This window comes from Somniosus microcephalus, chromosome 2 (genome assembly GCF_052327205.1).
Source record: "Somniosus microcephalus isolate GS21.2 chromosome 2, FLI_Smic_1.0, whole genome shotgun sequence".
In the NCBI taxonomy this organism is placed as follows: Eukaryota; Metazoa; Chordata; class Chondrichthyes; order Squaliformes; family Somniosidae; genus Somniosus; species Somniosus microcephalus.
In genome coordinates this window covers 360,081,240-360,152,073 of record NC_140988.1, presented here as the reverse complement: position 1 = coordinate 360,152,073, position 70,834 = coordinate 360,081,240, and the positions used below count along the sequence as shown (strand labels likewise).

The 70,834-nt window shown below is 45.7% G+C and overlaps 12 non-coding genes across 12 annotated transcripts; all 12 read right to left on the bottom strand.

The window, feature by feature from the left end:
- Positions 1–36,219: 36,219 nt before the first annotated feature.
- On the bottom strand, positions 36,220–36,516 carry LOC147123721 (Nuclear RNase P). The gene has a single exon (XR_015075219.1).
- Positions 36,517–38,910: 2,394 nt separating this feature from the next.
- Positions 38,911–39,207, bottom strand: LOC147123720 (Nuclear RNase P). Its single transcript, XR_015075204.1, has one exon.
- A 2,602-nt stretch (positions 39,208–41,809) lies between these two features.
- Positions 41,810–42,102, bottom strand: LOC147123719 (Nuclear RNase P). Its single transcript, XR_015075229.1, has one exon.
- A 287-nt stretch (positions 42,103–42,389) lies between these two features.
- Positions 42,390–42,689, bottom strand: LOC147123718 (Nuclear RNase P). Its single transcript, XR_015075191.1, has one exon.
- Positions 42,690–45,090: 2,401 nt separating this feature from the next.
- On the bottom strand, positions 45,091–45,383 carry LOC147123717 (Nuclear RNase P). Its single transcript, XR_015075233.1, has one exon.
- Positions 45,384–45,669: 286 nt separating this feature from the next.
- On the bottom strand, positions 45,670–45,966 carry LOC147123716 (Nuclear RNase P). Its single transcript, XR_015075201.1, has one exon.
- Positions 45,967–48,367: 2,401 nt separating this feature from the next.
- LOC147123715 (Nuclear RNase P) lies at positions 48,368–48,660 on the bottom strand. Its single transcript, XR_015075232.1, has one exon.
- A 286-nt stretch (positions 48,661–48,946) lies between these two features.
- On the bottom strand, positions 48,947–49,243 carry LOC147123714 (Nuclear RNase P). The gene has a single exon (XR_015075198.1).
- Positions 49,244–53,043: 3,800 nt separating this feature from the next.
- Positions 53,044–53,343, bottom strand: LOC147123713 (Nuclear RNase P). Its single transcript, XR_015075190.1, has one exon.
- Positions 53,344–58,947: 5,604 nt separating this feature from the next.
- On the bottom strand, positions 58,948–59,247 carry LOC147123712 (Nuclear RNase P). The gene has a single exon (XR_015075189.1).
- Positions 59,248–64,859: 5,612 nt separating this feature from the next.
- Positions 64,860–65,156, bottom strand: LOC147123711 (Nuclear RNase P). Its single transcript, XR_015075223.1, has one exon.
- A 3,808-nt stretch (positions 65,157–68,964) lies between these two features.
- LOC147123710 (Nuclear RNase P) lies at positions 68,965–69,261 on the bottom strand. Its single transcript, XR_015075221.1, has one exon.
- Between the last annotated feature and the right edge of the window lie 1,573 nt (positions 69,262–70,834).

Here is a 70,834-nt window from a genome sequence, read left to right as displayed (position 1 = left end):
CCACACAGCCCGCACCCGACACTGCTCCACCACACAGCCCAACCACTCTCGGCTTCGGCTGTTTGTTGTGGTCGTGTTTCAGCGGCAGGGGGGCGGGAACTCCTTCCGGCACTCTCATTGGTTCATCCGCCCGTCACTCATTTCATAGCCACCAATCAACTCTCAGAAACTAGCTTAGCGAACCACCTTCCAACTTTTATTGGTCCCGATCACTGTCACTCATCGATTCCGACCAATCATCTTAACGCGAGTGTTTTTAACCAGGGGGCGTGTGACTCCTTGCTCCGGTTGGTCGTCCATACTGTCACTCATTGGATGCGAGCCAATCAGCTGAGCGCAGCTAAGGCGGTCGGCCGGACGCTTCTCATTGGTTAGCTCGGCCCCATTGGGGCCAATGAGGAGAGGGGAAGGAACGGGTGACCCGCGCACTCTCTCACGTCACGTTATCAGCCAGCTCGGTTCGGAACTGATTTTTTACATTCAAGACAATTCCGGACTCTCCTGATTGGACGAGCGGCTGGATGACATCACCGCAGAGACGTGGCCGTTTCCAAAGCAGCTCCGGCTGAGGGGGGCGGGGGGAGGAGAGGAGCTACGGCGGCCGAGTGCAGACAACGTTAACACCTCTCTTTAAAGGGGCAGTGCCTCCCAAGGGCGTTTGGTAAACTTTTTATGGTATGATGATGGAGGGGAGATATTTATCAAGGGAAAGTATCAGAACGGAGAGGTTATAATTATCAGGAAAGACTGAACAGGCTGGGGCTCTTTCTCTAGAAAAGAGAAAGCTGAGGGGTGACCTGATACAGGTCTTAAAAATAATGAATCAGAAAATTTTACGGCACAGAAGAAACATAGAAACATAGAAGATAGGAGCAGGAGTAGGCCATTCGGCCCCTCGAGCCTGCTCCGCCATTCAATGAGATCATGGCTGATCATCCAAATTCAGTACCTTGTCCCTGCTTTCTCCCCATATCCCTTGATCCCTTTAGCCTTAAGAAATATATCCAACTCCTTCTTGAATATATTTAATGAATTGGCCTCCACCGCCCTCTGTGGCAGAGAATTCCACAGGTTCACCACACTAGATGCAGGAAGGATGTTTCTGATGGCCGGGGAGTCCAGAACCAGGGGTCATAGTCTAAGGATAAGGGGTAAGCCATTTAGGACTGAAATGAGGAGGAATTTCTTCACCCAGAGAGTGTTTCTATGAAGAAATTCCTCCTCATTTCTGTCCTAAATGGCTTACCCCTTATCCTTAGACTGTGACCCCTGGTTCTGGACTCCCCCGCCATCGGGAACATCCTTCCTGCATCTAGTCTGTCTAGTCCTGTTAGAATTTTATAAGTTTCAATGAGATCCCCTCTCATTCTTCTAAACTCTAGTGAATACAAGCCCAATCGACCCAATCTCTCTTCATAAGTCATTCCTGCCATCCCAGGTATCAGTCTGGTGAATCTTCGCTGCACTCCCTCCATGGCAAGAACATCCTTCCTCAGATAAGGCGACCAAAACTGCACACAATATTCAAGGTGTGGTCTCACCAAGGCCCTGTACAACTGCAGCAAGACATCCTTGCTCCTGTATTCGAATCCCCTCGCTATGAAGGCCAACATACCATTTGCCTTCTTAACCGCCTGCTGCACCTGCATGCTTACCTTCAGCGACTGGTGCACAAGGACACCCAGGTCTCATTATACTTACGCTTCTCCCAATCTATTGCCGTTCAGATAATAATCTGCCTTCCTGTTTTTGCCACCAAAGTGGATAACCTCGCATTTATCCACATTATACTGCATCTGCCTGCATCTGCCCAATCACCCAACCAAATCATACTGGAGTTTCTCTGCATCCTCCTCACAGCACACACGCCCACCCAACTTTGTGTCGTCTGCAAACTTGGAGATATTACATCTAGTTCCCTCGTCTACATCATTAATATATATTGTGAATAACTGGGGTCCGAGCACCGATCCCTGTGGTACCCACTAGTCAATGCCTGCCACACAGAAAAAGACCTGTTTATTCCAACTCTTTGCTTCCTGTCTGTCAACCAGTTCTCTATTCAAGTCAGTACCTTACCCCCAATCCCATGTGCTTTAACTTTGCACGCTAATCTCTTATGCGGGACCTTATCGAAAGCCTTCTGAAAGTCCAAATACACCACAGCCACTGGTTCTCCCTTATTTATTCTACCAGTTACATCCTCAAAAAATTCCAGTAGATTAGTCAAGCATGATTTACCTTTTGTAAATCCATGTTGACTGTCCGATCCTGTCACGGTTTTCCAAGTGCTCTGCTATTACATCTTTTATAATGGACTCTAGCATTTTCCCCACTTACCGGTCAGGCTTACCGGTCTATAATTCCCCGTTTTCTCTCTACCACCTTTTTTAAATAGTGGGGTTACATTAGCTACCCTCCAATCCATGGGAACTGTTCCAGAGTCTATAGAATTTTGGAAGATGACCAGCAATGCATCTACTATTTCTAGGTCCACTTCCTTAAGTACCCTAGGATGTAGATTATCAGGCCCTGGGGATTTATCAGCCTTCAATCCCGTCAATTTCCCTAACACCCTTTCCCTACAAATACTGATTTCATTCAGTTCCTCCCTCTCATTAGACCCTATGTACCCGACATCTCTGGGAGGTTATTTGTGTCCTCCTTTGTGAAGACAGAACCAAAGTATGTATTTAATTGTCTGCCATTTCTTTGTTCCCCATTATAAATTCCCCTGATTCTGACTGTATGGGACCTATGCTTGACTTCACCAATCTTTTTCTCTTCACATATCTATGGAAGCTTTTACAGTCAGTTGTTATGTTCTCTATTTCCCCCCTCTTAATTAATCCCTTTGTCCTCCTTTGCTGAATCTTAAACTGCTCCCCAATCCTCAGGTTTGCTGCTTTTTCTGGCCAATTTTTATGTCCTCTCCTTGGATCTTATGCTATCCCTAATTTCCCTTGTTAGCCACGGTTGAGTCACATTTTTTGTTTTATTTTTATGCCAAACAGGGATGAACAAATTCTGTAGTTCATCCATGCGATCTTTAAATGTTTGCCATTGCCTATCCACCGTCAACCCTTTAAGTAACATTCCCCAATCCATCCTAGCCAACTCGCGCCTCATACCATCGTAGTTTCCTTTATTGAAATTCAGGACCCTAGTCTCTGAGTCAAATACTTCACTCTCCATCTTAATGAAAAATTCTTCATATTATGATTGCTCCTCCCCAAGGGGCCTCACACAACAAGATGGCTGATTAATCCTTTCTCATTACATAATACCCAGTCTAAGATGGCCTGATCTCTAGTTGGTTCCTCAACATATTGGTCCAGGAAACCATCCCGTATACACTCTAGGAATTCCTCCTCCACAGTATTGTTACTAATTTGGTTAGCACAATCTCAATGTAGATTAAAGTCACCCATGATAACTGCTGTGCCCTTATTGCACGCATCTCTAATTTCCCATTTAATGCCATCCCCAACCTCAGCATTACTGTTTGGGGTTCTGTATACAACTCCCACTAATGTTTTCCGCCCCATGGTATTTCTCAGCTCTACCCATACAGATTCCACATCATCAGAGCTAATATCCTTCCTTACCATTGTGTTAATCTCCTCTTTAACCAGCAATGCTACCCCACCTCCTTTTCCTTTTTGCCTGTCTTTCCTGAATATTGAATACCCCTGGATGTTGAATTCCCAGCCTTGGTCACCCTGGAGCCATGTCTCCGTAATCCCAATTATATCATATCCATTTACATCTATTTGCGCAGCTAATTCAGCCACCTTATTACGAACGCTCCTCGCATTAAGACACAAAGGGGGAGAAATTAAGTATAGCCCCGTTTGGGGCGCCAGCCTCGCCAGATCGCTAAAAGTAGCGCCCTGGAAACATTCACGCCCCCGCACCGGAGATTGAGTTGTTGCGCCCCAAAGGAAAGCGCACCGCTACTGGAGGCGCCCCGCATCCCTCTTGGGGCACTGTGAGTGAATATTGTGGCGCAACGTGCGGCAGCGCCACACACTGCGGCACGTCGCGCTGCGGTATTGCAGGCCTTCATCCCCTTCTTAAAGGGGAGGGGCCTTCTGCAGCGTGATCTGGGGCCCAGCTGGGCCCCCGAGGATCGGGAGTGCTGGCAAAAGAGCCCGGCACCGAGGAGAAGTGCCGGGCTCTTGGAGCGCAGCCGGCACTCCGCGGGGGGGTGGGGTTCAGGAGGCCGGGGACGGGAGCGCAGGCAGGTGCTGGCAGGCGGCCAACAACAAAAATGGCCGCCCTGCACCTCGCCTTTAATTTGCACCTCCCCGGCCACAGGTAGGCCCCCCTGAACCGGTCGGACATAGTATCCGGTGGTAAATCAGGGGGCGCTGCCAAATATCGTGGCCGGGGCATCAGCGGGGTGCTGCACACACCGATGATGTCATCAGCAGCGGCGCAGCGCTAACGGTTAACGCCACCACTAACGTCCCGCAGAATTTAGCGGCAGGCATGGGCAGTGCCGCGCCCGGGCGCCAGTTGGTTTGCGACCCACTTAGCGCCCTCTTAAGGCGCTAACGGGTGGTGCAACCTACTGAATTTCTCCCCCAAAGCCATCAAGCTTGTTTTCTTAACATCTTAGACCTTTTAGAATTATTATTTACTGTGGCCATGTTTGATTTACACCCTTGATTTCTCTGACTGCTACTTTTGCTTTTCTCCTTCCTGTCTTTTGCTTCTATCCTTGCTTCCTTTTCCTCTGTCTCCCTGCACAGGTTTCCAGCCCCCTGCCATTTTAGTTTAAACCCTCCCCAACAGCACTAGCAAACACTCCCCCTAGGACATCGGTCCCGGTCCTGCCCAGATGCAAACTGTCCAGTTTGTACTGGTCCCACCTCCCCCAGAACCGGTTCCAATGTCCCAGGAATTTGAATCCCTCCCCCTTGCACCATTCCTCTAGCCACGTATTCATCTGAAATATCCTTCTATTTGTACTCTGACTAGCACATGGCACCGGTAGCAATCCTGAGATTACTACCTTTGAGGTCCTTTTTTTAAATTTACCTCCTAACTCCCTATATTCAGCTTTTAGGACCTCATCTTGGTTTTTACCTATATTGTTGGTACCTATATGCACCACGACAACTAGCTGTTCACCCTCCCCCTCCAGAATGCCATTTGGCCCATCATGTCTGTGCTGGCCGAAAGAGAGTTATCCAACCTAATCCCACTTTCCAGCTCTTGGTCCGTAGCCTTGTAGTTTATGACACTTCAAGTGCACATCCAAGTACTTTTTAAATGCGGTGAGTGTACTTGGATACATAGAAACATAGAAGATAGGAGCAGGAGTAGGCCATTCGGCCCCTCGAGCCTGCTCCGCCATTCAATGCGATCATGGCTGATCATCCAAGTTCAGTACCCGGTCCCTGCTTTCTCCCCATACCCCTGGATCCCTTTAGCCTTAAGAAATATATCCAACTCCTTCTTGAATATATTTAATGAATTGGCCTCAACTGCCTTCTGTGGTAGAGAATTCCACAGGTTCACCACTCTCTGGGTGAAGAAATTCCTCCTCATCTCTGTCCTAAATGGCTTACCCCTTATCTTTAGACTGTGACCCCTGGTTCTGGACTCCCCCGCCATCGGGAACATCCTTCCTGCATCTAGTCTGTCTAGTCCTGTTAGAATTTTATAAGTTTCAATGAGACCCCTGTAGTGTATGTGCCTTTAAGAGCCCCATGTGTACTGTAATGCCGGTAATGGCCACTCGGGCTATATAAGCCTGTATATTGTGTTGTATCAGTTAGTTCCCCTCCAGACTTTGTTTAGTAAACACCTATGAAACCAACTCCTGTCTTCAGTGTCTCTATCAACACACAGACCCAACAGTGGCGACGAATTGGAAATGGACTTACCTGCAATTCGGCAGCACCTCAAGGACATTGATTCCTCTGGCGTCCAAAGTTGAAGAAAAATCAAGAAAAAGAAAAAGCTGTAGTTTCACCAGCTAGCCAAACTGGTGGCAGGTACTGCAATAATCCTTCCTGGGCATCGGGCTGGGGCTCCAGCGGCTGGCTCTACAGCTGGGCCAAGCAGCGAAAGCGGAGGCAAGCAGTAACAGACAGGGAGGGAGCACTCGGGAGACGGCCGGCGCTGCGAGCAGGTCGGCGTTCAGACCTAGAGAGAGAGAGTCCGGCGGGAACGAGTCTCCAACTGTAAATAAATAAATAAAAAGAACGGAAACCGCGGGAAACAGCGTTGTCATCGGCAGCAGCGGCGAGGAAGCGCGGGAAGCGCCATTTTTTTTCTAGGATGCCTAAGTCTGGCAATATTGATGCTTTTGATAACGAGATAGAGGATTGGACCACATATGCGGAAAGAGTGGAGGTATATTGCACCGCAAATGGAATAGAAGATGAAAAAAAAGCTTCAGTACTACTAAATCTAATGGGCGCAAAGACATACGGGCTGTTACGAAATTTAATCACTCCAGCCAAACCAAAGGACAAGAATTTTAAAGAAATTGTTGATATCCTACAGGAGCACTTAAACCCAACACCACTGCTGATAGCGGAACGATTCAAATTCTTCAAGAGAAATCAACACAAGAATGAAAGTAACACTGATTACCTCACCGAATTAAGAAAGTTATCAAAACACTGCCAATTCAGGGCAGGACTAGTCGATTATCTTCGAGACAAATTCGTCTGCGGTCTCTTAAGTGAAGGAACACTGAAAAGGCTGCTTTCTGAAAAAGATTTAACACTGGACAAGGCTTTCAGTATGACTGTATCATATGAAGCAGCCGCAAGAGGAGCTGCAGAGATACAACAAAAGACACAGGACTTCGGCACCCATGAAATGACACAGGGTTTCGAGAGATGTTATCGCTGCGGCAGATCCACCCATGACCAGAGGGACTGCTGGTTCAAGGACAAAGCATGCAGGCAATGCGGAAAGATTGGACTCATTGCACGGGTATGCCGATCTGGACAAAAAAAATCCACAGACAGGAAAAAAAAATCAATAAAGAAAAGTACAGAAAGGTACAAATGATGATGGACAGTAGCTCCGAAGACCAGAAGAGCGATAGTGACTCCGAAAACAAGAGACTAAGCTGTCTCAAATTACATAATGTAATTGCCAAAGATGATTACCAGACCATTTGGGTTACCCTCACGATAGCAGGGTCCCCAGTTAAAATGGAGCTAGATACAGGATCAGCTCTGACCGTCATAAATCGACGGGATTACGAGCGGCTATTTCCGCATATACCTTTAAAAGACACATCCATTATCTTGAAAACATATACGGGGCAGAAAGTATACCCCAAAGGAAAAATAAGGGTGCCTGTTGTATACAACGGCAAGGAAATACAGAAGTTGTATTTATACATTCTACAAGATGGTGGTCCACCGCTGTTGGGACGTAAATGGATCAGGAAAATACGTTTAGACTGGCACTCCATTCAGGCACTGACGGTGACCAGTAAGGAAAAAAACGATGATGATGTCATACCTGAACGATTAAAAGACATCTTGGCCAACGCCAAAGAAGTGTTTCAAGAGAAACTAGGAACCCTAAAAGGCATCACCGCCTCAATAAAAGTGGAAGATGCAGCAATTCCCAAGTTTTTTAAGGCAAGACCGGTGCCATACGCAATTCGTCCAGCAGTCGAGGCAGAGCTGGAGAATTTGGAAAAGGCAGGCGTATTATCCAAAATAGATTGGAGCGAGTGGGCAACACCCATCGTTCCAGTCATGAAGAAAGCATTGAATAATGATAAATCTGAAGAACAGAGAAAAATTTGCATCTGTGGAGACTTCAAGGTGACTGTAAACCCGGTCCTTCACACGGTACAGTATCTTCTTCCAAGGATAGAAGATATTTTCGCCTCACTATCCGGAGGGAAACGTTTCACCAAAATTGACTTGGCACAGGCATATCTACAGATGGAGGTTGAAGAGGCCTCTAAAAGATATCTCACGATAAATACACACAAAGGTCTGTACCAGTACAATCGACTGGTTTTCGGAGTAGCATCCGCTCCAGCTATCTGGCAAAGAGCTATGGAGCAAGTCCTCCAAGGGATTCCGGGGACTCAATGCTGCCTAGACGACATCCTTGTAACAGGAGAAAATGACAATGAGCACCTTGCCAATTTGGAGCAGGTGCTCACTAGGCTGAGAGAACAGGGCCTACGAGCAAATCGCCCCAAGTGCGAATTTTTCCAAAATCAAATATCATATTGTGGCCACATAATTAATAAGGAAGGGTTGCATAAGTCACCTGAAAAAATTGAAGCGGTCATAAAAGCCCCAGCACCTGAAAATGTTTCACAATTAAGGTCGTTCCTGGGATTAATAAATTACTATCATAAATTTTTACCGAACTTATCAACTCTTCTACACCCTCTTAATGAACTGCTACAAACAGGAGTAATTTGGAAATGGAACGAAGACTGTAAATGTGCCTTCCATAAATGCAAAGACTTAATCACGTCCAAAGAAGTTTTGGCTCATTACAACCCATCACTGCCAATCAGACTGGCGTGCGATGCATCCCCTTACGGCGTAGGAGCAGTACTATCGCATAAATTCCCTGATGGCTCGGAACGGCCGATAGCTTTTGCGTCACGCTCATTGAACTCAGCTGAGCGTAATTATGCCCAAATTGACAGGGAAGCACTCAGCCTGGTATGGGGAGTGAAAAAATTCAATCATTACCTACACGGACAAAAATTTACCTTGTTGACTGACCATCAGCCCCTCATCTGCATATTCAACCCTAAAAAGGGTGTTCCCATTATGACAGCGCAAAGGCTACAGAGGTGGTCCCTTTTTCTAGGGGCACACCAATACAACATAGAATACAAAGGATCAAAACAGCATGGGAATGCTGACGGGTTATCGCGCCTACCGTTGCCAACGGTAGAAGAAGCACCTACCGTAGACCCAATGGAGATTTTCCACTCTACCATAGTCGAATGTCTACCAGTAACAAATTCTGCCATTGAAAGGGAAACTAGAAATGACCCGACTCTCTCACGAGTCTACGATTTAACAGTGAAGGGATGGCCAGCACATGGCGAACCACTGTTGCCAGCATTCTCGCAAAGAAGAGAACAGCTGTCAGTGTGCCGAGGAACCTTGATGTGTGGATCCAGAGTGGTGATTCCACCCAAACTCCAGGATAAAGTTCTAAAGGAGCTTCACGAGGGGCATCTGGGTGGAGTGAAAATGAAGAACCTAGCCAGGGCGTGTGTATGGTGGCCAGGTATCGATGGAGACATCGAAGAAATGACCAAGAGCTGCCTAGGATGCCAGAAGGTCCAAAACGCTCCACCCCAAGCCCCTCTACATCCATGGGAGTGGCCCTCATCTCCCTGGCAAAGGGTACACATCGACTTTGCTGGTCCATTTATGGACTCAATGTTCTTAATCGCGGTTGATGCACACTCCAAGTGGCCGGAGGTAATAAAGATGTCCTCCACCACCACGGAAAAAACCATCACAGTATTAAGGACCATATTTGCCAGGAATGGGCTGCCGGAACAGATCTGTTCTGATAATGGACCGCAATTTGTGTCCAAAGAATTCAGGAAGTTCTTAAAAAACAATGGGGTTAAGCACTACACGTCCGCCCCATACCATCCCGCCACCAATGGATTGGCTGAAAGGTTTGTCCAGACCTTCAAGAAGGCCATAAAGGCCATGGGTAATGAAGACATAAAACTTCAGCACAAGGTGGATAACTTCTTGTTCGCATACAGGAATGCAACACATATGGTTACAAACCAAACTCCCACCATGATGTTCTTCAATAGAAGCCTAAGATGCCGGCTGGATTTGATCAAGCCCAACATCAGAAGGGACGTGGAGAACCGACAATTTCAAGGCATGAATGAAAGGCCAACTAGAACCTTCCAGATAGGTCAACAAGTTTTGGCCCGGGACTACCGTACCGAGAAATGGCAGCCTGGAACTATCTGCACACGACTAGGACCACTGATGTATACCGTGGACATCGGAGAAAGCATAATAAGGCGCCATGCTGACCAAATCATAGAGTCATCCGAAAAGGGACAACCTACACCACAACTCTATACGCCTAACGATGAAGTAGAGATACCCATATCTACCTCCGATCCGGTGATACTGGAACCCGATGAACCCGACACTGGCATTCAAGCCGAATTAGCCTTGCCAAAAGAACCTACTACACCACCAGAAACTACTACACCACCGAGGCGTTATCCGGACCGAGTCAGGAAGCCTCCAGAGAGACTGACTTATAATTAATTAACTGCAGCAATGTGTAGATTATTTTTCTTGTAACATGTAATTAATAATTACTTAAAATATTATGTACTGGTTGGCTAAAAGGGGAGGAATTGTAGTGTATGTGCCTTTAAGAGCCCCATGTGTACTGTAATGCCGGTAATGGCCACTTGGGCTATATAAGCCTGTATATTGTGTTGTATCAGTTAGTTCCCCTCCAGACTTTGTTTAGTAAACACCTATGAAACCAACTCCTGTCTTCAGTGTCTCTATCAACACACAGACACAACAACCCCCTCTCATTCTTCTAAACTCCAGCGAGTATAAGCCCAATCGACCCAATCTCTCCTCATACGTCATTCCTGCCATCTGATATGAAGGAGTTCGATAGGGTAGGCGTAGAGAAGATATTTCCACTTGTGGAAGAAGTCCAAAACTAGATGTCATCAATATAAGACAGTCATTAATAAATCCAATAGGGGATTCAGGAGAAACTTCTTTACCCAGAGAGTGGTGATAACTCGCAGTAGTTGAGGCGACTAGCTTAGATGCATATAAGGGGAAGCTAGATATGCAAATGAGGGAGAAAGGTACAGAAGGATATGCTGATGAAGTTAAAAAGAAAGACTTACATTGCCTTTCATGACCTCAGGATGTCCCAAAGCACTTTACAGCCAATGAAGTACTTTTTTGAAGTGTAGTCACTGTTGTAATGTAGGAAATGCAGCAGCCAATTGCACACAGCAAGCTCCCACAAACAGCAATGTGATAATGACCAGATAATCTGTTTTTGTTTTAGTTGATTGAGGGATAAATATTGGCCAGGACACTGGTGATAACTGCTCTTCTTCATAACAGTGCCATGGGATCTTTTACATCCACCCGAGAGAGCAGACTCGGTTTAACATCTCATCCGAAAGACGGCATCTCTGACAGTGCGGCACTCCCTCAGTCCTACACTGGAGTGTCAGCCTAGATTTTTGTGCTCAAGTCTCTTGGAGTGGGTCTATGAACCCACAACCTTCTGATTCAGGGGCAGGGAGTGCTACTCACTGAGCCACAGCTAACACACTAGATGAAAAGGGGTGGGAGGAGTCTCGTGTGGAACATAAATGGCAGTATAGACCTGTCGGGTCGAATGGCCTCTTTCTGTGCTGTAAATGCTCTGTAAGTGAAGCGATTGTATAAAGTGAAATACTCCAGATGCTGGAAATGTGCAGCAAAACGCAAAAATGTTCGAAACACCACAGGTCAGGCAGCATCTGCGGAGAGAACAGACACGTTAATTGGGGGTGAATTTCCTCAGGGGCTTCTCTCGCTGCACTACCATAACTACGTGCGTGAGTGGGGCTCCCGCCAAAGTTACAGCAGCGCACCGGGAAAAAAAACATTGAGGAAATTCATCCCCAATGTTTCAGGTTTGGAGCCTTCTTCAAAACTGGAAAAAGCTTCAAGCCCCACCCAGTGGTAGAAATGTGTAGCTGCAGGTGCAGCCACAGAACACCGACACCCAAGTTATTGTATTTGGCATATTTAACATACAGATTGTTTTCTGTAATTCTGTCATGACACAAATGGACATAAATAAACAACGTTCCTCACAGATATCACGTCCCAGATTAATTTGATACAATCTTCCAATTATTATTTGACTGGCCTCTGAGCCTCATCTCTTTAAATCATTTATCGTGGTCTGATAGCTCTGGTGATTTCAGGATTAGGCTGCCAGCCTATTAGCTTGCAAGTTCAGATCCCAGCCGTGATTGACACTTGGGTTCTGCCTTACTGGGAAATGACCACTAGTTTTCAGCTAGGCTGGTAGAACACAAAGTAACAGTTTGATCCATCTCTGGGGACGGTGAGACTTACCAAAGACCACCATGATGTAAAAAGACTACTGAGCACTTGGTTTGCGTATAAAACAAGGCTTTAATCAACTGTTTCAAAACCATGAGATTTCTAGTTACATCACTAGTTCCTGGTTACAGAAACATCCTGAGCAAGCTGGGCCCACGCCCGAGTATTTATACTCCTTGGATGGCACCACCAGCTGGCCGCCCAGTGTTACTTCATGAGTCATGATAAGATTCACGACACACCATACTGCTCCAACAGAAGCTATGAGCCACCGTAGCTGTGCCAAATCTTTGACTCACCCCACAGCCTGCTCTCTTTCCCCATAGCTCTGTATCTTCAGCTGCTTCACTGGAGGGTCAGCCAGTGGCTCAGTTAGGAGCACCCTCACCGAGGCCCCGTCTGTCCTCTCAGGTGGACGGAAAAGATCCCACGCCACTATTTCGAAGAAGAGCAGTTGTCCCCGGTGCCCTGGCCAATATTTATTCCTCTGTCAACATCACTAAAAACAGATGATCTAGTCATTATCTCGTTGCTGTTTATGGGAGCTTGCTGTGCGCAAATTGGCTGCCGTGTTTCCTACATTACAGCAGTGACCACACTTCAAAAAGTACTTCATTGGCTGTAAAGCGCTTTGGGACATCCAGTGGTCGTGAAAGGTGCTATAGAAATGCAAGTCTTTCTTTCTTTTGCTTCAAATATTTATCCGATTTTCCCTTAAAAAGAGGCAATGGTCGCTGTCTGAACCACTCCCTGCGGCAAAGCATTCCAAGGTCCAGCAACTGTGTATAGATATTTCACCGCACTTCTCTCCTCATTCTCCTCATCACAATTTTGAATTGATGACCCCTTTTTTACTGACCCCAGAGGAAATATCTTCCCCTAGTCACTCTTATCAAACCTGTATTAAATCTCCTCTTAGCTATCTTGCCCTTTAATAATGCCCTTGCTCTTAATCTTCCAGTAACGTCAGGAAGCTATTTTAGGAATATAGGAACAGGAGTGGGCTATTCAGCCCTTTGAGCCTGTTCCGCCATTCAATGAGATCAGGGTTGATCTGTTTCTTAACCCCATCCACCCGCCTCGGCTCCATATCCTTTTTTACCCTTGTCCAGCAAAAACCTATCGACCTCAGATGTAAAATTATTAATTGTGCTAGCACCTACTGCTTTTTGTGGGCGAGAGTTCCACACCTCTACCCCCACTTAGTGTGAAAAATTGTTTCCTAACTTCTCTCCTGAATGGCCTGGCACTGACTTTAAGGTTATGGCCCCCTCTGCACTCCGCCCATTCTGGCCTTTTGAACATCCCCAATTATAAATGCAGTTGTGCCTTCGGCTGCCGAGGTCCTAAATGTGCTGAATTCCCTCCCTAAACCTCTCTGCCTATCCACTTCTCTTTCCTCCTTTAAGACGCTCCTTTAAAACCTACTTCATCGACCAAGCGTTTGGTCATCTGCCCGAACATCTCCTTATATGGACATCTCCGATGTCACATTTCTTTTGATAACACTCCTGTGAAGCGCCTTGGGATATTTAACTACGTTAAAGGCACTGTATAAATGTAAGTTGTTGTTGTTGTTGACCTAGGCTCCCCCACAACCTCAATCAACTCGCCCCTTAACCTTCCATATTCCGGGGAATAAAATCTGTATCTCATTGAAAACAATACATGTTCAACCATATGGGGACAGTGCGGGAAAGTGGAGTTTAGGTCGAAGGTCAGCCATGATCTTATTGAATGGTGGAGCAGGTTCGAGGGGCTGAATGGCCGACTCCTGCTCCTAATTCTTATGTTCTTATGTTTACCGGGAATTACATTTTAATTTGTATTTGAATACAATTGACCACTTTGAATCTGTGTAGGGGTCATTATCTACTATCTCTGTTACCCTCTTTTTTTTTTCTTAACAGCTGTCTATATGGTTAATCTGCCTCGCGCTACATGATTGATAGGAATTTCAGGAACACAGAAATATTCCAGCCTTCCCAATCCATGGAGGAGAATTCCACACATTGACCTAGTTCTTTTTCAGATAACTTCCGGGACGAGATCATATCATTCTTGGCTGCTCTTAAGCCACCCTAGTGGATGGAGGCAGATATTGTGCGAATTCTGATCACACGGCATCTAATGTCGCAACTTTAAAGTCGCCTCAACATCTTGCCTCTTTGTTAATCGGTCTTTCCACCGGTGATTCTCTCTCTCACGGTGAGACGCAGGACTGTGTTCATTACCTCCCATTGGAGTCAATGGAAATGAAATCGGGGAGAGAAGTAAAATGGGCAGCCGACTAGCTAACACCCATTTTACAATATTGCACAAAGTAAAGGTCTGCCCCACTGAGTTCTAGTCTCAGCCATACCACCATAGTGTCATCTGTGGCTCAGTTGGCAGCACTCTTGCCTCTGGGTCAGATGGTTGCGGGTTCATAATCCCACTCCAGAGACTTGAGCACAAAATCTAGGCCTGACACTCCAGTGGAGTGTTGCACCGTCAGAAGTGCCGTCTCTTGGATGAAATGTTAAACTGAAGTCCTGTCTGCTCTTTCAGGTGGACGTAAAAGATCCCATGGCACTATTTTGAAGAGGAGCAAGAAATCCCTGGTGTCCCGGCCAGTGTTTATCCCTCAATCAACATCTAAAACAGATTATCTGGTCATTATCACATTGCTGTCATAAGAAATAGGAGCAGGAGTAGGCCATTTGGCCCTTCGAGCCTGCTCTGCCATTCAATGAGATGATGGCTGATCTTCCACCTCATCTCCAATTTCCTGAACTGTCCCCATATCCCTTGATTCCCTTAATATTCAAAAATCTATCGATCTCTGTCTTGAATATACTCAACAACTGAGCCTCCACAGCCCTCTGGTAGAGAATTCCAAAGATTCACCACCTTCTGAGTGAAGAAATTTCTCCTTCTCTCAGTCCTAAATGGCCGACCCCTTATTCTGAGACTGTGACCCCTGGTTCTAGACTCCCCAGCCAGGGGAAACATCCTCCCTGCATCTACCCTGTCAAGCCCTGTAAGAATTTTATATGTTTCAATCAGTTCACCTCTCATTCTTCTAAACTCTAGAGAATATAGGCCTAGTCTACGCAATCTCTCCTCATAGGACAACCCCCCCAGCCCAGGAATCAGTCTGGTGAACCTTTGTTGCACTCCCTCTATGGCAAGTATATCCTTCCTTAGGTAAGGAGACCAAAACTGTACACAATACTCCAGGTGTGGTCTCACCAGGGCCCTATATAATTGCAGTAAGACGCCTTTACTCTTATACTCAAATCCTCTTGCAATAAAGGCCAACAAACCATTTACTTTCCTAATTGCTTGCTGTACCTGCATGTTAACTTTCAGTGATTCGTGTACAAGGACACCCAGTCCCTCTGAACACCAACATTTCCCAATCTCTCACCATTTAAAAAATACTCTGCTTTTCTATTTTTCCTACCAAAGTGGGAGCTTGCTGTGCACAAATTGACTGCTGTGTTTCCTACATTACAACAGTGACCTCACTTCAAAAAAAGTACTTCATTGACTGTAAAGCCCTTTGAGATGTCCGGTGGTCATGAAAGGCACTATATAAATGCAAGTCCTTTCTTTTTAATCAGAAAGCAGAGAGAGAGGGGAAAATCGGATGGAAGGGCTTCACATGCTGCTCTTCCAGAATTCCCAAAGGCTTCCATTGATGGTGGCCTTGGAACGAGTTATATACTTACCCATCCCAGGTACGTATAGTGCATGAACAAGGAATACAATAGAAAGGGTAAAATCTGTACGATTGTGTCTCTGCGATTGTAGCAATCTTTGAGCTGTGCAGGTTGTTCTGTGCCCAACATGTTACTGGCCCAGTTGCCAACTCTGCTTGGACGTATCCTGGAGGCTTGATCACGTGACGCTCGATCATGTGACGCTCGGTCACGTGGCACAATAGCGGCGGTGAAAGCTCCGAAGTCTTTCAAGAAGCAACTCAGCCCTGAACTGGGGAACTTTGGGGTCTCTTTGGATGGGTGAATAAAGATGAACCGAATGGAATTCCTTATCCCTAACTATCTTGTGATAGAAACATAGAAGATAGGAGCAGGAGTAGGCCATTCGGCCCCTCGAGCCTGCTCTGCCATTCAATGAGATCATGGCTGATCATCCAAATTCAGTACCCTGTCCCTGCCTTCTCCCCATATCCCTTGATCCCTTTAGCTTTAAGAAATATATCCAACTCCTTCTTGAATATATTTAATGAACTGGCCTCCACCGCCCTCTGTGGCAGAGAATTCCACAGGTTCACCACTCTCTGGGTGAAGAAATTCCTCCTCATTTCAGTCCTAAATGGCTTACCCCTTATCCTTAGACTATGACCCCTGGTTCTGGACTCCCCGACCATCTGAAACATCCTTCCTGCATCTAGTCTGTCCAGACCTGACAGTATTTTATAGGTTTCGATGAGAACCACTCTCAATCTTCTAAACTCCAGTGAGTATAAGCCCAATCGACACAATCTCTCCTCATACATCATTCCTGCCATCCCAGGTATCAGCCTGGTGAATCTTCGCTGCACTCCCTCCATGGCAAGAACGTCCTTCCTCAGATAAGGATCATGTCAATCATGGGACCAGCCTAGTTCTTCACTGCCAAAACTGGTTCGAACAGTTGGATATTTATCATCACTCCATCTGCCTAGCAAAATCCACCCACTACCCTGAAATGACCTTGGAGAGTAGAAATAACCATCCACTCTGTTCTCCCCTCTGGCCCCCTCCAGCATCTCCTCACATTCCACATACGAACATCCGAAAATGATGGTCAAGAAAAGATTAACTGGTCCTGTCTTGTCACCCTCATGATGGCTGGAGCATCATGACTAGACACTTCCTGCCTCCCCTATTATAAGGCCCACCGCCACCTTCTCAAGGGCAACTAGGGATGGGCAATAAATGCCAGCCTTGTCACGACGCTCACATCCCGAGAATGATTTTTTTTTTTAAAATCCAGTTGTGGTAAAAAGAAAAGAAAGGACTTGCATTTCTACAGCGCCTTTCACGGCCAACGGACCTCCCAAAAGCGCTTTACAGTCAATGAAGTGCTTTTTGAAGTGTCGTCACTGTTGTAATGTAACACGCTGCAGAATCTCAGTGAAAGTCTCGGACGTTTAACGCTGAGCTCCACAATTGCGCAAAGGCAATGCCCAATGTACAGATCCGGGAGTTCAATCGGACAGGGGTAGCGCGCTTTCAGGAGAAAAAAGGACAAAGAGATGAAAGTCGGTTGGGGGGGGGAGTACATAAAAGGGACAGATTGCCTTTGCTTCTGACCTACTTAAACGCGAAACCAGTCGGCTTCACTCGTCGCAGTACCTCCTCATGCAGGGCAAGTCTTAAAGCTTTACTGCATTAGCAGAAGCCGCACATCCTATCAATATTCAAACTCCCAGGGCGTCAGGCTGGCACATTACCTCATCTGCCGTTTATGTACATCAGCAACTTGCCCTCCGGGAGTCGGGCAGGTAGTTTCCGACAGTGAAGCAATGTCTTCGCACCAAGGCAGACAGGAAGTAACCATCGCGGAGAAAGAAAAGATTTTTTTTTGCTCTGAAACACTAGAAAAATGTAAATATCTGCATTCAATAAATCAATCCAGTGTCTGTGCAGATTTTAAACACTTTCACGGATCCATTACCTTGAATGTCTGCTGACAGCTAACAATGCTCAGGGATCACTTTGGTCGATAATTGAACTGAATTTCTTTCTAATTGAGCTGCACATCCTGTGGTTTTTTTTTTATTTGCACGATGGTGCACAGCTGTGACATTTTACTGAAGGCCAACGGAATAAAGAGATAACGTAACACAGAATGATACCGGGGCTAAATGGGTTAAATTAGGAGGACAGGTTCCATAGACTCAGACTGTATACCCTCGAGTATAGAAGATTAAGGGTTGAACTAATTGCGGTGTTTAAGATGATTAAAGGATTTAATAGGATAGATAGAGAGAGAAACTATTTCCTCTGGTGGGGGGAGTCCAGAACAAGGGGGCATAACCTTAAAATTAGAGCTAGGTCGTTCAGGGGTGATGTCAGGAAGCACTTCTTCACACAAAGGGAAGTGGAAATCTGGAATTCTCTTCCTTCAAAAAGCTGTTGAGGCCGGGGGGTCAATGGAAAATTTCAAAACTGAGATTGATAATATTTTTATTAGGCCATAATATTATGGGTTTATGGAACCAAGGCGGGTACATGGAATTAAGATATAGATCAGCCATGTTCTAATTGAATGGCGGAGCAGGCTCGAGGGGCTGAATGGTCTCCTGCTGTTACTAGCCATTCATCGCCAGATCTGGCTAAACCACATGAAGTACTATCAGGTCCTGCTCTCCTCGGCCAAAACTGCTCACTATTCCAGGATTTCTTAAACCCCTCTCCCCTGCCTCCTGCACCCTCACCTCCAAACAACAAGTGCGAGGAGCTCATGGACTTCTTTGTCACTTTGAGACCATCCATTCAGCTGTCACTGCCACTTCCCTCCCTTCCCCTAGCAGACCAGGCCAAACTTCCTCTAAGGTTCCCCCCTGCCCTAGACCTGAACTCGCATCTTTATCTAGTTTCTCTCCTATCTCCCCTCATGCACTCTCCGAGCTCACCTTGTCCATGAGACCCACCTCCTGCTCCCTCGACCCTCTTCCCACTAAACTGCTTAACACCGAACTTCCCTTCCTGGCCCCCATGTTAGCTGACGTCGTTAACGGTTCTCTTTCCTCAGGTACTGTTGTCCTCTCCCTCAATTCCAACTCCAGGGACTTGAGCACAAAAATCTAGGCTGACACTCCCAGTGCAGTGCTGAGGGAGTGCTGCACTGTCAGAGGTACCGTCTTTCGGATGAGACATTAAACTGAGGCCCCGTCTGCTCTCTCAGGTGAACATAATAGATACCATGGCACTATTTCGAAGAAGAGCAAGGGAGTTATCCCTGGTGTCGGGGCCAATATTTATCCCTCAATCAACATCAATAAAACAGATTATCTGGTCATTATCACATTGCTGTTTGTGGGAGCTTGCTGTGCGCAAATTGGCTACCGCGTTTCCTGTATTACAACAGTAACTACACTCCAAAAAGTACTTCATTGGCTGTCAAGTGCTTTAGGACGTCCGGTGTTCGTGAATGATGCTATAGAAATGCAAGTCTTTCTTTCTTCTGTTTTGAAATCTGCCGTCATCACCCCTCTCCTCAAATAAAAACCCTTGATCCCTCCGTCCTTGTAAACTACCACCCCATCTCCAACCTCCCTCCCTCCTCCCCAAAGCCCTTGAACCTGCTGTCGCCTCTCAAACCCGTGCCCATCTTTCTCGGACCTCCATGTTTGAATCTCTCCAATCAGGTTTCCGCACCTGCCACAGTACCGAAACACAAATGACATCCCATGTGACTGTGACCATGGTTAACTATCCTTTCTCATCCTTCTCGACCTGTCTGCAGCCTTTGACACTGTTGACCACTCCATCCTCCTCCAACGCCTCTCCTCTGTCATCCAGCTGGGTGGGACTGCACTCGCCTGGTTCCAATCTTATCTCTCCAGTCCTAGCCAAAGAATCACCTGCAATGGCTTCTCTTCCCACTCCCGCATCGTTAACTCTGGGGTCCCCCAAGGATCTATCCTTGGCTCCCTTATATTTCTCATCTATATGCTGCCCCCTTGGCAACATCGTCCGAAAACACAGCATCAGTTTCACATGTACGCTGACGACACCCAGCTCTACCTCACCACCACCTCTCACGACCTCTCCACTGTCTCTAAATTGTTAGACTGCTTGTCCAATATCCAGTACTGGATGAGCAGAAATTTCCTGCAACTAAATATTGGGAAGACAGAAGCCATTGGGTCGCCACCATAAACTCAGTACTCTAGCCACTGACTCAATCCCTCTCCCTGGCAACCAGCTGAGGCTGAACCAGACTGTTCACAACCTTGGTGTCGTATTTGACTCATAGAATCATAGAATTGTTACAGCACAGTAGGAGGCCATTCAACCCGTCGAGCCTGTGAGGGCTCTCTGCAAGAGCACTTCAGCTAGTCCCACTCCCCCGCCCTTTCCCCGTAGCCCTGCAAAAAAATTTCCTTCAGGTACTTATCCAATTCCCTTTTGTAAGAAATCACACAACACCAGGTTATAGTCCAACAGCTTTATTTGAAATCACAAGCTTTCGGAGCGCTGCTCCTTCGTCAGGTGAAGTGGAGAAATGCATAAAAACACAGCTTATATAGTCAGAGAATAATGTCAGATGATTACAGGTAATCTTTCTAACTGCCATTTATCACACCTCGGCAGAGAGATAATCACAGCAATCAAAGGTGTAAATGGTGTCCAAACAGGTCAGTCAGGAAAACATTACATCAAAGAACAATGAGGTGGGGTTACAAGGGGTCAAATGTTGCAGATGCTGGGGTCTGTATGAAAAACAAAAAAACAGACAAAAAACATTTTTTTTGCTGGAAATCACAGCAGGTCCGGCCGCATCTGTGTGGAGAGAACAAGCCAACGACGACTCGAGTCTGGATGACCCTACGTCAGGTGGGGTTACATGTAGCGTGACATGAACCCAAGATCCCGGTTCAGGCCGTCCTCATGGGTGCGGAACTTGGCTATCAGTTTCTGCTCAATGATTTTGCATTGTCGTGTGTCTCGAAGGCCGCCTTGGAGAATGCTTACCCGAAGATCGGAGGCTGAATGTCCTTGACTGCTGAAGTGCTCACCGACTGGGAGGGAACACTCCTGCCTGGCGATTGTTGCGCGGTGTCCGTTCATCCGTTGTCGCAGTGTCTGCATGGTCTCGCCGATGTACGGGCATCCTTTCCTGCAACGTATGAGGTAGACAACGTTGGCCGAGTCACATGAGTATGTACCATGTACCTGGTGGGTGGTGTCCTCACGTGTGATGATGGTATCTGTGTTGATGATCTGGCATGTCTTGCAGAGGTTGCTGTGGCAGGGTTGTGTGGTGTCGTGGTCGCTGTTCTCCTGAAAGCTGGGTAATTTGCTGCGAACGATGGTCTGTTTGAGGTTAGGCGGCTGTTTGAAGGCGAGTAGTGGAGGCATGAGGATGGCCTTAGCGAGGTGTTCATCATCATTGATGACATGTTGAAGGCTGCGAAGAACATGGTGTAGTTTCTCCGCTCCGGGGAAGTACTGGACGACGAAGGGTACTCTGTTGGTTGTGTCCCATGTTTGTCTTCTGAGGAGGTCTATGCGATTTTTCGCTGTGGCCCGTCGGAACTGTTGATCGACGAGTCGAGCGTCATATCCCATTCTTACGAGGGCGTCTTTCAGCGTCTGTAGGTGTCCATCGCGTTCCTCCTCGTCTGTGCAGATCCTGTGTATTCGCAGGGCTTGTCCATAGGGGATGGCTTCTTTAACGTGGTTAGGGTGGAAGCTGGAGAAGTGGAGCATCATGAGGTTGTCCGTGGGCTTGTGGTAGAGTGAAGTGCTGAGGTGTCCGTCTTTGATGGAGATTCGTGTGTCCAAGAATGAAACCGATTCTGAGGAGCAGTGCATGGTGAGTTTGATGGTGGCATGGAACTTGTTGATGTTATCGTGTAGTCTTTTCAGTGATTCTTCGCCGTGGGTCCATAGGAAGAAAATGTCATCGATGTATCTGGTGTATAGCATTGGTTGGAGGTCCTGTGCAGCGAAGAATTCTTGCTCGAACTTGTGCATGACGATGTTGGCGTATTGGGGTGCGAATTTGGTCCCCATGGCTGTTCCGTGTGTTTGGGTAAAGAACTGGTTGTCGAAGGTGAAGACATTGTGGTCAAGGATGAAGTGGATGAGTTGTAGGATGGCATCTGGACACCAGCATCATACAGACCCCAGCATCTGCAACATTTGACCCCTTGTAACCCCACCTCATTGTTCTTTGATGTAATGTTTTCCTGACTGACCTGTTTGGACACCATTTATGCCTTTGATTGCTGTGATTATCTCTCTGCCGAGGTGTGATAAATGGCAGTTAGAAAGATTAGCTATAAACATCTGACATTATTCTCTGACTATATAAGCTGTGTTTTTATGCATCTCTCCACTTCACCTGACGAAGGAGCAGCGCTCCGAAAGCTTGGGATTTCAAATAAAGCTGTTGGACTATAACCTGGTGTTGTGTGATTTCTTACATTTGTCCACCCCAGTCCAACACCGGCATCTCCACACCATAATTCCCTTTTGAAAGCCGTGATTGAGTCTGCCTCCACCATCCTTTCAGGCAGTGCATTCCAGATCATAACCACTTACTACGTAAAAAAGTTTTTCCATATGTCGCCTTTGGATCTTCTGCCAATCACCTTATATCTGTGTCCTCTGGTTCTCGACACTTCTGCCAATGAGAACAGTTTCTCTCTATCTACTCTGTCTAGACCTCTCATGATTTTGAAATTCTCTATCAAATCTCCCCTCAATCTTCTCTAAGGAGAACAATCCCAGTCTCTCCAGTCCAGCTCCGGGATGCACTTCCGACCACATATCCATGCCTTAACTAAGACCAACTATTTCCACCACCATAACATCACCCGACCGCCCCTGCCTCAACTCATGTGCTACTGAAACCCTCATCCATGCCTCTGTTACTTCTAGACTTGACTATTCCAACGCACTCCTGGCCGGCCTCCCACATTCTGCCCTCCATAAATTGAGCTCATCCAAAACTCTGCTGCCCGTGTCCTAACTCGCACCAAGTCCCGTTCACACATCACCCCTCGTATCCTAACTCGCACCAAGTCCTGTTCACCCATCACCCCTCGTATCCTAACTCGCACCAAGTCCCGTTCACCCAGCACCCCTGTGCTCGCTGACCTACTGGTTGAGTAACGCCTCGATTAAAAAATTTTCATCCTTGTTTTCAAATCCCTCCATGGCATTGCCCTCCCTATCTTTGTAACCTTCTCCAGCTTTACAACCCTCCCAGATATCTGCGCGCCTCCAATTCTGGCCTCTTACGCATCCCGGATATGAATCACTCCACCATTGGCGGCCGTGCCTTCAGCTGCCTCGGCCCTAAGCTCTGGAATTCCCTCCCTAAACCTCTCCGCCTCTCTACCTTGGCAGCTGAAGGCACGGTCACCAATGGCTGAGCGATGTGTCCTGTCCAATATTTATCCCTCAGCCAATTCCACCAACAAACTGATTATCTGGTCTTTATCACATTGCTGTTTGTGGAAGCTTGCTGTGCGCAAAATGGCTGATGCATCCTACTTTACAACAGTGACTACACTTCAAAAGTACTGTAAAACGCTTTGGGTCGTCTTGAGGTTGAGCAAGGTGCTATATAAATGCAAGTTCTTTCATAGAATCATAGACATAGAATCATAGAATGATACAGCACAGAAGGAGTCCATTCGGCCCATTGTGCACATGCCTGTGCTGGCTCTTTGGTAGAGTTATCCAACTAATCCCACTCTCCTGCTCTTTCCACGCAACCTAGAATTTTTTTCCCTTCAAGTATTTATCCAATTTGCTTTTGAAAGTTACCATTGAATCTGCTTCCACCGCCCTTTCAGGCAGAACGTTCCAAATCATAACTCGCTGTGTAGAAACATAGAAGTTAGGAGCAGGAGTAGGCCATTCGGCCCCTCGAGCCTGTTCCGCCATTTAATGAGATCATGGTTGATCATCCAAATTCAGTACCCTGTCCCTGCTTTCTCCTCATGTCCTTTGATCCCTTTAGCCTTAAGAAATATATCTAACTCCTTCTTGAACATATTTAATGAATTGGCCTCAACTGCCTTGTGTGGTAGAGAATTCCACAGGCTCACCACTCTCTGGGTGAAGAAATTCCTCCTCATCTCAGTCCTAAATGGCCTACCCCTTATCCTTAGACTGTGACCCCTGGTTCTGGACTCCCCCGCCATCGAGCACATCCTTCCTGCATCTAGTCTGTCTAGTCCTGATAGAATTTTATAAGTTTCAATGAGATCCCCTCTCATTCTTCTAAACTCTAGCGAATACAAGCTCAATCGACCCAATCTCTCTTCATACAGCATCCCTGCCATCCCAGGCATCAATCTGGTGAAACTTTGCTGCACTCCCTCCATGGCAAGAACATCCTTCCTCAGATAAGGCGAACAAAACTGCACACAATACTCAATGTGTGGTCTCACCAAGGCCCTGTACAACTGCAGCAAGACATCCTTACTCCTGTACTCGAAGCCTCTCGCTATGAAGGCCAACATACCATTTGCCTTCTTAACCGCCTGCTGCACCTGCATGCTTACCTTCAGCGACTGGTGCACAAGGACATCCAGGTCTCGTTGCACTTCCCCTTTTCCCAATCTATTGCCGTTCAGATAATAATCTGCCTTCCAGTTTTTGCCACCAGAGTGGATAACCTCGCATTTATCCACATTATACTGCATCAGCCCAATCACCCAACTTGTCCAAATCATACTGGAGTTTCTCTGCATCCTCCTTAGAGCACACACGCCCACCCAGCTTTGTGTCATCTGCAAACTTGGAGATATTACATCTAGTGCCCTCGTCTAGATCATTAATATATATTGTGAATAACTGGGATCCTAGCACCGATCCCTGCGGTACCCCACTAGTCACTGCCTGCCACTCGGAAAACGACCCGTTTATTCCAACTCTTTGCTTCCTGTCTGCCAACCAGTTCTCTATCCAAGTCAGTACCTTAGCCCCAATCCCATGTGCTTTAACTTTGCACACTAATCTCTTATGCGGGACCTTATCGAAAGCCTTCTGAAAGTCCAAATACACCACATCCACTGGTTCTCCCTTATCTATTCTACCAGTTACATCCTCAAAAAATTCCAGTAGATTAGTCAAGCATGATATACCTTTTGTAAATCCATGTTGACTTTGTCCGATCCTGTCACTGTTTTCCATGTGCTCTGCTATTACATCTTTTATAATGGACTCTAGCATTTTCCCCACTACCGATGTCAGACTTACCAGTCTATAATTCCCCGTTTTCTCTCTACCACCTTTTTTAAATAGTGGGGTTACATTAGCTACCCTCCAATCCATGGGAACTGTTCCAGAGTCTATAGAATTTTAGAAGATGACCAGCAATGCATCTACTATTTCTAGGGCCACTTCCTTAAGTACCCTAGGATGTACATTATCAGGCCCTGGGGATTTATCGGCCTTCAATCCCGTCAATTTCCCTAACACAATTTCCCTACAAATACTCATTTAATTCAGTTCCTCCCTCTCATTAGACCCGCTGTTCCCCGACATCTCTGGGAGGTTATTTGTGTCCTCCTTTGTGAAGACATAACTAAAGTATGTATTTAATTGGTCAGCCATTTCTTTGTTCCCCATTATAAATTCCCCAGATTCTGATTTCAAGGGATCTAGGCTTGACTTCACCAATCTTTTTCTATTCACATATCTACAGAAGCTTTTACAGTCAGTTTTTATGTCCCCTGCAAGCTTACTCTCATACTTTATTTTCCCCTCTTAATTAATCCCTTTGTCCTCCTTTGCTGAATCCTAAACTGCTCCCAATCCTCAGATTTGCTGCTTTTTTTGGCCAATTTATATGTCCTCTCCTTAGATCTTATGCTATCCCTAATTTACCTTGTTAGCCACGGTTGAGTCACCTTTTTTGTTTTACTTTTATGCCAAACAGGGATGAACAAATTCTGTAGTTTATCCATGCGATCTTTAAATGTTTGCCATTGCCTATCCACCGTCAACCCTTTAAGTAATGTTCCCCAATCCATCCTAGCCAACTCGCATCTCATACCATCGTAGATTCCTTTATTTATATTCAGGACCCTAGTCTCTGAGTCAACTACTTCACTCTCCATCTTAATGAAGAATTCCATCATATTATGATTGCTCTTCCCCAAGGGGCCTCGCACAACAAGATTGCTAATGAATCCTTTCTCATTACATAATACCCAGTCTAAGATGGCCTGATCTCTAGTTGGTTCTTTGACATATTGGTGCAGAGAAGCATCCCTTATCCACTCTAGGAATTACTCCTCCACAGTATTGTTACTAATTTGGTTAGCCCAATCTATATATAGATTAAAGTCACCCATGATAACTGCAGTGCCCTTATTGTACGTGTCTCTAATTTCCCATTTAATACCATCCCCAACCTCAGCATTACTGTTTGGGGGTCTGTATACAACTCCCACTAATGTTTTCTGCCCCATGGTATTTCTCAGCTCTACCCATACAGATTCCACATCATCAGAGCTAATATCCTTCCTTACGATTGTGTTAATCTCCTCTTTAACCAGCAATGCTACCCCACCTCCTTTTCCTTTTTGCCTGTCTTTCCTGAATATTGAATACCCCAATATGTTGAATTCCCAGCCTTGGTCACCCTGGAGCCATGTCTCCGTAATCCCAATTATATCATATCCGTTTACATCTATTTACGCGACTAATTCATCCACCTTATTACGAATGCTCCTCGCGTCAAGACACAAAGCTTTCAGGCTTGTTTTTTTAACACTCTTAGACCTTTTAGAATTATTATTTACTGTGGCCATGTTTGATTTAAACCCTTGATTTCTCTGACTGCCACTTTTGCTTTTCTCCTTCTGTCTTTTGCTTCTATCCTTGCTTCCCTTTCCTCTGTCTCCCTGCACAGGTTCCCAACCCCCTGCCATTTTAGTTTAAACCCTCCCAAACAGCACTAGCAAACACTCCCCCTGGGACATCAGTCCTGGTCCTGCCCAGGTGCAAACCATCCAGTTTGTACTGGTCCCACCTCCCCCAGAACCGGTTCCAATGTCCCAGGAATTTGAATCCCTCCCCCTTGCACCATTCCTCTAGCCACGTATTCACAGAAATCACAGAAATCACAGAAACCCCACAGTGCAGATAGAGGCCATTTCGGCCCATCGAGCCTGCACCGACACATATCCCACCCGATCCCCGTAACCCCTACACCAACACATATCCCACCCTATCCCTGTAACCCCATGTATTTAATCCCCCTAACACTAAGGGTCAATTTATCATAGCCAATCAACCTAACCCGCACATCTTTGGACTGTGGGAGGAAACCGGAGCACCCGGAGGAAACCCACGCAAACACGGGGAGAATGTGCAAACTCCACACAGACAGTCGCCCGAGGCCGGATTCGAACCTGGGTCTCTGGTGCTGTGAGGCAACAGTGCTAACCACTATGCCACCGTGCTGTATTCACCTGAAATATCCTTCTATTTCTACTCTGACTAGTACATGGCACTGGTAGCAATCCTGAGATTACTACTTTTGAGGTCCCATTTTGTAATTTACCTCCTAACTCCCTATATTCAGCTTTTAGGACGTCATCCCAGTTTTTACCTATATCGTTGGTACCTAATGCACCATGACAACTGGCTGTTCACCCTCCCCCTCCGGAATGCCCTGCAGCCGCTCCGAGACATCCTTGACCCTTGCACCAGGGAGGCAACGTACCATCCTGGAGTCTTGTTTGCGGCCGCAGAAACATCTATCTATTCCCCTTACAATAGAATCCCCTATCACTATTGCTCTCCCATTCTTTTTCCTCCCGTCCTGTGCAGAACCGCCCATGGTGCCAGGAAGTTGGCTGCTGCTGCCTTTCCCCGATAAGCCATCTCCCTCAACAATATCCAAAGCAGTATATCTGTTTGAGAGGGGGATGGCCACAGGGGACCCCTGCACTACCTGCCTGCACCTACTACTCTGCCTGGCGGTCATCCATTCCCTTCCTACCTGTGCAGCCTTTACCTGCGGTGTGACCAACTCATTAAACATGATATCCATGATGTCCTCAGCATCGCGAATGCTCCAGTATGTATCCATTCAGAGCTCCAGTGCCACAATGCGGTCTGCCAGTAGCTGCAGCTGGATACATTTCCCGCACACATGATCGTCAGGTACACAGGAGGTGTCCCTGATTTCCCACATAGTGCAGGAGGAGCATGCCACGGGGCCGAGCTGAGCTGCCATGACTTACCCTTTAATTAATTTAAATTAAACTAAAACCACTAATTACACTACAATTAAATGATATACTCAAGGGCCCTTGTTTACTAGCACTCCCTGCTACACAACAGAGACCTTAGAAACTATAACCACAAAAATTAAGACCTTCTAAACTTTAAAAACTATTAACCTTAACTGTCAAACTATAGAGTAGTATAAATACTCACCTGGCCGTATTCACCCAATCAGCTGCTTCCTCTTGCCTGCGTCACTTTTTGAATCGCTACATGGCTCTGGAACGCGAGATTGGAGATTGACCGGCCTCCAATTCGCAGCACTCTGTTCAAACCGCACTCAAGAAAATGTTTCCTTATGTCACCTCTGGTTCTTTTGCCAATTACCTTAAATCTGTGTCCTCTGGTTACCGACTCTTCAGCCACTGGGAACAGTTTCTCCTTACTTACTCTATCAAAGCCATTCATGATTTTGAACATTTCTATCAAATCTCCCCGTAATTATCACTGCTCTGAGGTGAACAATGCTGGCTTCTCCAGTTTCTGCACATAGCTGAAGCCCCTCATCCCTGGTACCATTCTGATAAATCTCTTCTGCACCCTCTACAAGGCCTTGACATCTTCATAAAGTCCGGTGCCCAGAATTGGACACAATATTCCAGCTGAGGCCAAACCAATGTTTTATAAAGGTTCATCATAACTTCCTTGTTTTTGTACTCTATACCTCTCTTAATAAAGCCAAAGATCTCCTATGATTTTTTTAGCAGCCGTCTCAACTCTGTTTCTTTCTTTCTTTTAAACAAGCTCATCTGGACAAGGCAAGTGAGTTACTTCCTGAAGTGAAGACAGATTTGCCACCAGCCTGGTTTGGACTGGACAGCCTGGTTTTTAATCACATGTCTGGAAATGTCTAAAATGGCTGCTGGAGGTCCATTTATCCACTTACAGTCCCCACCGCTTATAGCGGGAGCGTTGCCGTTAACCTGGTTTACCCGCTATACGCAGTGGACAGTAAAACCAATCTCCGATCCGTTATATAAAAAACGATCACCAGTGCCTCACGTTTGAGACCAACAGCACACATAGAAACATAGAAACATAGAAGATAGGAGCAGGAGTAGGCCATTCGGCCCCTCGAGCCTGCTCCGCCATTCAATGAGATCATGGCTGATCATCCAAATTCAGTACCCTGTCCCTGCCTTCTCTCCATATCCCTTGATCCCTTTAGCCTTAAGAAATATTTCTAACTCCTTCTTGAATATATTTAATTAATTGGCCTCTACTGCCTTCTTTGGTAGAGAATTCCACCGATTCATCACTCTCTGGGTGAAGAAATTCCTCCTCATTTCAGTCCTAAATGGCCTACCCCTTATCCTTAGACTGTGACCCCTGGTTCTGGACTCCCCGACCATCGGGAACATCCTTCCTGCATCTAGTCTGTCTAGTCCTGTTAGAATTTTATAAGTTTCAATGAGATCCCCTCTCATTCTTCTAAACTCCAGCGAGTACAAGCCCAATCGACCCAATCTCTCCTCATACGTCATTCCTGCCATCCCAGGTATCAGCTGCACTCCTTCCATGGCAAGAACATCCTTCCTCAGATAAGGCGACCAAAACTGCACACAATACTCAAGATGTGGTCTCACGTACAGTTTAAACCGAGCAAACTTAAAACACGAATGTATTTTCATTCACCTTCATGCATCCTATTATGGCCAGATCAGGCACCTTCAAGATATCCACTCCTGTATACAAGTTTAGTCGGGCTTTTGTAATGCGCCAGGTTTAGGTGGTTCTTTAAAATATCTTTAGGATGCAAAGAGGCTTCAAGGGGATATAGACAGGCTAAGTGAGTGGGCAAGAACATGGCAAATGTAATATAATGTGGAGAAATGTGAAGTTATCCACTTTGGTAGGAAAAATAGAAAAGCAGAATATTTTTTAAATGGTGAGAGTTTGGGAAATGTTGGTGTTCAGAGGGACCCAGCATGGTTTTATGAAGGGGAAGTCACATTTGACAAATTTGCTGGAGTTCTTTGAGGAAGTAACATATAGGGTGGATAAAGGGGAACCAGTGGACGTAGTGTATTTAGGCTTCCAAAAGGCATTTGACAAGGTGCCACACAGAAGATTATTGCTTAAGATAAAAAATCACGGGATTGGGGGTAATATTCTGGCATGGATAGAGGATTGGCTATCTAACAGAAGGCAGAGAGTTGGGATAAATGGTTCATTCTCAGACTGGCAATCAGTAACTAGTGGTGTTCCGCAGGGGTCAGTGCTGGGTCCCCAACTCTTTACAATGTATATTAATGGTTTGGAGGAGGGGACCGAGTGTAAAATATCAAAGTTTGCAGATGATACTAAGATGGGAGGGAAAGTAGTGAGTGAGGAGGACATAAAAAACCTGCAAGGGGACATAGACAGGCTAAGTAAGTGGGCAGAGATTTGGCAGATAGAATACAATACTGGAAAGTGTGAGGTTATGCACTTTGGCAGGAAAAATCGTAGAGCAAGTTATTATCTTAATGGCAAGAAACTGGAAAGTACTGAAGTACAAAGGGATCTGGGGGTCCTGGTGCACGAAACTCAAAAGGTTAGTATGCAGGTGCAGCAAGTGATTAAGAAGGCCAATGGAATGTTGGCTTTCATTGCTAGGGGGATAGAATATAAAAATAGGGAGGTATTGCTTCAGTTGTACAAGGTATTGGTGAGACCGCACCTGGAATACTGCGTACAATTTTGGTGTCCATACTTAAGAAAGGACATTCTTGCTCTCAAGTCAGTACAAAGAAGGTTCACTCGGTTAATCCCGGGGATGAGGGGATGGACATATGAGGAGAGGTTGAGTAGATTGGGACTCTACTCATTGGCGTTCAGAAGAATGAGAGGCGATCTTATTGAAACATATAAGATTGTGAAGGGGTTGGATCGGGTGGATGCGGGGAGGATGTTCCCGATGATGGGTGAAACTAGAACTAGGGGGCATAGTCTTAGAATAAGGGGCTGCTCTTTCAAAACTGAGATGAGGAGGAACTACTTCACTCAGAGGGTGGTAGGTCCATGGAATATGCTGCCCCAAAAAGCTGTAGAAGCTACATCATTACATAAATTTAAAACAGAAATAGACAGTTTCCTAGTAGTAAAGGGAATTAAGGGTTATGGGGAGCGGGCAGGAATTTGGACATGAGTCTAGGTTCGGATCGGTCATGGCCCTGTGGGTAGTGGAGCGGGCCCAGGGGCCGTGTAGCCTGATCCTGCTCCTATTTCGTGTGTCTAATTCTGTTAGATTCAGGAGATGGTTCTGTGATAGTGGATTGGCGGTTAGGATCAGATCAGCCATGATCTTATTGAATGGCGGAGCAGGCTCGAGGGGCCGATTGGCCTACTCCTGCTCCTATTTCTTATGTTCTTATGTTCTTATGACCTGGGTGTCCTTGTACACGAATCACTGAAAGTTAACATGCAGGTACAGCAAGCAATTAGGAAAGTAAATGATACATTGGCCTTTATTACAAGAGGATTTGAGTATAAGAGTAAAGGCGTCTTACTGCAATTATATAGGGCCCTGGTGAGACCACACCTAGAGTACTGTGTACAGTTTTGGTCTCCTTACCGAAGGAAGGATATACTTGCCAAAGAGGGAGTGCAATGAAGGTTCACCAAACTGATTCCTGGGATGGGGGGATTGTCCTATGAGGAGAGATTGAGTAGACTAGGCCTATATTCTCCAGAGTTTAGAAGCTGAGAGGTGATCTCATTGAAACATACAAAATTCTTACAGGGCTTGACAGGGTAGATGCAGGGAGGATGTTTTCCCTGGCTGGGGAGTCTAGAACCAGGGGTCACAGTCACAGAATAAGGCGTCAGCCATTTAGGACTGAGATGAGGAAAAATTTCTTCACTCAGAGGGTGGTGAATCTTTGGACTTCTCTACCCCAGAGGGCTGTGGAGACTCAGTCATTGATTATATTCAAGACAGAGATTGATAGATTTTTGGATACTAAGGGAATCAAGGGATATATCAACCTTTTTAAAGCGCTGGTTATGCCACAACTGGAGTATTGCGTCCAGTTCTGGTCACCACACTTTAGAAAGGATGTGAAGGCCCTTGAGAGGGTGCAGAGGAGATTTACCAGAATGGTTCCAGGGATGGGGGATCTTAGCTACAAGGACAGGTTGGAGAAGCTGGATCTGTTTTCATTAGAGCAAAGGAGGTTGAATGGTGATTTCATAGAGGTGTACAAGATTATGACGGGTTTGGATAGGCTAGACGGGGAAAGGCTGTTCCCATTAGTTGATGGTACAAGGACTAGGGGACACAGATTTAAGGTTTTGGGCAAGAGATACAGGGGGGGATGTGAGGAAAAACTTTTTTATGCAGCGAGTGGTGAGGACCTGGAACTCGCTGCCGACAGAAGTGATGGAAGCGGATACCATCAATGTTTTCAAGGGGAGGCTGGTGGGCACTTGAGGGAAATAAACTTGCAGGGCTACAGGGATAGAGCAGGGGAATGGGACTGACTGGATTGCTCTACAGAGAGCCGGCATGGACTCGATGGGCCGAATGACCTCCTTCTGTGCCGTTATGACTTTAAGACTATGGGCTGGATTTTCCTAAGCCCCTGGAGTCGGGTTGGAGGCGTGCGGGCGATAAAAATCGGAGATCCGGGGGTCCCGACCCCATCCCGCCTCCAACCCGCCTCCAGGTCAATTTCATAGGAGTCGGGTTGCCGACAAGTGCTGGAACCCGACTCCCAGAGGCGGGAAGGGATTAAAGGCAATTAAACTGCCTGTTAACAGATAGTTAACAGGTAGTTTTTTGCCTATTCGCGATTTTTATTGCTGGTTTGTGGGCTTCCCGACAGCTCCAAACCACAAAAAGTTTTCGAGGAGGGATGTGGGTCTGAGGTCTTGGAGGGGTCGAGATGCCCAGTGTTCAGGTGAGTGAGGGGTGCAGGAGTGCAAAGGTAAGTGTTTTGCAAGTGTTTAAAGTGTTTAAATAAGTTTAACTTACTTTTACTTACCTTTACAGGAGTCCTGCATTCCGGTGTCGGGAGTCGGCTGCAAGAACCACAGAAGCTCCGATTTAAAAAAAAAAATCAGCTTCTTGGTTTCTGCAGCAAAATGATTTAAAAGTTATCCTGAGAAAGGATTGAGGCTGAATTAGCAGTTTTTCAGTGCTTGACAGCTTCAAACAGCTGTTAAACACTGATATTTCATCTGCCAAAAGCTTTTGACAGATGAAATGTCAATCTCTGACGTCACCTGTTGCCGGGTGGCCCTTAATTGGCCTGCTGAGCCCACAGGGCGGGCTCAACAAGGTCAATCAGAGGAAAATCCAGTGGGTTGGCCACATCTCCATGGAGGTGGGACAACAAGCCCGAATGTGGGTTTCCCACCTCCAACCCGCCCCCGTAGCAAAATCCAGCCCTATGACTCTATATGGGGATAGTGCAGGAAGGTGGAGATGAGGTAGAAGATCAGCCATGATCTTATTGAATGGCGGAGCAGGCTCAAGGGTCCGAATGGCCGACTCCTGCTCCTATTTCTTATGTTCATACGTTCCCCCTTTTTCCCTCCCCCTCCCCCTTCCCCTTCATCATCCCCCATCAGCACAGCTCTATATTTGGTAAAAGACGGTAAATCTCAGCTAAGTTGGTCATTTTTGTCAATCGCAACTCACCGCCCTCCGAACATCTTGGTTTTCGGCAGGTATTAAACTCGAGCCATTTAGGTGGACGATTTGGCAGAGAATGCCGGTTGAACTGTAATGCCACAAAATCCGTGTCAAAGTTCAAAGGTGCTCAGTCGAATTAACTTTAGCCGAGCAACCACTCCTGAGTTGTTGCGCAATGGATTTATCAGGGATTTATTTGGTGCCAGTCAGACCATCCCAATCCACAACCTGGAAGACAGCTCCCTCTGATGTTTGCCTTTGTACAGTGCGGACAGTCAAGCCAATGTTGAACTACCTTACAAGAAAACATTTTTAACACGTTTGCAGTTTTGTGTTAGCATTGTAAGTGGCGCAGCGACAAAGCCAGAGCTGCCGAAAGGAACTGAATTAAAGGCAGACATCTCGTGGAGTCCTACCCTGTAATTACAGAGAGCAGAAAAAAGGATCAAGAGAAATTGAAGTTTTCCAATGATAATATTTATTGGGATTTGAGGCCTGGTCCGTCCTGAGTTATCTGGTCTCAGTCACTACTGACTTGCTACCGTTGATTTCTGTGCCCTGGATCTATGGATGTGATAAAAAAAAACAGCCAGAATTCCCATACCCGAAGTGAGTGGAGGTCAAGTGAGGTCGAGGACTGGTCTCGGCGTGATGACCACTCGCTGTCTGGATTCTCATACAAACCAAGGTAGCGGAAGGAGCATGGCACTTGTGGAACTGTACACCAGCAAGGAGTCAATGCACACAATGCATGAGGGGAGGCATTTGGCAAAGAAAATGATCCTAAAAAAGACTTGCATTTATAGAGCGCCTTTCACAACTTCAAGACGAACCAAAGCGCTTTACAGCCAATGAAGTACTTTTGCAGTGTTGCAATGTAGGAAGCCAATTTGTGCACAGCAAGCTCACACAACCAATGAGATAATGACCAGATAATCTGTGTTCTCCCCGGTGAGTTCTCCCCGGTGTCCAGGCTAATATTTATCCCTCAACCAACATCACCAAGAACTCACCAGCTCTTCTTCGAAATAGTGCCGTGGGACCTTTTACTTGAACCTGAGAGGGGCAGACGAGGCCTCGGTTTCACGTCTCATCCAAAAGACGGCACCTCCGACAGTGCAACGCTCCCTCGGCACTGCGCTGGGAGTGTCAGCCTAGATTTTTGTGCTCAAGTCTCTCGAGTGGGACTTGAACCCACAAACTTCTGACACAGAGGCGAGAGTGCTACCCACTGAGCCTAGTTACAAAAGGTTGAATAACTAGCCTTTGTTATGGTGGCCAAAAAACTGGCGTATCTCGTATCAGTTTCTGCTCCTATGTCTCAGCATAACAGGCTGGATGGGACATTGCTATTTTCAAGGAGCTACCAGGACAAGTGTCTCTCCCATGTACTGTATTTCACATTACAGCCAACATTATGTTTCTCGCAGCAGAAACCTTGGGTCTTCCCAACTAAGATTAAGCTCTTTGATAGTTCAGCAAATGCACCCAGGCTAGGCTACCTGATCTCAGCCAGGATGGTAGTGCAGGTCCTAACCATAGGAGGGAAAAATGGGCAGTTAGCTCTCCAGTGACCCTTGAGTTTCTTGGAAGAGTTTGTGGAAATGCTCCTGAGTGTATGAAGCTAATATGTGGTGTCTCCTTGATAGCTTAGTAAATGCACTTAGTAAAAGCTCATGGTCTACAGGGCAGCAGTGATACCCGCCCTGCTGTATGCCTCAGAGACATGGACCATGTACAGCAGGCACCTCAAAGCACTGGAGAGGTACCACCAACGCTGCCTCCGCAAGATCCTGCAAGTCCATTGGTAGGATAGGCGCACCAACGTCAGTGTTCTTGCTCAGGCCAACATCCCCAGCATCGAAGCTCTGACCACGCTCAATCAGCTCCGATGGACGGGTCACATTGTCCGCATGCCCGATACGAGACTCCCAAAACAAGCGCTCTACTCGGAGTTCTGGCACGGCAAGATGAGCCCCAGGTGGGCAGAGGAAACGCTTCAAGGACACCCTCAATGCCTCCTTGAAAAACTGTAACATCCCCACCGACACCTGGGAATCCCTGGCCCAAGACCGCACAAAGTGAAGGAGAAGCATCCGGGAAGGCGCCGAACACCTCGAGACTCTTCGCCGGGAGCAAGTGGAAGCCAAGCGCAGGCAGCGCAAGGAGCGCACGTCAACCCAAGCACCCCACCCACCCGCCGTCTGCCCCACCTGTGACACAGACTGTAGGTCCCGCATCGGATTCATCAGTCACCTGAGAACTCATTTTTAATGTGGAAGCAAGTCATCCTCGGTTCCGAGGGACTGCCTAAGAAGAAGAGTAAATGCACCCAGACCAGGCTACCTGATCTCAGCACGGTTGGTAGTACAGGTCATGACCACAGTATCCAGAGGAGGGGATTATGGTTGGTTGCTCTTCAATAAGCCTTGAGTTCCTTGGAGGAGTTTGTGGAACAGATGCCCTTACTGGGTGCTTTAAAAATAGAATTCATGTGGTGGGAGAGTAGTCTGAATTGGGTTGGAAGATTTCTTGTCTCATCTCACACATTGAGCTTATCAAGCCAGCCAGAAGCCATTCCCATTCCAGTCAGTAGCTGCATCCACAGTGCTGGCACTGCTTCTCCTGCTCTCTGTTACTGCCTGAATCACATCTCTGGTGACTTCCTCACCTACGTCAGATAACACCCTGCAAGGGCAGTAATTGGCTCTTATCTCAGACCTTCCCCAAGGTAATAGACAACGAGTGATGCACACTCAGCATGTGACCTCCACAGTGAGCTTCCCACCACATTGTATGTGAAATAAATGAAAAGATATATAAACCCTGAGTGAACACAAATACTTCAAACATAGGGTGAGGGTTACTAGTGGGAGGCCTCACTCTCCAGTTTAGTTTATTCCATTAATTATTACAACAGTATTCAACATTTATTTAAAATAAAATTCATATTTATATAGAAAATAGCTGAAACTAGCAAAGTAAGCATAATTTATGCTGATATCTTCCCTGAGTAGGAGAGCTCATTGGCTATTGGGCAGCATCCAAGTCCCACTCCAGAGAATTGAGCACATTAATCTAGGCTGACACTCCAGTGCAGTACTGAGGGAGTGCTGCACTGTCAGAGGTGCCATTTTTGGGATGATGTATTAAACCAAGACCCCGTCTTCCCTCTTAAGTGGACGTAAAAGTTCCCAGGACACTATTTCGTAGAAGAGCAGCGGCATTCTCTCTGGAGCCCTCGCCAATGTTTATCCTTCAACGTCCCCTACATTACAACAGTGACAATACCACAAAAGTGTGACGTTGTTGTAAAAGTGCTTTACATAGAAACATACACATAGAAGATAGGAGCAGGAGTAGGCCATTCGGCCCCTCGAGCCTGTTCCGCCATTTAATGAGATCATGGCTGATCATCCAAATTCAGTACCCTGTCCCTGCTTTCTCCCCATATCCCTTGATCCCTTTAGCCTCAAGAAATATATCTAACTCCTTCTTGAATATATTTAATATAAGTTGTCCTCAACTGCCTTCTGTGGTAGAGAATTCCACAGGTTCACCACTCTCTGGGTGAAGAAATTCCTCCTCATCTCAGTCCTAAATGGCTTACCCCTTATCCTTAGACTGTGACCCCTGGTTCTGGACTCCCCCGCCACTGGGAACATCCTTCCTGCATCTAGTCTGTCTAGTCCTGTTAGAATTTTATAAGTTTCAATGAGAGCCCCTCTCATTCTTCTAAACTCTAGCGAATATAAGCCTAATCGACCCAATCTCTCTTCATACGTCATTCCTGCCATCCCAGTGGGATGTCCTGAGGTTTTGAAAGGTGCTATATCAATACAAGTCTTCTATTTTTTAATTATTACAACATTAGTAGATTTGTGTTTTTAATTACGTCCCATGGAACGGTCCGAAACGCCTAAACAAATGGGCCCAACGTATTTAGCAGAGCAACCAGAGCCTACGCCGATTGGGTGCAGTCCGTCCTACTACTAAATTGGTATGTGCGCTGTTTTATGCCCGAAAAACGGGCACGAAATATATCAAGTGGCAGATGGAATTCAAGACAGGGAAGTGTGAGGTGATGCATTTTGGCAGAAGGAACAGGGAGAGGCAATATACACCTAATAGCACAGTTTTAAAGAGTGTGCAGGGACACGGGGACCTGGGAGTTAATTTGCATAGGTCCCGGAAGGTGGCGGGACATATTGAGAGAGTGGTTAACAAAGCATATGGGATCTTGGGCTTCATAAATAGAGGTATTGAGTACAAAAGTAGAGAAGTTATGCTGACCCTTTATAATGCGCTGGTTAGGCCACAACTGGAGTATTGCGTCTAGTTCTGGACACCACACTTTAGGAAGGATGTGAAGGCCCTTGAGAGGGTGCAGAGGAGATTTACCAGAATGGATCCAGGGATGGGGGATCTTAGCTGCAAGGACAGGCTGGAGAAGCTGGATTTGTTTTCATTAGAGCAAAGGAGGTTGAGGGGTGATTTGATAGTGGTGTACAAGATTATGACGGGTTTGGATAGGCTAGACGGGGAAAGGCTGTTTCCACTAGTTGATGGTACAAGGACTAGGTGACACAGATTTAAGGTTTTGGGCAAGAGATACAGGGGTGATGTGAGAAAAAACCATTTTACACAACGAGTGGCAATGACCTGGAACTCGCTGCCGACGGAAATGGTGGAAGCGGAGACACTCAATGTTTTCAAGGGGAGACTGGATAGGCACTTGAGGGAAATAAACTTGCAGGGCTATGGGGATAGAGCGGGGGAATGGGACTGACTGGATTGCTCTACAGAGAGCCGCCACAGAATCGATGGGCCGAATGGCCTCCTTCTGTGCCGTTATGACTCTATCACTTTATACCCGTTTTCTCAACATAGTAAGATGGAAGAGACATTACTATCTTGAAGGAGTGACAAAGACTTTGAAAACTCCATTGCCGGGTCTCCCTTGTCCTGTTTTTCACACTACAGACAATGTCGTGAAGCTAATATGTGGTATTCCCTTGATAGATTAGTAAAAGTCCCCAGGTCGATCTCAGCCAGGTTGGCAATAGCATAGCATGAGGATAGCACGCCTAGGAGGGGAATACGGTTGGTTGCTCTTCAGTGAGCCTTGAGTTCCTTGGAGGAGTTTGTGCAACAGCTCCTGGGTGTCCATAAAAATAGAATTCATGTGGTGGGAGAGTAGTCTGAATTGGGTTGTAAGATTTCTTGTCTCATCTCACACATTGAGCTTACCAAGCTAGCCAGAAGCCATTCCCATTCCAGTCAATAACTGCATCCACAGTGCTGGCACTGCTTCTCCTGCTCTATATTACTGCTTGAATCACATTCCTGGTGACTTCCTCACCTGCATCAGGTAACACCCTGCAAGGGCAGTGATTGGCTCTTATCTCAGACCTTCCCCAAGGTAATAGACAATGAGTGATGCACACTCAGCATGTGACCTCCACAGTGACCTTCCCACCACATTATATGTAAGAGAAATGGGAAGATATATAAACCCTTAGTGAACACAAATACTTCAAACATAGGGTGAGGGTTACTAGTGGGCGGCCTCACTCTCCAGTTTAGTTAATTCCATTAATTATTACAACAGTATTCAACATTTATTTAAAATAAAATTCATATTTATATAGAAAATAGCTGAAACTAGTAAAGTAAGCATAATTTATGCTGATATCTTCCCTGAGTAGGAGAGCTCATTGGCTATTGGGCAGCATCCAAGTCCCACTCCAGAGAATTGAGCACATTAATCTAGGCTGACACTCCAGTGCAGTACTGAGGGAGTGCTGCACTGTCGGAGGTGCCATTTTTGGGATGATGTATTAAACCAAGACCCCGTCTTCCCTCTTAAGTGGACGTAAAAGTTCCCAGGACACTATTTCGCAGATGTGCGGGTTAGGTTGATTGGCTATGATAAATTGACCCTTAGTGTTAGGGGGATTAAATACGTGGGGTTACGGGGATAGGGTGGGATATGTGTTGGCGTAGGGGTTACGGGGATCGGGTGGGATATGTGTCGGTGCAGGCTCGATGGGCCGAAATGGCCTCTATCTGCACTGTGGGGTTTCTGTGATTTCTGTGATTTCTGTGAAGAGCAGCGGCATTCTCTCTGGAGCCCTCGCCAATGTTTATCCTTCAACGTCCCCTACATTACAACAGTGACAATACCACAAAAGTGTGACGTTGTTGTAAAAGTGCTTTACATAGAATCATACACATAGAAGATAAGAGCAGGAGTAGGCCATTTGGCCCCTCGAGCCTGTTCCGCCATTTAATGAGATCATGGCTGATCATCCAAATTCAGTACCCTGTCCCTGCTTTCTCCCCATATCCCTTGATCCCTTTAGCCTCAAGAAATATATCTAACTCCTTCTTGAATATATTTAATGAATTGGCCTCAACTGCCTTCTGTGGTAGAGAATTCCACAGGTTCACCACTCTCTGGATGAAGAAATTCCTCCTCATCTCAGTCCTAAATGGCTTACCCCTTATCCTTAGACTGTGACCCCGGTTCTGGACTCCCCCGCCACTGGGAACATCCTTCCTGCATCTAGTCTGCCTAGTCCTGTTAGAATTTTATAAGTTTCAATGAGAGCCCCTCTCATTCTTCTAAACTCTAGCGAATATAAGCCTAATCGACCCAATCTCTCTTCATACGTCATTCCTGCCATCCCAGTGGGATGTCCTGAGGTTTTGAAAGGTGCTATATAAATACAAGTATTCTCTTTTTTAATTATTACAACATTAGTAGATTTGTGTTTTTAATTACGTCCCATGGAACAGTCCGAAATGCCTAAACAAATGGGCCCAACGTATTTAGCAGCGCAACCAGAGCCTACGCAGATTGGGTGCAGTCCGTCCTACTACTAAATTGGTATGTGCGCTGTTTTATGCCCGAAAAACGGGCACAAAATATATCAAGTGGCAGATGGAATTCAAGACAGAGAAGTGTGAGGTGATGCATTTTAGCAGAAGGAACAGGGAGAGGCAATATACACCTAATAGCACAGTTTTAAAGAGTGTGCAGGGACACGGGGACCTGGGAGTTAATGTGCATAGGTCCCTGAAGGTGGTGGGACATATTGAGAGAGTGGTTAACAAACATATGGGATCTTGGGCTTCATAAATAGAGGTATTGAGTACAAAAGTAGAGAAGTTATGCTGAACCTTTATAAAGTGCTGATTAGGCCACAACTGGAGTATTGCGTCCAGTTCTGGTCACCACACTTTAGGAAGGATGTGAAGGCCCTTGAGAGGGTGCAGAGGAGACTTACCAGAATGGTTCCGGGGATGGGGGATCTTAGCTACAAGGACAGGTTGGAGAAGCTGGATTTGTTTTCATTAGAGCAAAGGATGTTGAGGGGTGATTTGATGGAGGTGTACAAGATTATGACGGGTTCGGATAGGCTAGACGGGGAAAGGCTGTTCCCACTGGTTGATGGTACAAGGACTAGGGGACACAGATTTAAGGTTTTGGGCAAGAGATACAGGGGTGATGTGAGATAAAACCATTTTACACAACGAGTGGCGATGACCTGGAACTCGCTGCCGACGGAAGTCGTGGAAGCGGAGACGCTCAATGTTTTCAAGGGGAGACTGGATAGGCACTTGAGGGAAATAAACTTGCAGGGCTATGGGGATAGAGCGGGGGAATGGGACTGACTGGATTGCTCTACAGAGAGCCGCCACAGAATCGATGGGCTGAATGGCCTCCTTCTGTGCCGTTATGACTCTATCACTTTATACCCGTTTTCTCAACATAGTAAGATGGAAGAGACATTACTATCTTGAAGGAGCGACAAAGATTTGAAAACTCCATTGCCGGGTCTCCCTTGTCCTGTTTTTCACACGACAGACAATGTCGTGAAGCTAATATGTGGTATTCCCTTGATAGTTTAGTAAAAGTCCCCAGGTCAGGCTACCTGATCTCAGCCAAGTTGGCAATAGCATAGCATGTGGATAGCACACCTAGGAGGGGAATACGGTTGGTTGCTCTTCAGTGAGCCTTGAGTTCCTTGGAGGAGTTTGTGGAACAGCTCCTGGGTGTCCTTAAAAATAGAATTCATGTGGTGGGAGAGTAGTCTGAATTGGGTTGTAAGATTTCTTGTCTCATCTCACACATGGAGCTTACCAAGCCAGCCAGAAGCCATTCACATTCCAGTCAGTAACTGCATCCACAGTGCTGGGACTGCTTCTCCTGCTCTCTGTTACTGCTTGAATCACATCCCTGGTGACTCCACAAAGTGGAGGAGAAGCATCCGGGAAGGCGCCGAACACCTCGAGACTCTTCGCCGGGAGCAAGCGGAAGCCAAGCACAGGCAGCGCAAGGAGCGCACGTCAACCCAAGCACCCCACCCACCCGCCGTCTGCCCCACCTGTGACAGAGACTGTAGGTCCCGCATTGGATTCATCAGTCACCTGAGAACTCATTTTTAATGTGGAAGCAAGTCATCCTCGGTTCCGAGGGACTGCCTAAGAAGAAGAAGAGTAAATGCACCCAGACCAGGCTACCTGATCTCAGCACGGTTGGTAGTACAGGTCATGACCACAGTATCCAGAGATGGGGATTATGGTTGGTTGCTCTTCAATGAGCCTTGAGTTCCTTGGAGGAGTTTGTGGAACAGGTGCTTTAAAAATAGAATTCATGTGGTGGGAGAGTAGTCTGAATTGGGTTGTGAGATTTCTTGTCTCATCTCACACATTGAGCTTACCAAGCCAGCCAGAAGCCATTCCCATTCCAGTCAGTAACTACATCCACAGTGCTGGCACTGCTTCTTCTGCTGCTCACTGTTACTGCCTGAATCACATCTCTGGTGACTTCCTCACCTGCATCAGGTAACACCCTGCAAGGGCAGTAATTGGCTCTTATCTCAGACCTTCCCCAAGGTAATAGACAATGAGTGATGCACACTCAGCATGTGACCTCCACAGTGAGCTTCCCACCACATTGTATGTAAGAGAAATGGAAAGATATATAAACCCTTAGCGAACACAAATACTTCAAACATAGGGTGAGGGTTACTAGTGGGAGGCCTCACTCTCCAGTTTAGTTTATTCTATTAATTATTACAACAGTATTCAACATTTATTTAAAATAAAATTGATATTTATATAGAAAATAGCTGAAACTAGTAAAGTAAGCATAAATTATGCTGATATCTTACCTGAGTAGGAGAGCTCATTGGCTATTGGGCAGCATCCCAGTCCCACTCCAGAGAATTGAGCACATTAATCTAGCCTGACACTCCAGTGCAGTACTGAGGGAGTGCTGCACTGTCGGAGGTGCCATTTTTGGGATGATGTATTAAACCAAGACCCCGTCTTCCCTCTTAAGTGGACGTAAAAGTTCCCAGGACACTATTTCGTAGAAGAGCAGCGGCATTCTCTCTGGAGCCCTCGCCAATGTTTATCCTTCAACGTCCCCTACATTACAACAGTGACAATACCACAAAAGTGTGACGTTGTTGTAAAAGTGCTTTACATAGAAACATACACATAGAAGATAGGAGCAGGAGTAGGCCATTCGGCCCCTCGAGCCTGTTCCGCCATTTAATGAGATCATGGCTGATCATCCAAATTCAGTACCCTGTCCCTGCTTTCTCCCCATATCCCTTGATCCCTTTAGCCTCAAGAAATATATCTAATTCCTTCTTGAATATATTTAATGAATTGGCCTCAACTGCCTTCTGTGGTAGAGAATTCCACAGGTTCACCACTCTCTGGGTGAAGAAATTCCTCCTCATCTCAGTCCTAAATGGCTTACCCCTTATCCTTAGACTGTGACCCCTGGTTCTGGACTCCCCCGCCACTGGGAACATCCTTCCTGCATCTAGTCTGTCTAGTCCTGTTAGAATTTTATAAGTTTCAATGAGAGCCCCTCTCATTCTTCTAAACTCTAGCGAATATAAGCCTAATCGACCCAATCTCGCTTCATACGTCATTCCTGCCATCCCAGTGGGATGTCCTGAGGTTTTGAAAGGTGCTATATAAATACAAGTCTTCTATTTTTTAATTATTACAACATTAGTAGATTTGTGTTTTTAATTACGTCCCATGGAATGGTCCGAAACGCCTAAACAAATGGGCCCAACGTATTTAGCAGAGCAACCAGAGCCTACGCAGATTGGGTGCAGTCCGTCCTACTACTAAATTGGTATGTGCGCTGTTTTATGCCCGAAAAACGGGCACGAAATATATCAAGTGGCAGATGGAATTCAAGACAGAGAAGTGTGAGGTGATGCATTTTGGCAGAAGGAACAGGGAGAGGCAATATACACCTAATAGCACAGTTTTAAAGAGTGTGTAGGAACAGGGGGACCTGGGAGTTAATGTGCATAGGTCCCTGAAGGTGGCGGGACATATTGAGAGAGTGGTTAACAAAGCATATGGGATCTTGGGCTTCATAAATAGAGGTATTGAGTACACAAGTAGAGAAGTTATGCTGGACCCTTTATAATGCGCTGGTTAGGCCACAACTGGAGTATTGCGTCTAGTTCTGGTCACCACACTTTAGGAAAGATGTGAAGGCCCTTGAGAGGGTGCAGAGGAGATTTACCAGAATGGTTCCAGGGATGGGGGATCTTAGCTACAAGGACAGGCTGGAGAAGCTGGATTTGTTTTCATTAGAGCAAAGGAGGTTGAGGGGTGACTTGATGGAGGTGTACAAGATTATGACGGGTTCGGATAGGCTAGACGGGGAAAGGCTGTTCCCACTAGTTGATGGTACAAGGACTAGGGGACACAGATTTAAGGTTTTGGGCAAGAGATACAGGGGTGATGTGAGAAAAAACCATTTTACACAACGAGTGGCGATGACCTGGAACTCGCTGCCGACGGAAATGGTGGAAGCGGAGACACTCAATGTTTTCAAGGGGAGACTGGATAGGCACTTGAGGGAAATAAACTTGCAGGGCTATGGGGATAGAGCGGGGGGATGGGACTGACTGGATTGCTCTACAGAGAGCCGCCACAGAATCGATGGGCTGAATGGCCTCCTTCTGTGCCGTTATGACTCTATCACTTTATACCCGTTTTCTCAACATAGTAAGATGGAAGAGACATTACTATCTTGAAGGAGTGACAAAGATTTGAAAACTCCATTGCCGGGTCTCCCTTGTCCTGTTTTTCACACTACAGACAATGTCGTGAAGCTAATATGTGGTATTCCCTTGATAGTTTAGTAAAAGTCCCCAGCTCAGGCTACCTGATCTCAGCCAAGTTGGCAATAGCATAGCATGAGGATAGCACGCCTAGGAGGGGAATACGGTTGGTTGCTCTTCAGTGAGCCTTGAGTTCCTTGGAGGAGTTTGTGGAACAGCTCCTGGGTGTCCTTAAAAATAGAATTCATGTGGTGGGAGAGTAGTCTGAATTGGGTTGGAAGATTTCTTGTCTCATCTTACACATGGAGCTTACCAAGCCAGCCAGAAGCCATTCACATTCCAGTCAGTAACTGCATCCACAGTGCTGGGACTGCTTCTCCTGCTCTCTGTTACTGCTTGAATCACATCCCTGGTGACTCCACAAAGGGGAGGAGAAGCATCCGGGAAGGCGCCGAACACCTCGAGACTCTTCGCCGGGAGCAAGCGGAAGCCAAGCACAGGCAGCGCAAGGAGCGCACGTCAACCCAAGCACCCCACCCACTGTCTGCCCCACCTGTGACAGAGACTGTAGGTCCCGCATCGGATTCATCAGTCACCTGAGAACTCATTTTTAATGTGGAAGCAAGTCATCCTCGGTTCCGAGGGACTGCCTAAGAAGAAGAAGAAGAGTAAATGCACCCAGACCAGGCTACCTGATCTCAGCACGGTTGGTAGTACAGGTCATGACCACAGTATCCAGAGATGGGGATTATGGTTGGTTGCTCTTCAATGAGCCTTGAGTTCCTTGGAGGAGTTTGTGGAACAGGTGCCCTAAAAATAGAATTCATGTGGTGGGAGAGTAGTCTGAATTGGGTTGTGAGATTTCTTGTCTCATCTCACACATTGAGCTTATCAAGCCAGCCAGAAGCCATTCCCATTCCAGTCAATAACTGCATCCACAGTGCTGGCACTGCTTCTCCAACTCACTGTTACTGCCTGAATCACATCTCTGGTGACATCCTCACCTACATCAGGTAACACCCTGCAAGGGCAGTGATTGGCTCTTATCTCAGACCTTCCCCAAGGTAATAGACAATGAGTGATGCACACTCAGCATGTGACCTCCACAGTGAGCTTCCCACCACATTATATGTAAGAGAAATGGGAAGATATATAAACCCTTAGTGAACACAAATACTTCAAACATAGGGTGAGGGTTACTAGTGGGAGGCCTCACTCTCCAGTTTCGTTTATTCCATTAATTATTACAACAGTATTCAACATTTATTTAAAATAAAATTCATATTTATATCGAAAATAGCTGAAACTAGTAAAGTAAGCATAAATTATGCTGATATCTTCCCTGAGTAGGAGAGCTCATTGGCTATTGGGCAGCATCCAAGACCCACTCCAGAGAATTGAGCACATTAATCTAGGCTGACACTCCAGTGCAGTACTGAGGGAGTGCTGCACTGTCAGAGGTGCCATTTTTGGGATGCTGTATTAAACCGAGACCCCGTCTTCCCTCTTAAGTGGACGTAAAAGTTCCCAGGACACTATTTCGTAGAAGAGCAGCGGCATTCTCTCTGGAGCCCTCGCCAATGTTTATCCTTCAACGTCCCCTACATTACAACAGTGACAATACCACAAAAGTGTGACGTTGTTGTAAAAGTGCTTTACATAGAAACATACACATAGAAGATAGGAGCAGGAGTAGGCCATTCGGCCCCTCGAGCCTGTTCCGCCATTTAATGAGATCATGGCTGATCATCCAAATTCAGTACCCTGTCCCTGCTTTCTCCCCATATCCCTTGATCCCTTTAGCCTCAAGAAATATATCTAATTCCTTCTTGAATATATTTAATGAATTGGCCTCAACTGCCTTCTGTGGTAGAGAATTCCACAGGTTCACCACTCTCTGGGTGAAGAAATTCCTCCTCATCTCAGTCCTAAATGGCTTACCCCTTATCCTTAGACTGTGACCCCTGGTTCTGGACTCCCCCGCCACTGGGAACATCCTTCCTGCATCTAGTCTGTCTAGTCCTGTTAGAATTTTATAAGTTTCAATGAGAGCCCCTCTCATTCTTCTAAACTCTAGCGAATATAAGCCTAATCGACCCAATCTCGCTTCATACGTCATTCCTGCCATCCCAGTGGGATGTCCTGAGGTTTTGAAAGGTGCTATATAAATACAAGTCTTCTATTTTTTAATTATTACAACATTAGTAGATTTGTGTTTTTAATTACGTCCCATGGAATGGTCCGAAACGCCTAAACAAATGGGCCCAACGTATTTAGCAGAGCAACCAGAGCCTACGCAGATTGGGTGCAGTCCGTCCTACTACTAAATTGGTATGTGCGCTGTTTTATGCCCGAAAAACGGGCACGAAATATATCAAGTGGCAGATGGAATTCAAGACAGAGAAGTGTGAGGTGATGCATTTTGGCAGAAGGAACAGGGAGAGGCAATATACACCTAATAGCACAGTTTTAAAGAGTGTGTAGGAACAGGGGGACCTGGGAGTTAATGTGCATAGGTCCCTGAAGGTGGCGGGACATATTGAGAGAGTGGTTAACAAAGCATATGGGATCTTGGGCTTCATAAATAGAGGTATTGAGTACACAAGTAGAGAAGTTATGCTGGACCCTTTATAATGCGCTGGTTAGGCCACAACTGGAGTATTGCGTCTAGTTCTGGTCACCACACTTTAGGAAAGATGTGAAGGCCCTTGAGAGGGTGCAGAGGAGATTTACCAGAATGGTTCCAGGGATGGGGGATCTTAGCTACAAGGACAGGCTGGAGAAGCTGGATTTGTTTTCATTAGAGCAAAGGAGGTTGAGGGGTGACTTGATGGAGGTGTACAAGATTATGACGGGTTCGGATAGGCTAGACGGGGAAAGGCTGTTCCCACTAGTTGATGGTACAAGGACTAGGGGACACAGATTTAAGGTTTTGGGCAAGAGATACAGGGGTGATGTGAGAAAAAACCATTTTACACAACGAGTGGCGATGACCTGGAACTCGCTGCCGACGGAAATGGTGGAAGCGGAGACACTCAATGTTTTCAAGGGGAGACTGGATAGGCACTTGAGGGAAATAAACTTGCAGGGCTATGGGGATAGAGCGGGGGGATGGGACTGACTGGATTGCTCTACAGAGAGCCGCCACAGAATCGATGGGCTGAATGGCCTCCTTCTGTGCCGTTATGACTCTATCACTTTATACCCGTTTTCTCAACATAGTAAGATGGAAGAGACATTACTATCTTGAAGGAGTGACAAAGATTTGAAAACTCCATTGCCGGGTCTCCCTTGTCCTGTTTTTCACACTACAGACAATGTCGTGAAGCTAATATGTGGTATTCCCTTGATAGTTTAGTAAAAGTCCCCAGCTCAGGCTACCTGATCTCAGCCAAGTTGGCAATAGCATAGCATGAGGATAGCACGCCTAGGAGGGGAATACGGTTGGTTGCTCTTCAGTGAGCCTTGAGTTCCTTGGAGGAGTTTGTGGAACAGCTCCTGGGTGTCCTTAAAAATAGAATTCATGTGGTGGGAGAGTAGTCTGAATTGGGTTGGAAGATTTCTTGTCTCATCTTACACATGGAGCTTACCAAGCCAGCCAGAAGCCATTCACATTCCAGTCAGTAACTGCATCCACAGTGCTGGGACTGCTTCTCCTGCTCTCTGTTACTGCTTGAATCACATCCCTGGTGACTCCACAAAGGGGAGGAGAAGCATCCGGGAAGGCGCCGAACACCTCGAGACTCTTCGCCGGGAGCAAGCGGAAGCCAAGCACAGGCAGCGCAAGGAGCGCACGTCAACCCAAGCACCCCACCCACTGTCTGCCCCACCTGTGACAGAGACTGTAGGTCCCGCATCGGATTCATCAGTCACCTGAGAACTCATTTTTAATGTGGAAGCAAGTCATCCTCGGTTCCGAGGGACTGCCTAAGAAGAAGAAGAAGAGTAAATGCACCCAGACCAGGCTACCTGATCTCAGCACGGTTGGTAGTACAGGTCATGACCACAGTATCCAGAGATGGGGATTATGGTTGGTTGCTCTTCAATGAGCCTTGAGTTCCTTGGAGGAGTTTGTGGAACAGGTGCCCTAAAAATAGAATTCATGTGGTGGGAGAGTAGTCTGAATTGGGTTGTGAGATTTCTTGTCTCATCTCACACATTGAGCTTATCAAGCCAGCCAGAAGCCATTCCCATTCCAGTCAATAACTGCATCCACAGTGCTGGCACTGCTTCTCCAACTCACTGTTACTGCCTGAATCACATCTCTGGTGACATCCTCACCTACATCAGGTAACACCCTGCAAGGGCAGTGATTGGCTCTTATCTCAGACCTTCCCCAAGGTAATAGACAATGAGTGATGCACACTCAGCATGTGACCTCCACAGTGAGCTTCCCACCACATTATATGTAAGAGAAATGGGAAGATATATAAACCCTTAGTGAACACAAATACTTCAAACATAGGGTGAGGGTTACTAGTGGGAGGCCTCACTCTCCAGTTTCGTTTATTCCATTAATTATTACAACAGTATTCAACATTTATTTAAAATAAAATTCATATTTATATCGAAAATAGCTGAAACTAGTAAAGTAAGCATAAATTATGCTGATATCTTCCCTGAGTAGGAGAGCTCATTGGCTATTGGGCAGCATCCAAGACCCACTCCAGAGAATTGAGCACATTAATCTAGGCTGACACTCCAGTGCAGTACTGAGGGAGTGCTGCACTGTCAGAGGTGCCATTTTTGGGATGCTGTATTAAACCGAGACCCCGTCTTCCCTCTTAAGTGGACGTAAAAGTTCCCAGGACACTATTTCGTAGAAGAGCAGCGGCATTCTCTCTGGAGCCCTCGCCAATGTTTATCCTTCAACGTCCCCTACATTACAACAGTGACAATACCACAAAAGTGCGACGTTGTTGTAAAAGTGCTTTACATAGAAACATACACATAGAAGATAGGAGCAGGAGTAGGCCATTCGGCCCCTCGAGCCTGTTCCGCCATTTAATGCGATCATGGCTGATCATCCAAATTCAGTACCCTGTCCCTGCTTTCTCCCCATATCCCTTGATCCCTTTAGCCTCAAGAAATATATCTAACTCCTTCTTGAATATATTTAATAAGTTGGCCTCAACTGCCTTCTGTGGTAGAGAATTCCACAGGTTCACCACTCTCTGGGTGAAGAAATTCCTCCTCATCTCTGTCCTAAATGGTTTACCCCTTATCCTTAGTCTGTGACCCCTGGTTCTGGACTCCCCCGCCACTGGGAACATCCTTCCTGCATCTAGTCTGTCTAGTCCTGTTAAAATTTTATAAGTTTCAGTGAGAGCCCCTCTCATTCTTCTAAACTCTAGCGAATATAAGCCTAATTGACCCAATCTCTCTTCATACGTCATTCCTGCCATCCCAGTGTAATGATCAATAACATGTCATTCTAGAGTAGTACACTAGATGGAGCCGTAGAGCTGTATAGAGCTGTATATTTAGTTGTATGTGTTTAAGACTACACTACCCACGATGCACTAGGCTACCCACAAGGCAGTAGTCAAGATGACTGCCTGCACACAGAAGTACACATGCTGAATCTCTACAGATGCTGTACCTAGAAAACGTGTACTGAATAAATGACTAGCTAGAAGCTAGCTGTTCATAATAAGAATGTCTAGTTATTAATGAACATAACATGGTACCAGGAGTTGTGAAAATCTGCTAAACATTTTGAAACGCGACATGGAGACTTTGAAGCCACCGAAGGGTTTGAACCTCACGGGAAATGTCGACTACAATTGGCGGGCTTTCAAACAACAATTCAAACTCTACATTGCTGCCATCGGGTACAGTACGAAGCCAGACACAAGGAAGATAGCGTTGCTGCTTACGGTTGCAGGCCCACAGGTGATAGAGGTATTTAATACGTTTGTATTTACTCCAGAGGAGAACAGAGAAAAATTAGACGATGTGCTAAAGAAATTTGACACACATTGTTCTCCCAAAAAGAACGCAACCTATGAGAGGTACATGTTCTGTTCAAGGACACAACAGCAAAGTGAGACTTTTGATAGCTTTGTGACCGATCTGAAACTGAAAGCACAGACATGTAATTTCTCTGAGCTGAAAGCTTCCATGATTCGTGACCAAATTGTGTTTGGTATTCATGATAAAAAGGTCAGGGAACGTCTGTTGAGAGAAACCGAACTAACATTGGAAAATGCTGTGAAAATATGCCAAGCCAGCGAGTTAGCTCAAAAGCATGCAAAGACGTTCAGTGAAATCAATAATGATATGATTGTAGTAAGTGCTGCTGTCGGTGCTGTGTCCTACAAGGGGAAGAAACGTGGGCAGAACAGAAATGAAAAGCAATCAGAGGATGAAATTTTTAATTGTAAACGCTGTGGTTACAAACACCAGTTAAAACAATGCCCAGCGTTTGGAAAAATGTGCACAAAATGTCATGGAAAGAATCACTTTGCCAAACAATGCTTTTCAAAAGTAAAAACAAAGAAAGGGCAACAACACCAAGGTCATACACTGTTAGAACCGAGGAAGGACAGATTCTCAGGAGGAACCGCCGTTCCCTCCTGAAAACACAAGAAACTATCCAAGAGCAGATTGATGACAATGCCGCAACTGAATGTTGTCATTCACCACCAGAACAATCTCATGAAAACACATCAGACTTACCTGTGTTGAGAAGATCCACACGTGAAGTAAAAAAGCCTGATAGACTTAATCTTTGAGTGCAAAGAAAAACTATATTGCAAATGTATTGACTGTTGTGAAAATGTTTATGTTTATAGAGCACTAGCAAAAGTGTTACTGATATCATCTTTATCGTGTTTCTTGAAAGTTGATTGATATTGATTGATATTGATTTTGTTTAACCTCAAAGAAATGGGGATGTAATGATCAATAACATGTCATTCTAGAGTAGTACACTAGATGGAGCCGTAGAGCTGTATATTTAGTTGTATGTGTTTAAGACTACACTACCCATGATGCACTAGGCTACCCACAAGGCAGTAGTCAAGATGGCTGCCTGCACACAGAAGTACACATGCTGAATCTCTACAGACGCTGTACCTAGAGAACGTGTACTGAATAAATGACTAGCTAGAAGCTAGCTGTTCATAATAAGAATGTCTAGTTATTAATGAACATAACACCTAGTGGGATGTCCTGAGGTTTTGAAAGGTGCTATATAAATACAAGTCTTCTATTTTTTAATTATTACAACATTAGTAGATTTGTGTTTTTAATTACGTCCCATGGAATGGTCCGAAACGCCTAAACAAATGGGCCCAACATATTTAGCAGAGCAACCAGAGCCTACGCAGATTGGGTGCAGTGTATGAAGCTAATATGTGGTGTCTCCTTGATAGCTTAGTAAATGCACTTAGTAAAAGCTCATGGTCTACAGGGCAGCAATGATACCTGCCCTGCTGTATGCCTCAGAGACATGGACCATGTACAGCAGGCACCTCAAAGCACTGGAGAGGTACCACCAATGCTGTCTCCGCAAGATCCTGCAAATCCATTGGCAGGATAGGCGCGCCAACGTCAGTGTTCTTGCTCAGGCCAACATCCCCAGCATCGAAGCTCTGACCACACTCAATCAGCTCCGATGGACGGGTCACATTGTCCGCATGTCCGATACGAGACTCCCAAAACAAGCGCTCTACTTGGAGCTCCAGCACGGCAAGATGAGCCCCAGGTGGGCAGAGGAAACGCTTCAAGGACACCCTCAAAGCCTCCTTGAAAAAGTGTAACATCCCCACCGACACCTGAGAATCCCTGGCCCAAGACCGCACAAAGTGGAGGAGAAGCATCCGGGCAGGTGCCGAACACCTCGAGACTCTTCGTCGGGAGCAAGCGGAAGCCAAGCGCAAGGAGCGCACGTCAACCCAAGCACCCCACCCACCGTCTGCCCCACCTGTGACAGAGACTGTAGGTCCCGCATCGGATTCATCAGTCACCTGAGAACTCATTTTTAATGTGGAAGCAAGTCATCCTCGGTTCCGAGGGACTGCCTAAGAAGAAGAAGAGTAAATACACCCAGACCAGGCTACCTGATCTCAGCACGGTTGGTAGTACAGGTCATGACCACAGTATCCAGAGATGGGGATTATGGTTGGTTGCTCTTCAATGAGCCTTGAGTTCCTTGGAGGAGTTTGTGGAACAGGTGCCCTAAAAATAGAATTCATGTGGTGGGAGAGTAGTCTGAATTGGGTTGTGAGATTTCTTGTCTCATCTCACACATTGAGCTTACCAAGCCAGCCAGAAGCCATTCCCATTCCAGTCAGTAACTACATCCACAGTGCTGGCACTGCTTCTTCTGCTGCTCACTGTTACTGCCTGAATCACATCTCTGGTGACTTCCTCACCTGCATCAGGTAACACCCTGCAAGGGCAGTAATTGGCTCTTATCTCAGACCTTCCCCAAGGTAATAGACAATGAGTGATGCACACTCAGCATGTGACCTCCACAGTGAGCTTCCCACCACATTATATGTAAGAGAAATGGGAAGATATATAAACCCTTAGTGAACACAAATACTTCAAACATAGGGTGAGGGTTACTAGTGGGAGGCCTCACTCTCCAGTTTCGTTTATTCCATTAATTATTACAACAGTATTCAACATTTATTTAAAATAAAATTCATATTTATATCGAAAATAGCTGAAACTAGTAAAGTAAGCATAAATTATGCTGATATCTTCCCTGAGTAGGAGAGCTCATTGGCTATTGGGCAGCATCCAAGACCCACTCCAGAGAATTGAGCACATTAATCTAGGCTGACACTCCAGTGCAGTACTGAGGGAGTGCTGCACTGTCAGAGGTGCCATTTTTGGGATGCTGTATTAAACCGAGACCCCGTCTTCCCTCTTAAGTGGACGTAAAAGTTCCCAGGACACTATTTCGTAGAAGAGCAGCGGCATTCTCTCTGGAGCCCTCGCCAATGTTTATCCTTCAACGTCCCCTACATTACAACAGTGACAATACCACAAAAGTGCGACGTTGTTGTAAAAGTGCTTTACATAGAAACATACACATAGAAGATAGGAGCAGGAGTAGGCCATTCGGCCCCTCGAGCCTGTTCCGCCATTTAATGCGATCATGGCTGATCATCCAAATTCAGTACCCTGTCCCTGCTTTCTCCCCATATCCCTTGATCCCTTTAGCCTCAAGAAATATATCTAACTCCTTCTTGAATATATTTAATAAGTTGGCCTCAACTGCCTTCTGTGGTAGAGAATTCCACAGGTTCACCACTCTCTGGGTGAAGAAATTCCTCCTCATCTCTGTCCTAAATGGTTTACCCCTTATCCTTAGTCTGTGACCCCTGGTTCTGGACTCCCCCGCCACTGGGAACATCCTTCCTGCATCTAGTCTGTCTAGTCCTGTTAAAATTTTATAAGTTTCAGTGAGAGCCCCTCTCATTCTTCTAAACTCTAGCGAATATAAGCCTAATTGACCCAATCTCTCTTCATACGTCATTCCTGCCATCCCAGTGTAATGATCAATAACATGTCATTCTAGAGTAGTACACTAGATGGAGCCGTAGAGCTGTATAGAGCTGTATATTTAGTTGTATGTGTTTAAGACTACACTACCCACGAGGCTACCCACAAGGCAGTAGTCAAGATGACTGCCTGCACACAGAAGTACACATGCTGAATCTCTACAGATGCTGTACCTAGAAAACGTGTACTGAATAAATGACTAGCTAGAAGCTAGCTGTTCATAATAAGAATGTCTAGTTATTAATGAACATAACATGGTACCAGGAGTTGTGAAAATCTGCTAAACATTTTGAAACGCGACATGGAGACTTTGAAGCCACCGAAGGGTTTGAACCTCACGGGAAATGTCGACTACAATTGGCGGGCTTTCAAACAACAATTCAAACTCTACATTGCTGCCATCGGGTACAGTACGAAGCCAGACACAAGGAAGATAGCGTTGCTGCTTACGGTTGCAGGCCCACAGGTGATAGAGGTATTTAATACGTTTGTATTTACTCCAGAGGAGAACAGAGAAAAATTAGACGATGTGCTAAAGAAATTTGACACACATTGTTCTCCCAAAAAGAACGCAACCTATGAGAGGTACATGTTCTGTTCAAGGACACAACAGCAAAGTGAGACTTTTGATAGCTTTGTGACCGATCTGAAACTGAAAGCACAGACATGTAATTTCTCTGAGCTGAAAGCTTCCATGACCAAAGTTGGTCCATTGCAGTCAGATACGGGGGAATATATAATGGGAAATAAGGAAATGGCAGATCAACTAAATGCATACTTTGGGTCAGTCTTTACGAAGGAAGACACAAAAAACCTCCCTGGGATATCGGGAAAAATAGGGACATTGGCAAAGGAGGAACTGACGCAAATCAATATCTCTAAGGATATGGTGTTAAGGAAGCTAAAGGGATTGAAGGTGGACAAATCCCCAGGGCCTGATAACATGCATCCTAGGGTACTGAAGGAGGTGGCCCTAGAGATAGCGGATGCACTAAGGATGATTTTTCAGAATTCATTAGACTCGGGAACAGTGCCGATGGATTGGAGGGTAGCTAACGTTACCCCACTATTCAAAAAGGGGGGTAGGGAAAAAGCAGGTAATTACAGACCTGTAAGCCTTACATCAGTTGTGGGCAAAATGCTGGAGTCCATCATTAAGGATGAAATAGCGGAGCACTTAGCAAATGGGGACAGGATAGGACAGAGTCAACATGGATTTACAAAGGGTAAATCGTGCTTGACTAATCTATTGGAATTTTTTGAGGGAGTAACTGGTAGAATAGATGGGGGAGAGCCAGTAGATGTGGTGTACCTGGACTTCCAAAAGGCCTTCGATAAGGTCCCACATAAAAGATTAGCATGGAAAATTGAGGCTCATGGGATAAAGGGGAAAGTTTTGGCGTGGATAGGGAACTGGCTGTCAGATAGAAAACAGAGAGTTGGAATAAACGGCTCATTTTCTGAATGGCAGGCAGTAACAAGTGGGGTACCGCAGGGATCTGTCCTGGGCCCCCAGCTGTTCACAATTTACATTAATGACCTGGATCAGGGAGTCGGATGCAGCATTTCCAAATTTGCAGACGACACTAAACTAGGAGGTGGGGTGGGCTCAGAGGAAGAGACCAGGAAGCTCCAGAGCGATTTGGACAGACTGGGCGATTGGGCGGATAAATGGCAGATGCACTATAATGTGGACAAGTGCGAAGTTATCCACCTTGGGTGCAGGAACGGGAGGGCAAATTATTATTTAAATGGCAATAGATTGGGAGAGGGGGAAGTACAGAGAGACCTGGGTGTTCTTGTACACCAGTCACTGAAGGCGAGCATGCAGGTGCAACAGGCGGTCAAGAAGGCAAACGGTATGCTGGCCTTCATAGCAAAAGGGTTAGAATACAGGAACAGGGATACCTTGCTGCAGCTGTACAGGGCACTGGTGAGACCACACCTCGAGTACTGTGTACAGTTTTGGTCGCCTCATCTGAGGAAGGATGTTCTTGCCATGGAGGGGGTGCAGCGGCGATTCACCAGGCTGATACCAGGAATGGCGGGAATGACCTATGAGGTGAGACTATGTAGTTTAGGGATGTACACACTGGAGTTTAGAAGATTGAGAGGGGACCTCATAGAAGTGTATAAAATTCTGACAGGTCTAGACAGACTGGATGCAGAAGGAATGTTTCCCTTGGCGGGTGAGAACAGAACTAGAGGACATAATTTAAGGATAAGGGCTAAACCATTTAGGACAGAGATGAGGGGGAATTTCTTCACTCAGAGAGTGGTGAACCTGTGGAACTCATTGCCACAGAGGGCAGTGTACGCCAGCTCATTAAATATATTTAAGAGGGAATTAGATATATTTCTACGGGCAAAAGGGGTTAAGGGTTACGGAGAGAAGGCGGGGACGGGATACTGAATTAAAGGATCAGCCATGATCTCATTAAATGGCGGAGCAGGCACGAAGGGCCGAATGGCCTACTCCTGCTCCTATCTTCTATGTATCTATGTATGATTCGTGACCAAATTGTGTTTGGTATTCATGATAAAAAGGTCAGGGAACGTCTGTTGAGAGAAACCGAACTAACATTGGAAAATGCTGTGAAAATATGCCAAGCCAGCGAGCTAGCTCAAAAGCATGCAAAGACGTTCAGTGAAATCAATAATGATATGATTGTAGTAAGTGCTGCTGTCGGTGCTGTGTCCTACAAGGGGAAGAAACGTGGGCAGAACAGAAATGAAAAGCAATCAGAGGATGAAATTTTTAATTGTAAACGCTGTGGTTACAAACACCAGTTAAAACAATGCCCAGCGTTTGGAAAAATGTGCACAAAATGTCATGGAAAGAATCACTTTGCCAAACAATGCTTTTCAAAAGTAAAAACAAAGAAAGGGCAACAACACCAAGGTCATACACTGTTAGAACCGAGGAAGGACAGATTCTCAGGAGGAACCGCCGTTCCCTCCTGAAAACACAAGAAACTATCCAAGAGCAGATTGATGACAATGCCGCAACTGAATGTTGTCATTCACCACCAGAACAATCTCATGAAAACACATCAGACTTACCTGTGTTGAGAAGATCCACACGTGAAGTAAAAAAGCCTGATAGACTTAATCTTTGAGTGCAAAGAAAAACTATATTGCAAATGTATTGACTGTTGTGAAAATGTTTATGTTTATAGAGCACTAGCAAAAGTGTTACTGATATCATCTTTATCGTGTTTCTTGAAAGTTGATTGATATTGATTGATATTGATTTTGTTTAACCTCAAAGAAATGGGGATGTAATGATCAATAACATGTCATTCTAGAGTAGTACACTAGATGGAGCCGTAGAGCTGTATATTTAGTTGTATGTGTTTAAGACTACACTACCCATGACGCATTAGGCTACCCACAAGGCAGTAGTCAAGATGGCTGCCTGCACACAGAAGTACACATGCTGAATCTCTACAGACGCTGTACCTAGAGAACGTGTACTGAATAAATGACTAGCTAGAAGCTAGCTGTTCATAATAAGAATGTCTAGTTATTAATGAACATAACACCTAGTGGGATGTCCTGAGGTTTTGAAAGGTGCTATATAAATACAAGTCTTCTATTTTTTAATTATTACAACATTAGTAGATTTGTGTTTTTAATTACGTCCCATGGAATGGTCCGAAACGCCTAAACAAATGGGCCCAACATATTTAGCAGAGCAACCAGAGCCTACGCAGATTGGGTGCAGTGTATGAAGCTAATATGTGGTGTCTCCTTGATAGCTTAGTAAATGCACTTAGTAAAAGCTCATGGTCTACAGGGCAGCAATGATACCTGCCCTGCTGTATGCCTCAGAGACATGGACCATGTACAGCAGGCACCTCAAAGCACTGGAGAGGTACCACCAATGCTGTCTCCGCAAGATCCTGCAAATCCATTGGCAGGATAGGCGCGCCAACGTCAGTGTTCTTGCTCAGGCCAACATCCCCAGCATCGAAGCTCTGACCACACTCAATCAGCTCCGATGGACGGGTCACATTGTCCGCATGTCCGATACGAGACTCCCAAAACAAGCGCTCTACTTGGAGCTCCAGCACGGCAAGATGAGCCCCAGGTGGGCAGAGGAAACGCTTCAAGGACACCCTCAAAGCCTCCTTGAAAAAGTGTAACATCCCCACCGACACCTGAGAATCCCTGGCCCAAGACCGCACAAAGTGGAGGAGAAGCATCCGGGCAGGTGCCGAACACCTCGAGACTCTTCGTCGGGAGCAAGCGGAAGCCAAGCGCAAGGAGCGCACGTCAACCCAAGCACCCCACCCACCGTCTGCCCCACCTGTGACAGAGACTGTAGGTCCCGCATCGGATTCATCAGTCACCTGAGAACTCATTTTTAATGTGGAAGCAAGTCATCCTCGGTTCCGAGGGACTGCCTAAGAAGAAGAAGAGTAAATACACCCAGACCAGGCTACCTGATCTCAGCACGGTTGGTAGTACAGGTCATGACCACAGTATCCAGAGATGGGGATTATGGTTGGTTGCTCTTCAATGAGCCTTGAGTTCCTTGGAGGAGTTTGTGGAACAGGTGCCCTAAAAATAGAATTCATGTGGTGGGAGAGTAGTCTGAATTGGGTTGTGAGATTTCTTGTCTCATCTCACACATTGAGCTTACCAAGCCAGCCAGAAGCCATTCCCATTCCAGTCAGTAACTACATCCACAGTGCTGGCACTGCTTCTTCTGCTGCTCACTGTTACTGCCTGAATCACATCTCTGGTGACTTCCTCACCTGCATCAGGTAACACCCTGCAAGGGCAGTAATTGGCTCTTATCTCAGACCTTCCCCAAGGTAATAGACAATGAGTGATGCACACTCAGCATGTGACCTCCACAGTGAGCTTCCCACCACATTATATGTAAGAGAAATGGGAAGATATATAAACCCTTAGTGAACACAAATACTTCAAACATAGGGTGAGGGTTACTAGTGGGAGGCCTCACTCTCCAGTTTCGTTTATTCCATTAATTATTACAACAGTATTCAACATTTATTTAAAATAAAATTCATATTTATATCGAAAATAGCTGAAACTAGTAAAGTAAGCATAAATTATGCTGATATCTTCCCTGAGTAGGAGAGCTCATTGGCTATTGGGCAGCATCCAAGACCCACTCCAGAGAATTGAGCACATTAATCTAGGCTGACACTCCAGTGCAGTACTGAGGGAGTGCTGCACTGTCAGAGGTGCCATTTTTGGGATGCTGTATTAAACCGAGACCCCGTCTTCCCTCTTAAGTGGACGTAAAAGTTCCCAGGACACTATTTCGTAGAAGAGCAGCGGCATTCTCTCTGGAGCCCTCGCCAATGTTTATCCTTCAACGTCCCCTACATTACAACAGTGACAATACCACAAAAGTGCGACGTTGTTGTAAAAGTGCTTTACATAGAAACATACACATAGAAGATAGGAGCAGGAGTAGGCCATTCGGCCCCTCGAGCCTGTTCCGCCATTTAATGCGATCATGGCTGATCATCCAAATTCAGTACCCTGTCCCTGCTTTCTCCCCATATCCCTTGATCCCTTTAGCCTCAAGAAATATATCTAACTCCTTCTTGAATATATTTAATAAGTTGGCCTCAACTGCCTTCTGTGGTAGAGAATTCCACAGGTTCACCACTCTCTGGGTGAAGAAATTCCTCCTCATCTCTGTCCTAAATGGTTTACCCCTTATCCTTAGTCTGTGACCCCTGGTTCTGGACTCCCCCGCCACTGGGAACATCCTTCCTGCATCTAGTCTGTCTAGTCCTGTTAAAATTTTATAAGTTTCAGTGAGAGCCCCTCTCATTCTTCTAAACTCTAGCGAATATAAGCCTAATTGACCCAATCTCTCTTCATACGTCATTCCTGCCATCCCAGTGTAATGATCAATAACATGTCATTCTAGAGTAGTACACTAGATGGAGCCGTAGAGCTGTATAGAGCTGTATATTTAGTTGTATGTGTTTAAGACTACACTACCCACGAGGCTACCCACAAGGCAGTAGTCAAGATGACTGCCTGCACACAGAAGTACACATGCTGAATCTCTACAGATGCTGTACCTAGAAAACGTGTACTGAATAAATGACTAGCTAGAAGCTAGCTGTTCATAATAAGAATGTCTAGTTATTAATGAACATAACATGGTACCAGGAGTTGTGAAAATCTGCTAAACATTTTGAAACGCGACATGGAGACTTTGAAGCCACCGAAGGGTTTGAACCTCACGGGAAATGTCGACTACAATTGGCGGGCTTTCAAACAACAATTCAAACTCTACATTGCTGCCATCGGGTACAGTACGAAGCCAGACACAAGGAAGATAGCGTTGCTGCTTACGGTTGCAGGCCCACAGGTGATAGAGGTATTTAATACGTTTGTATTTACTCCAGAGGAGAACAGAGAAAAATTAGACGATGTGCTAAAGAAATTTGACACACATTGTTCTCCCAAAAAGAACGCAACCTATGAGAGGTACATGTTCTGTTCAAGGACACAACAGCAAAGTGAGACTTTTGATAGCTTTGTGACCGATCTGAAACTGAAAGCACAGACATGTAATTTCTCTGAGCTGAAAGCTTCCATGACCAAAGTTGGTCCATTGCAGTCAGATACGGGGGAATATATAATGGGAAATAAGGAAATGGCAGATCAACTAAATGCATACTTTGGGTCAGTCTTTACGAAGGAAGACACAAAAAACCTCCCTGGGATATCGGGAAAAATAGGGACATTGGCAAAGGAGGAACTGACGCAAATCAATATCTCTAAGGATATGGTGTTAAGGAAGCTAAAGGGATTGAAGGTGGACAAATCCCCAGGGCCTGATAACATGCATCCTAGGGTACTGAAGGAGGTGGCCCTAGAGATAGCGGATGCACTAAGGATGATTTTTCAGAATTCATTAGACTCGGGAACAGTGCCGATGGATTGGAGGGTAGCTAACGTTACCCCACTATTCAAAAAGGGGGGTAGGGAAAAAGCAGGTAATTACAGACCTGTAAGCCTTACATCAGTTGTGGGCAAAATGCTGGAGTCCATCATTAAGGATGAAATAGCGGAGCACTTAGCAAATGGGGACAGGATAGGACAGAGTCAACATGGATTTACAAAGGGTAAATCGTGCTTGACTAATCTATTGGAATTTTTTGAGGGAGTAACTGGTAGAATAGATGGGGGAGAGCCAGTAGATGTGGTGTACCTGGACTTCCAAAAGGCCTTCGATAAGGTCCCACATAAAAGATTAGCATGGAAAATTGAGGCTCATGGGATAAAGGGGAAAGTTTTGGCGTGGATAGGGAACTGGCTGTCAGATAGAAAACAGAGAGTTGGAATAAACGGCTCATTTTCTGAATGGCAGGCAGTAACAAGTGGGGTACCGCAGGGATCTGTCCTGGGCCCCCAGCTGTTCACAATTTACATTAATGACCTGGATCAGGGAGTCGGATGCAGCATTTCCAAATTTGCAGACGACACTAAACTAGGAGGTGGGGTGGGCTCAGAGGAAGAGACCAGGAAGCTCCAGAGCGATTTGGACAGACTGGGCGATTGGGCGGATAAATGGCAGATGCACTATAATGTGGACAAGTGCGAAGTTATCCACCTTGGGTGCAGGAACGGGAGGGCAAATTATTATTTAAATGGCAATAGATTGGGAGAGGGGGAAGTACAGAGAGACCTGGGTGTTCTTGTACACCAGTCACTGAAGGCGAGCATGCAGGTGCAACAGGCGGTCAAGAAGGCAAACGGTATGCTGGCCTTCATAGCAAAAGGGTTAGAATACAGGAACAGGGATACCTTGCTGCAGCTGTACAGGGCACTGGTGAGACCACACCTCGAGTACTGTGTACAGTTTTGGTCGCCTCATCTGAGGAAGGATGTTCTTGCCATGGAGGGGGTGCAGCGGCGATTCACCAGGCTGATACCAGGAATGGCGGGAATGACCTATGAGGTGAGACTATGTAGTTTAGGGATGTACACACTGGAGTTTAGAAGATTGAGAGGGGACCTCATAGAAGTGTATAAAATTCTGACAGGTCTAGACAGACTGGATGCAGAAGGAATGTTTCCCTTGGCGGGTGAGAACAGAACTAGAGGACATAATTTAAGGATAAGGGCTAAACCATTTAGGACAGAGATGAGGGGGAATTTCTTCACTCAGAGAGTGGTGAACCTGTGGAACTCATTGCCACAGAGGGCAGTGTACGCCAGCTCATTAAATATATTTAAGAGGGAATTAGATATATTTCTACGGGCAAAAGGGGTTAAGGGTTACGGAGAGAAGGCGGGGACGGGATACTGAATTAAAGGATCAGCCATGATCTCATTAAATGGCGGAGCAGGCACGAAGGGCCGAATGGCCTACTCCTGCTCCTATCTTCTATGTATCTATGTATGATTCGTGACCAAATTGTGTTTGGTATTCATGATAAAAAGGTCAGGGAACGTCTGTTGAGAGAAACCGAACTAACATTGGAAAATGCTGTGAAAATATGCCAAGCCAGCGAGCTAGCTCAAAAGCATGCAAAGACGTTCAGTGAAATCAATAATGATATGATTGTAGTAAGTGCTGCTGTCGGTGCTGTGTCCTACAAGGGGAAGAAACGTGGGCAGAACAGAAATGAAAAGCAATCAGAGGATGAAATTTTTAATTGTAAACGCTGTGGTTACAAACACCAGTTAAAACAATGCCCAGCGTTTGGAAAAATGTGCACAAAATGTCATGGAAAGAATCACTTTGCCAAACAATGCTTTTCAAAAGTAAAAACAAAGAAAGGGCAACAACACCAAGGTCATACACTGTTAGAACCGAGGAAGGACAGATTCTCAGGAGGAACCGCCGTTCCCTCCTGAAAACACAAGAAACTATCCAAGAGCAGATTGATGACAATGCCGCAACTGAATGTTGTCATTCACCACCAGAACAATCTCATGAAAACACATCAGACTTACCTGTGTTGAGAAGATCCACACGTGAAGTAAAAAAGCCTGATAGACTTAATCTTTGAGTGCAAAGAAAAACTATATTGCAAATGTATTGACTGTTGTGAAAATGTTTATGTTTATAGAGCACTAGCAAAAGTGTTACTGATATCATCTTTATCGTGTTTCTTGAAAGTTGATTGATATTGATTGATATTGATTTTGTTTAACCTCAAAGAAATGGGGATGTAATGATCAATAACATGTCATTCTAGAGTAGTACACTAGATGGAGCCGTAGAGCTGTATATTTAGTTGTATGTGTTTAAGACTACACTACCCATGATGCACTAGGCTACCCACAAGGCAGTAGTCAAGATGGCTGCCTGCACACAGAAGTACACATGCTGAATCTCTACAGACGCTGTACCTAGAGAACGTGTACTGAATAAATGACTAGCTAGAAGCTAGCTGTTCATAATAAGAATGTCTAGTTATTAATGAACATAACACCTAGTGGGATGTCCTGAGGTTTTGAAAGGTGCTATATAAATACAAGTCTTCTATTTTTTAATTATTACAACATTAGTAGATTTGTGTTTTTAATTACGTCCCATGGAATGGTCCGAAACGCCTAAACAAATGGGCCCAACATATTTAGCAGAGCAACCAGAGCCTACGCAGATTGGGTGCAGTGTATGAAGCTAATATGTGGTGTCTCCTTGATAGCTTAGTAAATGCACTTAGTAAAAGCTCATGGTCTACAGGGCAGCAATGATACCTGCCCTGCTGTATGCCTCAGAGACATGGACCATGTACAGCAGGCACCTCAAAGCACTGGAGAGGTACCACCAATGCTGTCTCCGCAAGATCCTGCAAATCCATTGGCAGGATAGGCGCGCCAACGTCAGTGTTCTTGCTCAGGCCAACATCCCCAGCATCGAAGCTCTGACCACACTCAATCAGCTCCGATGGACGGGTCACATTGTCCGCATGTCCGATACGAGACTCCCAAAACAAGCGCTCTACTTGGAGCTCCAGCACGGCAAGATGAGCCCCAGGTGGGCAGAGGAAACGCTTCAAGGACACCCTCAAAGCCTCCTTGAAAAAGTGTAACATCCCCACCGACACCTGAGAATCCCTGGCCCAAGACCGCACAAAGTGGAGGAGAAGCATCCGGGCAGGTGCCGAACACCTCGAGACTCTTCGTCGGGAGCAAGCGGAAGCCAAGCGCAAGGAGCGCACGTCAACCCAAGCACCCCACCCATTCAACCACCATCTGCCCCACCTGTGACAGAGACTGTAGGTCCCGCATCGGATTCATCAGTCACCTGAGAACTCATTTTTAATGTGGAAGCAAGTCATCCTCGGTTCCGAGGGACTGCCTAAGAAGAAGAAGAGTAAATACACCCAGACCAGGCTACCTGATCTCAGCACGGTTGGTAGTACAGGTCATGACCACAGTATCCAGAGATGGGGATTATGGTTGGTTGCTCTTCAATGAGCCTTGAGTTCCTTGGAGGAGTTTGTGGAACAGGTGCCCTAAAAATAGAATTCAGGTGGTGGGAGAGTAGTCTGAATTGGGTTGTGAGATTTCTTGTCTCATCTCACACATTGAGCTTACCAAGCCAGCCAGAAGCCATTCCCATTCCAGTCAATAACTGCATCCACAGTGCTGGGACTGCTTCTCCTGCTCATTGTTACTGCCTGAATCACATCCTTGGTGACTTCCTCACCTGCATCAGATAACACCCTGCAAGGGCAGTGATTGGCTCTTACCTCAGACCTTCCCCAAGGTAATAGGCAATGAGTGATGCACACTCAGCATGTGACCTCCACAGTGAGCTTCCCACCACATTATATGTAAGAGAAATGGGAAGATATATAAACCCTTAGTGAACACAAATACTTCAAACATAGGGTGAGGGTTACTAGTGGGAGGCCTCACTCTCCAGTTTCGTTTATTCCATTAATTATTACAACAGTATTCAACATTTATTTAAAATAAAATTCATATTTATATCGAAAATAGCTGAAACTAGTAAAGTAAGCATAAATTATGCTGATATCTTCCCTGAGTAGGAGAGCTCATTGGCTATTGGGCAGCATCCAAGACCCACTCCAGAGAATTGAGCACATTAATCTAGGCTGACACTCCAGTGCAGTACTGAGGGAGTGCTGCACTGTCAGAGGTGCCATTTTTGGGATGCTGTATTAAACCGAGACCCCGTCTTCCCTCTTAAGTGGACGTAAAAGTTCCCAGGACACTATTTCGTAGAAGAGCAGCGGCATTCTCTCTGGAGCCCTCGCCAATGTTTATCCTTCAACGTCCCCTACATTACAACAGTGACAATACCACAAAAGTGCGACGTTGTTGTAAAAGTGCTTTACATAGAAACATACACATAGAAGATAGGAGCAGGAGTAGGCCATTCGGCCCCTCGAGCCTGTTCCGCCATTTAATGCGATCATGGCTGATCATCCAAATTCAGTACCCTGTCCCTGCTTTCTCCCCATATCCCTTGATCCCTTTAGCCTCAAGAAATATATCTAACTCCTTCTTGAATATATTTAATAAGTTGGCCTCAACTGCCTTCTGTGGTAGAGAATTCCACAGGTTCACCACTCTCTGGGTGAAGAAATTCCTCCTCATCTCTGTCCTAAATGGTTTACCCCTTATCCTTAGTCTGTGACCCCTGGTTCTGGACTCCCCCGCCACTGGGAACATCCTTCCTGCATCTAGTCTGTCTAGTCCTGTTAAAATTTTATAAGTTTCAGTGAGAGCCCCTCTCCTTCTTCTAAACTCTAGCGAATATAAGCCTAATTGACCCAATCTCTCTTCATACGTCATTCCTGCCATCCCAGTGTAATGATCAATAACATGTCATTCTAGAGTAGTACACTAGATGGAGCCGTAGAGCTGTATAGAGCTGTATATTTAGTTGTATGTGTTTAAGACTACACTACCCACGATGCACTAGGCTACCCACAAGGCAGTAGTCAAGATGACTGCCTGCACACAGAAGTACACATGCTGAATCTCTACAGATGCTGTACCTAGAAAACGTGTACTGAATAAATGACTAGCTAGAAGCTAGCTGTTCATAATAAGAATGTCTAGTTATTAATGAACATAACATGGTACCAGGAGTTGTGAAAATCTGCTAAACATTTTGAAACGCGACATGGAGACTTTGAAGCCACCGAAGGGTTTGAACCTCACGGGAAATGTCGACTACAATTGGCGGGCTTTCAAACAACAATTCAAACTCTACATTGTTGCCATCGGGTACAGTACGAAGCCAGACACAAGGAAGATAGCGTTGCTGCTTACGGTTGCAGGCCCACAGGTGATAGAGGTATTTAATACGTTTGTATTTACTCCAGAGGAGAACAGAGAAAAATTAGACGATGTGCTAAAGAAATTTGACACACATTGTTCTCCCAAAAAGAACGCAACCTATGAGAGGTACATGTTCTGTTCAAGGACACAACAGCAAAGTGAGACTTTTGATAGCTTTGTGACCGATCTGAAACTGAAAGCACAGACATGTAATTTCTCTGAGCTGAAAGCTTCCATGATTCGTGACCAAATTGTGTTTGGTATTCATGATAAAAAGGTCAGGGAACGTCTGTTGAGAGAAACCGAACTAACATTGGAAAATGCTGTGAAAATATGCCAAGCCAGCGAGTTAGCTCAAAAGCATGCAAAGACGTTCAGTGAAATCAATAATGATATGATTGTAGTAAGTGCTGCTGTCGGTGCTGTGTCCTACAAGGGGAAGAAACGTGGGCAGAACAGAAATGAAAAGCAATCAGAGGATGAAATTTTTAATTGTAAACGCTGTGGTTACAAACACCAGTTAAAACAATGCCCAGCGTTTGGAAAAATGTGCACAAAATGTCATGGAAAGAATCACTTTGCCAAACAATGCTTTTCAAAAGTAAAAACAAAGAAAGGGCAACAACACCAAGGTCATACACTGTTAGAACCGAGGAAGGACAGATTCTCAGGAGGAACCGCCGTTCCCTCCTGAAAACACAAGAAACTATCCAAGAGCAGATTGATGACAATGCCGCAACTGAATGTTGTCATTCACCACCAGAACAATCTCATGAAAACACATCAGACTTACCTGTGTTGAGAAGATCCACACGTGAAGTAAAAAAGCCTGATAGACTTAATCTTTGAGTGCAAAGAAAAACTATATTGCAAATGTATTGACTGTTGTGAAAATGTTTATGTTTATAGAGCACTAGCAAAAGTGTTACTGATATCATCTTTATCGTGTTTCTTGAAAGTTGATTGATATTGATTGATATTGATTTTGTTTAACCTCAAAGAAATGGGGATGTAATGATCAATAACATGTCATTCTAGAGTAGTACACTAGATGGAGCCGTAGAGCTGTATATTTAGTTGTATGTGTTTAAGACTACACTACCCATGATGCACTAGGCTACCCACAAGGCAGTAGTCAAGATGGCTGCCTGCACACAGAAGTACACATGCTGAATCTCTACAGACGCTGTACCTAGAGAACGTGTACTGAATAAATGACTAGCTAGAAGCTAGCTGTTCATAATAAGAATGTCTAGTTATTAATGAACATAACACCTAGTGGGATGTCCTGAGGTTTTGAAAGGTGCTATATAAATACAAGTCTTCTATTTTTTAATTATTACAACATTAGTAGATTTGTGTTTTTAATTACGTCCCATGGAATGGTCCGAAACGCCTAAACAAATGGGCCCAACATATTTAGCAGAGCAACCAGAGCCTACGCAGATTGGGTGCAGTGTATGAAGCTAATATGTGGTGTCTCCTTGATAGCTTAGTAAATGCACTTAGTAAAAGCTCATGGTCTACAGGGCAGCAATGATACCTGCCCTGCTGTATGCCTCAGAGACATGGACCATGTACAGCAGGCACCTCAAAGCACTGGAGAGGTACCACCAATGCTGTCTCCGCAAGATCCTGCAAATCCATTGGCAGGATAGGCGCGCCAACGTCAGTGTTCTTGCTCAGGCCAACATCCCCAGCATCGAAGCTCTGACCACACTCAATCAGCTCCGATGGACGGGTCACATTGTCCGCATGTCCGATACGAGACTCCCAAAACAAGCGCTCTACTTGGAGCTCCAGCACGGCAAGATGAGCCCCAGGTGGGCAGAGGAAACGCTTCAAGGACACCCTCAAAGCCTCCTTGAAAAAGTGTAACATCCCCACCGACACCTGAGAATCCCTGGCCCAAGACCGCACAAAGTGGAGGAGAAGCATCCGGGCAGGTGCCGAACACCTCGAGACTCTTCGTCGGGAGCAAGCGGAAGCCAAGCGCAAGGAGCGCACGTCAACCCAAGCACCCCACCCATTCAACCACCGTCTGCCCCACCTGTGACAGAGACTGTAGGTCCCGCATCGGATTCATCAGTCACCTGAGAACTCATTTTTAATGTGGAAGCAAGTCATCCTCGGTTCCGAGGGACTGCCTAAGAAGAAGAAGAGTAAATACACCCAGACCAGGCTACCTGATCTCAGCACGGTTGGTAGTACAGGTCATGACCACAGTATCCAGAGATGGGGATTATGGTTGGTTGCTCTTCAATGAGCCTTGAGTTCCTTGGAGGAGTTTGTGGAACAGGTGCCCTAAAAATAGAATTCATGTGGTGGGAGAGTAGTCTGAATTGGGTTGTGAGATTTCTTGTCTCATCTCACACATTGAGCTTACCAAGCCAGCCAGAAGCCATTCCCATTCCAGTCAATAACTGCATCCACAGTGCTGGGACTGCTTCTCCTGCTCATTGTTACTGCCTGAATCACATCCTTGGTGACTTCCTCACCTGCATCAGATAACACCCTGCAAGGGCAGTGATTGGCTCTTACCTCAGACCTTCCCCAAGGTAATAGGCAATGAGTGATGCACACTCAGCATGTGACCTCCACAGTGAGCTTCCCACCACATTATATGTAAGAGAAATGGGAAGATATATAAACCCTTAGTGAACACAAATACTTCAAACATAGGGTGAGGGTTACTAGTGGGAGGCCTCACTCTCCAGTTTCGTTTATTCCATTAATTATTACAACAGTATTCAACATTTATTTAAAATAAAATTCATATTTATATCGAAAATAGCTGAAACTAGTAAAGTAAGCATAAATTATGCTGATATCTTCCCTGAGTAGGAGAGCTCATTGGCTATTGGGCAGCATCCAAGACCCACTCCAGAGAATTGAGCACATTAATCTAGGCTGACACTCCAGTGCAGTACTGAGGGAGTGCTGCACTGTCAGAGGTGCCATTTTTGGGATGCTGTATTAAACCGAGACCCCGTCTTCCCTCTTAAGTGGACGTAAAAGTTCCCAGGACACTATTTCGTAGAAGAGCAGCGGCATTCTCTCTGGAGCCCTCGCCAATGTTTATCCTTCAACGTCCCCTACATTACAACAGTGACAATACCACAAAAGTGCGACGTTGTTGTAAAAGTGCTTTACATAGAAACATACACATAGAAGATAGGAGCAGGAGTAGGCCATTCGGCCCCTCGAGCCTGTTCCGCCATTTAATGCGATCATGGCTGATCATCCAAATTCAGTACCCTGTCCCTGCTTTCTCCCCATATCCCTTGATCCCTTTAGCCTCAAGAAATATATCTAACTCCTTCTTGAATATATTTAATAAGTTGGCCTCAACTGCCTTCTGTGGTAGAGAATTCCACAGGTTCACCACTCTCTGGGTGAAGAAATTCCTCCTCATCTCTGTCCTAAATGGTTTACCCCTTATCCTTAGTCTGTGACCCCTGGTTCTGGACTCCCCCGCCACTGGGAACATCCTTCCTGCATCTAGTCTGTCTAGTCCTGTTAAAATTTTATAAGTTTCAGTGAGAGCCCCTCTCATTCTTCTAAACTCTAGCGAATATAAGCCTAATTGACCCAATCTCTCTTCATACGTCATTCCTGCCATCCCAGTGTAATGATCAATAACATGTCATTCTAGAGTAGTACACTAGATGGAGCCGTAGAGCTGTATAGAGCTGTATATTTAGTTGTATGTGTTTAAGACTACACTACCCACGATGCACTAGGCTACCCACAAGGCAGTAGTCAAGATGACTGCCTGCACACAGAAGTACACATGCTGAATCTCTACAGATGCTGTACCTAGAAAACGTGTACTGAATAAATGACTAGCTAGAAGCTAGCTGTTCATAATAAGAATGTCTAGTTATTAATGAACATAACATGGTACCAGGAGTTGTGAAAATCTGCTAAACATTTTGAAACGCGACATGGAGACTTTGAAGCCACCGAAGGGTTTGAACCTCACGGGAAATGTCGACTACAATTGGCGGGCTTTCAAACAACAATTCAAACTCTACATTGTTGCCATCGGGTACAGTACGAAGCCAGACACAAGGAAGATAGCGTTGCTGCTTACGGTTGCAGGCCCACAGGTGATAGAGGTATTTAATACGTTTGTATTTACTCCAGAGGAGAACAGAGAAAAATTAGACGATGTGCTAAAGAAATTTG